Source organism: Panicum virgatum, chromosome 2N (assembly GCF_016808335.1).
Source record: "Panicum virgatum strain AP13 chromosome 2N, P.virgatum_v5, whole genome shotgun sequence".
NCBI classification, from domain to species: Eukaryota; Viridiplantae; Streptophyta; class Magnoliopsida; order Poales; family Poaceae; genus Panicum; species Panicum virgatum.
The window spans coordinates 37,630,945-37,692,508 of NC_053146.1; the positions used below are offsets into that span (position 1 = coordinate 37,630,945).

Below are 61,564 nucleotides of genomic sequence, written 5' to 3' on the forward strand. Positions count from 1 at the left end.
TGAATTGTTGACAAGTCCAGCATTCCAAGGTGACTATCTTACATGTTCTGAAGCTATAAAAAAAATGTAATAGATGATTTGGATAAGCTGGCAGGCACTGCATTCGCACCTACACAAGCAGAATAACTTGATCCATGAAAAATGACAACCATTTCTCAACATCCATGAAAAAGATTTTTTTTTCCAACTGAAACCTAAATGATTCACAATATAAACTTACATTTAAAGCATTCTGAATACCAGACATGTCTTCAAACTCAACAAAGTCAAAGAAGACTCCAGCCTCTTGTGTATCAGTAATGAAATTAGGTGAGCAATATAACTTAGAAAAGCAAATATCAGTATACTAAAGGAACACCATAAATCAAACATTACACTCTGACCAGCAATAATGCCGATCTAAGAAAAAGTTTAGAAGGAATTAACTCACAGAAGTTCCTAACATACTCAGTCGCCAAGCCATCCTTCCACTGAAACCTCTGTAAAAAAAATTAAATTAGCACAAAAATAAAGGCCATAAATAACTTAGCAACAAAATGAATTTATCAAAACCGAATAGATATGCCATATCTGCACTATCAGAATAGCCTTCACTATCAGAACAGGATTTGGGAACTTTAGCCATAAATAGCCAATCTTTAGCGCAGACAAGTGCCTCAAGCATTTCTGGTGTCAGTGAGCTTCTATGGTCTCCAAGGGTTATGCTTCGAGGATTGCCTTGCGGCTCAATCAGGTTATTTACTTGTGTAAATGTTCCTTCTCAAAAAAAAAAGTGTGGTTTTGGTGCACTACCAAGGAACAAGCCTGTATTTCAAGTTCAAATTGCAACCATTACTGCCATGTCATCATCTATTAGGCGTATGATGATGGACAATGTTTTCTTTTTGCCATCAACATCAGATTTAACATGATGAACAGTACATTACTTTTTGGACAGTGGATACTTAAACTAACTCTCCTGCGGTTATCTCACAGTAAAAAAAAAGACGTGCTGGAAAGAACAGAGAGTAACATATTGCTCATGATTGTTCTGTCTGTAATGACCAAAGTTCCGTTTTTCTAGCAGATTATATCTGAACCTTGCTCTTGTTGGCATATACTAATATTGAGCACAATCAATCCCTTGACTGCATTGTAAAATATATCAGACTATATCATACCACATGTTACAAGTAGTTGGTTTTCACTGTTCAAGAATCAAAATATGAAGCCAATTTAGCCCGAGAAAACGCTATTAGAAGCACATCTTGGTGAAAGATCACACTATATCAGAATTAGTATTTTGAAATGTTGGTGTATATATATTAATTAGGCCCATCTAGAGGCCCATGTATAGCTACTATATTTCCCACCCTTCTAGGGTTTGGAGGAATACAATCTGAATATTCCCTAACATGGTATCAGCTTAGCCTCTCCTCTCTCTCTTCCTCTCTACTGCCGCCGCTGACGCCTCCATGGCCGGCCGGCCACCGACGCCACCTGTGACACCCTAGGTATCTGCACAGTAGAACAACATTTATTTTCTGTGCTTCATGTGTGAAATTGCTTGAGTAAGGGTCTATTTTAAAAATATCAGGCCCATTTGTGTAAATATGAATTGATGTAGGGTCATTCTTATAGTTTTATTTGAATAGGATGTGTGATTATTGTTTTGGTGGAGGGTTTATTTGCAAAATTCAGTGCAATCATTACATGGCAGAAAATTTTACTTTTTAGTCTGAATTTGAGGTGAATTTGCATTGGAAAAGACAAAAGTCCATTAAATTCAAAATCCTTCTTATGTTTTAAAAATAACTCTTTAACCTTTGGTCAAATCAATTTTTGCACAACACCAAAGTTGTAGATCTTGAAAAGTTGAACAACTTTCATGTTGGACACTTTTTCATTTGAGCCCTAGTTTAGGAGATATTTTAGTTTTACAGTGGGACCCCTAATCTTTTCGGAATTTACAAAGAAGTCCAGCTTCTTCTTCCTCCTCCCTCCCTTCCTGCTTCCTCTGTCCACCGGCGCAACGCCGCCCGCTGCTCAGGGCTGGCCCCGGCCACCTCTTGCTCTCCGTGGCACCCATGCGTCGCGCCCCAGCCCTTCACCGCTCTTTTGCCCTCGCGCTGGAGCTCTCCTCCCCATGCCACGCGCCCCCACGGCTCCGCCGGCCGCCACCTCGCCGCCGTCGTGGACAGCACGGGATAGAGCCCCGCCGCTCTCTCTTTCGTGTGCATCGGCACCATAAGAACCCCCCGCCTGCTAATCCTCACGCTCTTTCGCCAATTCCCCGCCCCCAGACCCCAGAACGCCGACGCCGTCCATCTGCACGCCAGCGAGCTCGAAGCTCACCGTCGCCCCGCACCTCCGTAGCCGCTCCGCCCGCGCAGACCCCACCCCTATCTTCACCTCGCTCTCACGCAGCTCCCCGACCACTCCTCTTCCACCCCTGACCACCGGAGCAACCTCGCGCGCCGACGACCTACACCGAACCGCCGCCATTCACGCCGACAACCACTTTCCCGACCACCCCGGCTTCAATTCCGAGCAACAGAAGGTGCGCGTCGACGTCCTCTAGAGTTTCCCCTACCTAGCCCTCGCCGCCGGCGATCGCCGTCGCTGGAATCGGCGGTCAAACCTCCCTCCCCCTCTTTGACCACGGCCAGGGACCTTATTAGAAAAGAAAAGAGAGTTCCAGGGAGTTTTGTGCAAGATCCAGGGGCTGTTCTGTAAAACTAGTTTAGGCTTTCTTTATTTCTTGCTATAACTTTGAAAATGCCTAGAAAATTGTAGAAAAATTAGAAAAATACAAATCCAAATGTTTTGGAATCCTTGTTACAGGAACTACAAGTTTTGTTACATGCACATGTTCAGTTTTGGTCTGCATTTTAATCCAAGAAAAAGAATAGCATAAATAGGCTTTATTTGTTCTAGGGGTTCTACTCAGTAACTGCATGTGATTTTTGGATTGATTGTGTCTTGCAATATTACTAGTGTCTGGTAAAAATTTGAAGCCTATTTGACATCATTAGCTAGGTCAAAGTTTCAAGATTCCTTAATCTAATAGTTTTGCTCTAGGTGCTGTCTGAGTAAATGAATTGTTCTGAATAATTGGCTGCATGAATTGATATGAATTTTCCAGGATTAATTACTCTGTATACCTTCTGTTTAGAGTAATTTTTTCTGAATTTCTTGCTATTTGAGTATTGAGTTGTTGATTTATTAGCAAACCATGTTTTATTTGCTATAGGAAACAACTACCACTTGCTTTATGAAGATAGTGTAGTTCTTTTGTGAAGTTGATCATGTTGTTTTGTAGAGTAAGAGATGTTAATTAACTACTCCATAAATGACTGCCCATGTGTTAAGTTTGTTGCTAATTGTTAGACTGCAGTTTCTTCGCCTCGTGTGTGTGTTTATAATACTGTTCTTGCATCACATATAGATACGACTGTTTTAGCGGACGGGACATACGAATTGATCCCGGAGTCCGAAGAAGGTGATCCGGAAGCCCAAGTGAACACCGCTATACTGACCAAAGCCCCGGACCAAAGTCCGGAAGAGCTCAAGGCTAATCTTGCTAGTGACTACCGCGAAGGCAAGACCCGGACATAACCCAGTATTTCAAATTATTACAATTTATCGTTATTACTTACTTGTGCATTTACAGTTCTTAGGATTTGAATTGAAACCCTAGATGCATGATCCTAGGAACCTATGTGCTGAACACTAGACCTGAGTTCGAATAATTGCTAAGCTTATAGGACCGGTAAAAGTCGAGTGATTGCCTGTCACTCGCGAGCTCTATAGGAATTGCTTGTTTACTTTCTGCTATCAATATAAGGACGACGGACGGGGTCGTGTTTGATATCATGACCTTGGGTGAGACCCCGTCTATGTTGATAAATTCTGCTAAGGTCGCGGTGTGTGGTAGCAGTGGTTAAGTTTTTGAACGTACTGGCCACATGCCGTAAATATGGCACGCGGTAAGCCTAGTAGCCGATCGGACCGGGGAGTGGATATACCTTTCACTCTCTCTTAGAGATAGGTTTTATTTATGTTTATGTTGCGCAACATCACGGGTGCAGGGAGGAAGTTGGTGCCCTGTAGTCGGGGAGAGTGACCCTATCCACAAGCCAGAATGAAAGGTCAACAGTTGTTTGGGAATGACCCGACGGTGTTCCAAACGTGTGTGTTAGGTCTGTCTGGCCAGGTCAACAAATTCGATTCGAATCGTCCGCTTCTCACGGTTTGGGACTGCTTGATCCCTTTGCCACACAGAGTAATAAGAGTAACATTATTATGATCAATCTTGATGTTTGCTTAAAGTTCTACCATGGTTGAATAGGAGTAGTTGCTTACATAGAATGGTTAATCAACTAGAATCTTGGAAGCTAAAATTTGAAAGTAAAGACCTACTCTTTATTGCTTTTCAGCAAAAGAAAAACCAGAGCCTACAAAACCCTGCATAGTCTAGCTAGGTGGACTAAGTATATTCGTTGACGGTTAAGTCTTGCTGAGTATTAGAATACTCAGTCTTGCTGTTGAAACCTTTTTCAGGTATGAGTTTTGAGGACCAGATCGCTAGTCTGTCTTGGCCCTCCTCTTTGCCTCCTGGCTGGTTCGTAGAGTGGGATCCGTCTTCGACCAGCAATGACCACAATGAGTGATACCTTGCTTGGGCTAGCTTGGTATACTTTTGCGACGTGTTGTGGCCGTCGAGTTTTCTTTCCGCTGCTTAAACTCTGAACATGAAACTTATGTCTTGTATAATGCTTTACTAAGTTTGGATCTGTAATAATGTTTTAAACTTCTTGTAATAACTGCTATGCCTGTGTTGTAAAATATGTATGGTTGTAATATCTCTGGACTCGCCTTCGTGCGGGGTATGCTTGTTCGATCCGAGAACCGGTGGTTGTATCGGGACGTTACCCGACAGACCAAGAATTGTTCCGTTTGAAGTGCGTTTGAGTCAATGTTGCCTTTATGGTGATGGCCAGCGCACTTGAGTCGGGATAATTCAGGTGGTTCTGCCACAACTGGTATTAGAGCTGCAAGTGTACACCAGAGGTGTTGGAACCTTAAAAATTGATTTCGGTATAAAAATTGGACCAACAAAGTGTTTATAAAACTACATTGGTTTCGTTAAGGATTGTGCATAGAGCGTAAAGCCCTAGGGAAATTATGGGATTTATCAGGTGGCTATCTATGTATGGTTTATTATATCTGACTTCCAGCACTTTACATTTTTGTCAAACCATACTCACAAGCAACCCTTAATTTCGGTAACGACACATCTACGCTAAGGTAAGAATGTAAGGATCCTCAGTTAGCTGAGGGAGTCTGACCTTCCCGTCGGTGATGCGAGCCGAACGTTGCCCTCAAGCAGTGGCTTACTTGAGGTACTCCTAATATACCAACTATTAGTTGACTATATTGGAAGTAAAGTGTACTCAGTCAGCTGAGGGAGTCTGACCTTCCCGTCGGCGATGCGAACCGAACGCTGCGCTCAAGCAGTGGCCTACTTGAGCTGCTGCCAATATACCAACCCTCAGTCGATTATATTGGGAGTAAAAGAAATTGTGAATACGCTATCTCAGCGGCGTATGTTAACGTTGGCCATACGGCGGAAATTTTATGGCTGCCGCTTCTATAGTGAGCGGTAATGTATGTGAACGCTTTCATGAGTGCTGGCATGAAAGGTTCAATGTGTGTGTGTGTGTGTGTGTGTGTGTGTGTGTGTGTGTGTGTGTGTGTGTGTGTGTGTGTGTGTGTGTGTATGTTCTGTCAATCTTCTGCAGGTACACTAACCGCGATTCGATAAGTTAAGAACGGTTAGAATTTATCGACTAGATATAATAGGGAGAGACGTATTGATGTTATACCACCGTACTAACCACGTAAGCCCAACAATAGTTGGCAATTGTTTACCTTGTGAGGAACGAACAGGAAGTGCATGCATAGTTTGATGATGTTTGGTTTAAAATTGTTACATGAGTCTTTTTAAGGAATTTCTAGTATGAATCTTCATGGATATGTATTAGTTTGCTTAAATCATAAGTTGAGTTTAAACTTGATATTAGGAGCATGTTTGTTGAAACATTTAGATTTCCTTGGATAAAAAAATGGATTTAAGTCATGCCTTTATCCTTAGCCCCATCTTGATGTTCTAATGATCTTTTTGTTCCAAAGAATCTCAAATGATGAACCAGTACAAATTATGGTTTGTTTACCTCCTGAGTTTGTGAAACCATATAATCTTTTGAATCAGAATCACATCTTTTCCGCAATCTTCTTAAAAAGCTTTATTTGAGAAGTCTTGAGATAAGCATATAACTCACATTTGAATCATTTTTTATTCAGATGGCGGACTGTCACAATGTCTTTTGGGATGAGGATGGATGTGCTCATACTGATTGCCTATACTAGAAGGGCATTCTGAGGATTTTGTGGGATACGCTCCGTATTTTCCACTACCCAGACCCACCCCGGTACAAGGGACGACAGTTTTCTGAGGATGGAGTTCAGAAGAGCAGAGTCACCATGACCATTCCTCAGCACCCCACCTTGGCTTGGCCGCCTATTGAGATTGAGGTGGTTGGATATCATCTTGTGGACGCTTTTGAGACATCAGCTCTCAAAGCTATCACTACCTTCTGTGAGCATCATCCCGATGAAGTAGCCGCTTATCCTATTGGCTTGTTTCCGGCAGTCAGTGCTGGCAACGCAGAGTGGCTCTTCAGGACCACCCACTTTGGACACTTAGTTGGAGATGTAGCTGAGGAGACTATCCAGGCGGCGATCAGGTATATGAATGCCCAGTCCCACTATCAGATCCTGCAGCAGAGGCACATGGATCAGGTGATGGACTTGACCCAGACTTTTCAGCGAGGTCTTAGTTTGAGAGACACTCAGATTCAGGGGCTTAATGAGGCAGTTGCTGGGAGAGATAACGCCATTGCACAGTTTGAGCTTCAGGTTCTGGAGCATGGTGCTGAGATAGTGCAGCGCAACACGGTGATTGGTTTTCTTCAGGAGCAGGTTCACAAGCTCCAAATGGATCTAGATGATGCTATGGCTCATATTGGTATGCTCCATGAGCAGCCAATACCTCCAGTTGTCCCAGCCGAGCCTGCAGCAGCAGAAGAAGAAGAACCAGAGGAGATTGAGGGAGTTTCAGAGATAGATTCCGAGCACGCGCCTGCCGAGCCTAACCCTCAGCCAGACGACTCTTCCTCCGGCAGTGCTTCCTCTATGGGCAACCTCGACGACTTCTAGGCATCTTAGGATAGTCCTAGATAGCATGTGATCTTCCTTGTTGTAGTATATGTAAATAAGGAAGGAGATGTTGTAAAATAGCCCTAGGAAGGAGTACCACTTGTTGTAGCATATGTGGTAAGAAAGTGTGATGCTAGGTTTGTACTATAAAGACTACCTTGGATGTAATATAAATAATGACTACCAGTTTGGAAATCAAGACTTTTCTGCTTACCGAAGTGAGAGAGTACGAAGTTATCTAACAGCTGACCAAATTTTGAGCTATGTTGGTTGAGCAAATATGTGTTATGCATATTGTGTTACACCGCATCTTGTTAAATTCTGCTGATTTTGTTTTGATATCCAATGTATGATCATTGCACATACCATTGATTTTGGGAGCAAAAAAAATGTATCTAATGGATGTCTTCCATAATTACAGATGGTTGGTCATACCCGTGGATCGCCTGAAGGTTTCGGCCGTGAAACTGGTAGTGGATCTCAGCAGCCACCGCCACCACCGCCGAATCTGGCCGAGCTAATGGCCATGCAAACCGAATTGCTCCATCAGCTGGTGCAAGGGCAGCAGAATCCGCCATGCCAGCAGCATGGAGGACGTGATGCACAACCAGCGGGTTACCAGGAATTCTTTAGTACCCAACCTCCGCTGTTCAGCCGGACTGATGAACCCTTGGACGCCGATGCTTGGCTCCGTACTATTGAGTCCAAGTTTGCTTTCCTAGCAGTACCTTGTGCTGATGCGAACAAGGCTCAATTCACCACCCAACAGCTTCGTGGCACCGCTCGTATTTGGTGGGATCACTATTGTGCTATGCAGCCTGCTGGACATGTTATATCTTGGGAGGAATTCCGGAATGCTTTTCGGACACATCATATTCCCGAGGGACTGATTGAGAGAAAGCTGAATGAATTCTTGGCTTTGAATCAAGGGACCTGCACTGTTCTTCAGTATGCACAAGCCTTCAATCATTTGTGCCAGTATGCGGGCCATCATGCGGATACTGACGCCAAGAAGCGTGACCGTTTTCGTCGTGGCCTCAATATCAAGCTCAAGGAACGCCTGAACCTGGTTCAGCCAAATACTTATAATGAGCAGGTCAATATGGCCATTACTTAAGAAGATTGTATCGCGGTACATCGCGCCGAGAAGAAGCGAAAGGCACCAACGGGACCCCCGAGTGCTCAGCCACCAAAGTATCGGCTGGTGCATAATACTGCACCAAGAGCTCCACAGAGAAATGCCCCAATGGGCAGTTTTTTTAGGCCGCCTCAGCAACAGGGAGGATTCAGACCTCCAGTCTTTCAGCAGTCACAGCAGTTTGGCCCAAGGCCAAATGCCCCACAGTTCAATCGTGGGAACGGTGACAATCGATGCTTTAATTGCGACAGTAATTCCCATTTCGCCAGAAATTGCCTACAACCCAAGAAGTCTTATCCAGGGCAGAACTCCAATCAGAACAACAAGGGCAAGGGCAAGAAGCAAATGGTGCAAGTCCGACAGGGGCGAGTTAATTTCACTACTCTTGCAGAGCTTCCTGAAGGAGCACCAGTCATGTCGGGTATTTTCTCTATCCACAATAAACCCACAGTCATTATTTGATTCTGGTGCAACTCATAGCTTTATAAGTGCCAAATTTGGAGCAAGGTTAGGATTGGATTTTTGTCATACCAAGATGTCTTGCATGATAGCAACCCCTGGTGGGAAGATAGCTTCCAATCAAATCATTAGACATGTGCCAATTAAGTTGGGTAGCAATTTGATAAAGACAGATTTGATCTGGTTGAATTTAGAAGGCATGGATGTTATTTTAGGCATGGATTGGATGACTAGACATAAAGTACTGTTAGATATCTCTTCCCGAGCTATTGAGATAGATTCACCTTATCAAGGAGCCACCATACTTTATCTGCCACAACGAGAGTGCTTCAACTCTTGTGCCTATGCCACAAAAGAAATTAAAATTGAAGATATTCCTGTTGTGTGTGAGTATGCGGATGTATTTCCAAATGATTTACATGGAATGCCCCCTGATAGAGATATCGAATTCGTTATCTAGCTTCAACCCAGTACCGCCCCTATTTCTAAGAGGTCGTACTGTATGCCTCCAAATGAGTTAGCAAAATTGAAAATCCAACTTCAAGACCTTCTTGATAAGGGTTTTATACGTCCAAGTGCTTCACCATGGGGATGTCCAGCCATGTTTGTGAAGAAGAAGGACAACAGTTTGAGGCTATGTGTTGACTATCGACCACTCAATGTGGTTACTATTAAAAACAAGTATCCTCTTCCCCGCATTGATATCCTGTTTGATCAGTTAGCTGGAGCCAAGATTTTTTCTAAAATCAATCTTCGTTCTAGCTACCATCAGATAAAGATCAAGCTCTGTGATATTCCGAAAACAGCTTTCTCGACCAGATATGGACTCTATGAGTATCTGGTTATGTCTTTTGGTCTTACCAATGCCCCGGCATATTTTATGTACCTGATGAATTCAGTCTTCATGCCAGAGCTTGATAAATTCATTGTGGTGTTCATCGATGACATTTTGATCTATTCCAAGAATGAAGAAGATCATGCTCAGCATTTACGCATCGTTCTTCAGCGATTACGAGATCATCACCTTTATGCCAAATTCTCCAAATGTGAATTTTGGCTGGATAGTGTGAAATTTTTAGGTCATACTATCTCTAGTGAAGGTATATCAGTTGATCCAACTAAAGTGCAAGAAGTGATGGATTGGGAACCTCCTACTTCAGTCCATCAGATTCGCAGTTTTCTCGGTTTAGCTAGATACTATCGTCGATTCATTCCTGATTTCTCCAGAATAGCCAAACCTATGACGGAGTTATTAAAGAAAGGAGTGAAATTTGTTTGGGATGATAAATGTGAAGAAGCTTTTCAAACCCTCAAAGCACGACTAACTACTACTCCAGTGCTGGCTACACCAGACAGTACCAAACCTTTTGATGTCTATTGTGATGCTTCTGGTATGGGACTTGGTTGTGTACTTATGCAAGACAACCGGGTGATCGCTTATGCATCAAGAGCTCTCCGGAATCATGAAAAGAACTATACAACACATGATCTGGAATTAGAAGCTGCCATACATGCTCTTAAGCTCTGGAGACATCATCTTATGGTAACCCATTGTAACATTTGCACTGACCATAAGACTCTCAAGTATATCTTCACCCAAGCTGATCTCAATATGAGGCAGAGACATTAGCTAGAATTGATAAAGGATTATGATCTAGAAGTGCACTATCATCTAGGAAAGGCTAATGTAGTTGCGGACGCACTCAGCCGCAAGTCACAATGCCATTGTCTATTTGTAGAGCCATTCAACGAAACTCTATGCCAGGAAATGATGAAACTAAATCTGGAAATGGTACCTCAAGGAATTCTGAACCATATAACTATCGAGCCTACACTTCATGATAGCATCATCATGGCACAATTACATGATGAAGGTATCAAAATCATCAAGGAAAAGTTATCCCAAAGAGAAGCAAAGTACAAGTGTTTCCGAGTGGATCATAAAGGAGTTCTATGGTTTGAATTTCGTCTTGTTGTACCCAAGAATCACCAGCTTAGAAAACAAATCCTTGATGAAGCACATCTATCGAAGTTTTCTATTCATCCCGGTAGTACCAAGATGTACCAGGATCTTAAACAGAATTTCTGGTGGACTCGGATGAAAAGAGAGATCGCCAAATATGTTTCTGAGTGTGATGTCTGTCAAAGAGTTAAAGCTAGACACTTGAAAGTAGCTGGTACTCTCCAATCTTTACCCATTCCATCATGGAAATGGGAGGACGTCAGTATGGATTTTATCGTTGGCTTACCCAACACTTCGCAGAAGCATGATTCTATTTGGGTAATCGTTGATAGACTCACCAAAACCGCTCATTTTATTCCTGTGAATACCACTTATTCTGCCAAGAGGTATGCAGAGATTTATCCCGACCAGATTGTCCGTCTGCATGGAGTTCCAAAGACGATGGGGCGCAGTTCATTGCACGTTTCTGGGAGCAATTGCAAGAATCCCTTTGAACTAAATTTACTCGTAGTTCAGCTTATCATCCACAAACAGATGGGCAAACTGAACGAATCAATCAAATCCTTGAAGACATGTTGAGGGCATGTGCTATTCAATATGGAAAGAACTGGGATAAGTGCCTAGCACTGGCAGAGTTCTCATATAATAACAGTTATCAATCCAGCTTGCAAATGGCACCATTTGAAGCGTTATACGGTCGAAGGTGTCGAACTCCTTTGAGTTGGTCACAAGCTGGAGAACGCAAAGTATTTGGGCCAGATCTAGTTACTGAGGCAGAAGAGAAAGTCAAAGTTATCTAGGCTAATCTTAAAGTAGTCCAATCAGGACAGAAAAGTTATGCAAACAAAAGAAGAGATCCTTTACAATTCAAGGTAGGGGATTTCGTATATTTGCGAGTATCTCCTACTAGAGGTGTTCAACGCTTCGGCATAAAAGGGAAATTGGCACCCCGATACATCGGATTATATGAAATCATCAAAACTTGTGGACCAGTTGCTTACCGGATTCGTCTTCCTTCTCAGTTGGCCACCATTCATGATGTCTTTCATGTATCTCAACTTAAGAAGTGCATCAAAGTGCCCACTGAGATTCTTGAACCACAAGATGTCGAGATTGAACCCGATTTATCTTACGCTGAGTACCCAATCAAAATTCTTGACACCAAAGAAAGAAGTACTAGAAGGGAGAAAGTTAAAATGTACAAAATCCATTGGAATCATCGTACTGAGGAAGAAGCCACTTGGGAGACTGAAAATTTTCTCCAAAGAAACTTTCCCGACTTTCTTGGAACAAATTCAGGTATCAAACCTTTCCATTCCTTTTCTTCCTGTAATCTCGGGGCGAGATTCCTTTTAGGGGGGAAGAATGTGACACCCTAGGTGTCTGCACAGTAGAACAATATTTATTTTCTGTGCTTCATGTGTGAAATTGCTTGAGTAAGGGTTTATTTTAAAAATATCAGGCAGATTTGTGTAAATATGAATTGATGTAGGGTCATTCTTATAGTTTTATTTGAATAGGATGTGTGATTATTGTTTTGGTGGAGGGTTTATTTGCAAAATTCAGTGCAATCATTACCTGGCAGAAAATTTTACTTTTTAGTCTGAATTTGAGGTGAATTTGCATTGGAAAAGACAAAAGTCCATTAAATTCAAAATCCTTCTTATGTTTTCAAAATAACTCTTTAACCTTTGGTCAAATCAATTTTTGCACAACACCAAAGTTGTAGATCTTGAAAAGTTGAACAACTTTCATGTTGGACACTTTTTCATTTGAGCCCTAGTTTAGGAGATATTTTAGTTTTACAGTGGGACCCCTGATCTTTTCGGAATTTACAAAGAAGTCCAGCTTCTTCTTCCTCCTCCCTCCCTTCCTGCTTCCTCTGTCTACCGGCGTAGCGCCGCCCGCCGCTCAGGGCCGGCCCCGGCCACCTCCTGCTCTCCGTGGCACCCACGCGTCGCGCCCCAGCCCTTCACCGCTCTTTTGCCCTCGCACTGGAGCTCTCCTCCCCGTGCCACGTGCCCCCACGGCTCCGCCGGCCGCCACCTCGCTGCCGCTGTGGACAGCACGGGATAGAGCCCTGCGACTCTCTCTTTCGCGCGCATCAGCACCATAAGAACCCCCGCCTGCTAATCCTCTCGCTCTTTCGCCAGTTCCCCGCCCCCAGACCCCAGAACGCCGCCGCCGTCCATCTGCACGCCGGCGAGCTCGAAGCTCACCGTCGCCCCGCACCTCCGCAGCCACTCGGCCCGCGCAGACCCCACCCCTATCTTCACCTCGCTCTCGCGTAGCTCCCCGACCACTCCTCTTCCACCCCTGACCACCGGAGCAACCTCGCCGCCGACGACCTACACCGAACCGCCGCCATTCACGCCGACAACCACTTTCCCGACCATCCCGGCTTCAATTCCGAGCACCAGAAGGTGTGCGTTGACGTCCTCTAGCGTTTCCCCTACCTAGTCCTCGCCGCCGGCGATCGCCGTCGCCGGAATCGGCGGTCAAACCTCCCTCCCCCTCTCTGACCACGGCCAGGGACCTTATTTGAAAAGATAAGAGAGTTCTAGGGAGTTTTGTGCAAGATCCAGGGGCTGTTCTATAAAACTAGTTTAAGCTTTCTTTATTTCTTGCTCTGAACTTTGAAAATACCTAGAAAATCATAGAAAAATCAGAAAAATACAAATCCATATGTTTTGGAATCCTTGTTACAAGAACTACAAGTTTTGTTACATGCACATGTTCAGTTTTGGTCTGCATTTTAATCCAAGAAAAAGAATAGCATAAAGAGCATTTATTTGTTCCAGGAGTTCTTCTCAGTAACTGCATGTGATTTTTGGCTTGATTGTGTCTTGTAATATTACTAGTGTCTGGTAAAAATTTGAAGCCTATTTGACATCATTAGCTAGGTCAACGTTTCAAGATTCCTTAATCTAATAGTTTTGCTAATATATTTGTGCTGGTAGAAATATTAGAGTTCTGAGTGTGAAACGTTTTTCTTGCTTACATGTTTCTAAAACCTTGCTGTTGCCCATGTTTTATAAATTTTCGATCTTTTTGGCTATTTCTTTGATTTAATGCTTATTAAGTAGGCTTTAATTGTTATAAATAGTTTCCTTGCTTAGAAAACTCTAATACTATTTGTGAAAACATGTTTTTATCATATGTTCTTGTCTGTAAAATTTGAGCATCAGATCATGTCTATAACAGAAACTAAACATAAATCTTGGTATATTGCTGTCTATTTTGTTTATTTTCTCAGGATAAATTCATTGCTGTCTAAGTTAGCCCTGTTTTCTCAGGAACGCGTGCAATGCATGGCAGGCGGCCGTGGCGAGGCACGGTGCGCCGCGCGCGGCGAGCGCATGCCTGCGCGCGCGCTTGCGCACGGCCCAAGGATGCTCGGCGGGGCGCGCGGGCGGGGCAGGCGCGTGCCGCGCGTGGGGTGGCCGGGTGTGCGCGCGCGTGCGTGGAATGGGGGGGGCGGCCGGTGGCGGGGTGGAAGGCGCGCGCGCGGGCAGGCGGCGAGCCGAGCGGCGTTCGGGGGTGCGCGGCAGGGGAGAGGGGGGAAGGAGAGAGAGGGAGGGGGAAGGAAAAAGAAAAGAAAAAGGAAAGAGAAAAAACGGGGAGGGAAAAAGAAAGAGAGAGAGAGAAAAAGAGAGATCGACCGGCGGATCTCGCGGCGGCGACCGCGGCCGGTCGCACACGTGCGCCGGTCGGGCGTGATGCGGCGGTCGGCGGTACGCGACGCACGGAATAGGAAAAAGAAAGAGATGAGACCGTGATTGATTCGGATGTTAGGGCAGAGATATGATGGGACAAGTTTCGGGGGAAAAGGGCTCAGGGGTTTAGGAAGGTTTGAGCTCAACGATGAAAAATTTTGAAGATTATTTTCCACGCATGATTTATTTGGTAGATTTTCAGGATGTTACAGGTGCACCTGTCTCCACCGCCGCTGCCGCGCTTGCCACCATCGGCGCTCCTCCTCCTCCTCTGCCGCCGGCCACACCTGCCGGACGCTGCTGCCGCAGCCGCCATTGGCGCGGGGGGCGCGGCTGCCACTGCAGCCATGGGCACGGGCGCGGCCGCCGCCGCCGCCGCTGCCGCCGCAGCCGCCATTGGCGCGGGGGGCGCGGCTGCTGCTCTTCCTCCTCCCTGGTGCGGGCTGGGTATGCCCCCCACAAACGCGCCGTTCACCGCCGCTGCCTTCCGCGGGACGAAGCCCCCCGTTGCCAGAGCTGCTCTGGCCGACGCTGCTCTCGCCGCGAGCCTCCTCGCCGCCAAGTCCGAGGCTGCGGCAGCTCAGGAGCGGGTCTGTGTAGCTGCCCTCGCTTGCGAGTGCGAGCGCTCCGCAGCAGATGCTCTCGCTCACCGGCTTACCGAGGTGGAGCACTACATCCTTGTCTCCTCCGGCCAACAGCCCGTCGTCCCCTTCACCGAGCATGCCGCCTCCAGTTCTGGACCCCGGCTCGACCCGACTGACCCCATGGTCGCCGTGTTGACGCGAAACGATCACACACCAAGCCCGAGAGCCCCGTACCCTAAGCTCGGACTGCACTTGATTCAAACCAAGGCGTGCCAGTCAATTTGACCTGTAAATTGACAAGGAAACAGCAAACCGTCAAATTCAAGAGTGTATCAGCTGGATTTTCGAACCACTCTTACGCAGCGTATCGGCAAAGAGCTGCTGATACCGAAAACGACAATAGATCGGGTAGGAAAAAAAGCTTGTAATAAAAGCGATCTACAGGGATCGGCAAAGAGCTGCCGATACCAGTAAGCAACTAGGCGGCTAGATCTTGAGCCGACATGTGCCAGGTAACAATGTACAGACCCACGAATGTGTGGATCTAGACAAAGCTAAGCTTGCAACAGATCTAATCAGCTTTACGAGGTTTATTGTGATAAACGAGGAGCTTACAGCCGATTAAACTGATCGCTAAGCCAGGTAGATTGTGAATAGATCTAAACGAGAAAACAACGATACGCCCGAGATCAAAGTTTAGATAAATTCGGTAAATTTTGAATAGATCTGAACGAAGCCACAGCGATGTGCCCGGAAGCTAAAGCTCAGATTTACTCGGTAAAACGAACACTTACCAGCAAACCAAGTCGCTCGAATGTGAGGCGTCCTTGATCTACTTGAAAGAACTCGCGGAAAAGAAAAAAAAGGGTGGCGAAGTCGCCAACGAGAAAGTAAATTGCAAGTAGTAAAGTTTCTTTGTTTGGATGTGTATCAATCTTTACAATAGCCGGGGGGCTCATATTTATACCCCACGCTAACACAATCCTAGCCGATCACGGCAAAGCACGATTCTATCTTAAGAAACTAAAACTATTCTAAAAATAAGATAACTCTTACCAAACCGAAGTCAAAATATCTGGTCAATCCCCTCTTCCTCGATCAACAAGATTTTCAACCGTGGCATGCAACCACCTCTCCAAATCCACCGATCGTACGATGCAGAACCTTTTCTCCTTTGCAACACTCCTCCTTGACACATGTCAAAATCTGGTGTCAACACATACCCCCAATTTCGGAGTAAAATGTTCCTTTTACTTTGAAATTAATCTTTGTCATGATTACGCTGCCGAACGGTCCCTTCATTTACTACCATCTCGCTTCCCGTGCGGGCGGCGAACGAAAATCTCTTCTTTGCCCTTAACCTTTCACCACCTCAACCACACAACGGGAATCTGCCGATTCATCTTCCGTCTTTTTACCCACACACCCCAAATTAAATTCAGGGGTAAAAAACTGCACCGGCACACGCAACCAATTCATCTTCCCCTCTCCAGGCTATAAATTACCCCATCGGCACTGTAGTTCCTCCAACGGCCAGAGCTTCCTTTGCCTTCTCCTTCCTCAAAACTCTCCAAAAAACCCCAGCCTTTCTTCCTTCCTTTGAGCAAATGGCCAGCAACAAGCGTGCCGACGAGGGTTCTTCTGGCGCTCCTCCGGCGCTCCGTCCTCGCCTCGGGTAAGACGCTTCTCTTCCTTGTCAATGCTGCATTTGAGATCTGCATCTGACCACCTTCTCATCTTTGCAGAGACGCCGACGCCGAGCTCCCCACCAATTTCCAGGACCTGGATGTGGGCACCCAAGGCTTCATCCGCGACCTCCTCCGCCAGCGCAACGAGGCTCGCCGTGACCTTGATCGGGCGCAGACAGATCAGGTCGTCATCTGCGGCCAGCTCACCAATGCCGACACCATGGTCGCAAGTAAGTCTTCCTGACCATGTCTTCTTTGGTGATCTTTTCCAAGTTTGTTGCTCTGATCTCTTCATCTCCCAGACTTGGAATCGCAAGTCCAGACCCTTCTGGAAGCTTCCCGAGTCGCCATAGACTCAGTAAATGCGAAGGGGAGCACCATTGCTGCACGCCTCCGGAATGTCCCGGCCTAGGTCTAGGAGGTCGCTCGCTACGGAGCTCACAAGGGCGCCACCAGAGCCATCGCTGTTGTCTCCACCATGTCCGGGGCGGACTACCGGAAGTGGGAAACGGTCTTCCTAGAGTGGGGCGCGTGGCGAGAGGCCTTCGAGGAACTCGTCGATGATCTCTACTTCCCTGCTGATGCCATCGTTGGAAATGTTAGCTTGGATGGGGTCGTCGGCAACCTCTTCGGAGCAGAGTCAGACTAGGTTGTAAATGTAACAGCCTATCTGGCTCTTTTGTAAATTTAATCAATGGACGGGCCTCCTCCCCTTTCGTTTCCTGCCTTCATTCTGCTTTGATTTAATTTTTTGTCTTGCAATCCATGTTCATCGCACCGAACGAACCAACACATCCCCACAATCCAAAGTCAAACAGAAAATCCGAACCAAACTCGAAACACGTGTTTGGATTATATTTTCGATCTAAGTGTGATACATGTCAAATCGGCCATGAAAACACTTGAACACATCTCGCTACGATCAAGTCCCTTCTTATTTTGCACTAAAGGCGATACTTCCTTTGTATCGGCTATGTTTAAAATCAACCGATTTTCTCATACAATCGGCTATGCATCTACCCATACGCTTGGGTAATACTTCTTCAGAGACTTGCCATTATGCGCACTGAAAAATTCTTCTCCTTCCAAAGTCTCCAAGATGTATGCATTTCCAGGAACACATTTGCTGATCTTGTATGGTCCTTCCCACGTTGGGGACCATTTGCCGAACTTGGGATCTTTTGTTCCTATCGGCAAGACTAGTTTCCACACTAGGTCTCCTTGGTCAAAAGATTTAGCTTTGACTTTTTTATCATACTACCAGCCCACTCTAGCTTTATTAGCTTCGATATTGATGAGAGCGTTCAGCCGATGTCCAGCCAAATCCTCTAACTCGTCTTTCATCAACGTGGTATAATCCTCGGCTATCAACTGATCCTGAAACGTAACCCGCCTGGAACCAAGTCGAGTTTCCTAAGGAAGCACAGCTTCATGTCCATAAACCAGCTGATATGGAGACACTTTGGTAGCCCCATGGCAAGACATCCTGTTGGCCCATAAAGCTTCATTAACAGTTGTGTGCCACTTGTTTGGCTGTTCTTCGATCTTTCTCTTAATCAACTTAATGATTCCTTTGTTAGAAGCTTCTGCCTGACCATTAGCTTGGGCATAATATGGAGAAGAATTCAACAATTTGATTCCCATACTTGCAGCAAACTCTCCAAACTCCTCTGAAATAAACATGCTGCCTTGATCGGTCGTGATAGTTTGCGGAGTACCAAACCGATAAACAATATGCTCCTTCACAAACTCAATCATCTTTTTAGATGTCACAGTCTTCAGAGGAATCGCTTCAACCCACTTGGTGAAATAATCTGTTGCTACCAATATGAACTTATGATTCTTACTGGACGGTGGATAAATTTGTCCGATTAAGTCGATCCCCCATCCCCTGAATGGCCATGGCTTAATAATGGGATTCATAGCCGATGCCGGTGCTCTCTGCACATTACCAAATTTCTGACACCCTTGGCAACCTTTATAATAAGTGAGGCAATCTTCCAATATGGTTGGCCAAAAGTATCTGTTTCTCCTGATCGGCAATCGGCAATCGGCAACACTCCTCATGATAAACTCATAGAATATCATCCTTACATTCATATATGTCAATCAACTGATTAACCACTAACATGGAATCCCCAAATATTTCTACTGCATCGGCCCCGATTTCTTGCAACAGCCGAATTCCTTTAAGGAAAGCCTGGTACTCAGCCTGATTATTGGTAGCAGTAGCCTCTACTGGAAAAGATAACTCAAACGTTGCCCCCCGAGGCGACACCAAAACAATGCCAATACCAGACCCAACTCCACATGATGAACCATCGAAGAATAACGTCCATGGAACTAGATCAACAACTCCCAATTCTGGCCCACAATGTTGAGCAACAAAATCGGCCATGACTTGCCATTTAACTGCTTTAGCCGATTCATATCTCCGATCAAATTCTGATAAGGCCAAAATCCATTTTCCAATTCTCCCATTCAAAATTGGCAACGAGAGCATGTATTTAATAACATCATCTTTGCTCACCACAACACACTCTGCCGATAACAGATAATGTCTAATCTTGGTACAAGAAAAGTATAAGCAAAGGCATAACCTTTCAATAGGAGAATACCTGGTTTTAGCATCCAAGAGTCTTCTACTGATGAAATATATCACACGTTCTTTACCCTCGAATTCTTGAATAAGGGCCGATCCGATAGCACGCTCGTTAGCCGATAATTATAATTTAAACGGCTTGTGCTTTTGTGGTGGAACCAACATAGGAGGCGATGTTAGATACTGTTTGATTTCATCCAACACTTTTTGCTGTGCCTCTCCCCATACAAATTTCTGATCAACCTTCAACTTCAACAAAGAACTGAATGGCTGAATTCTACCGGACAGATTAGCAATAAATCTCTGAATAAAATTAATCTTGCCGATCAGTGATTGAAGTTCAACCTTTGTTTTTGGAGCCACTACCTGATTAATGGTTGTAATAGTCGTCTGACTAATCTCAATTCCTCTTTCATGAACCATAAACCCAAGGAATTGTCCGGCCGACACACCAAATGCACACTTGTTAGGACTCATCTTCAATTCATGTCTTCTGGTACATTCCAAAGCTTTACGTAAGTCGGCTAAATATTCTTGATACCCCTTGGATTTCACCACAACGTCATCAATGTAAATCTCAACAATCTTGCCGATGATATCATGGAAAATATAGTTCATGGCTCTCTAGTATGTTGCTCCAACATTCTTCAACCCAAAAGTCATAACAATCCACTCGAACAAACCGACATGCCCTGGACATCTTATGTCCTACAGCAGCATCCACCAACATATCGGCAACTGGCATTGGGTAACCATCCATCGGCGTAGCTTTGTTGAGATCCCTGAAGTCAATGCACACACGTAACTTCCCATTTTTCTTGTATACAGGAACCACATTGGATATCCACTCAGCATATCTACACTGCCTGATGAACTTTGCTTCTATTAACTTTGTGATCTCAGCCTTTATATCTGGTAAAATCTTAGGGTTGCACCGCCTTGAACCCTGCTGATGTGGCCGATATCCAGATTTAATAGGTATCCGATGCTCAACAATAGATCGATCCAAACCGGGCATCTCATAATATTCCCAAGCAAAACAATTTTTATATTCATTTAACAGCTTCACCAACTCTTGTTTATACTCTGGATCTAACTTAGCACTAATAAACGTCGACCTTGGTCTATCTCCATCTCCAATATCTACTTCCTCTAATGCATCAGCCGACATGAACCCGTGCCCCAACTTTCCTTCATCTTCTAGGAACTCATCCATTAGGAACGATTAGGGAAACCGACTGCTTGGATCGGTAGAAGCATGGTAGCTATGTCAACAGGTGCAGCCGATGATCCTGATTGCTGCACATCATCGGCCTTTGTCTTGACACGCCAAACTTCTGACCTAACCCTTCTCCTGGGAGCCTCCTTTCTCTCTGTGACACCCCGGCCTACAGATAGTACTAGAGAATTTGAGGATTTCTCAGACGAGGTGGAAGAGTTATGCAGATCTGAGTTGAAGAAGTGCTTGAGAGTGCCAGAAGAACAAGCACCGTTGAAAGGATTGGATGTGCAAGAAGATCTGACCTATACCGAGCAACCGGTGAAGATATTGGAGACATCAGAGAGAGTTACACGGAACCAGAAGATCAAGGCGTGCAGAATGCAATGGAGTGACCACACCGAGAAGATGAGCTGAGGAAGACCTATCCTGATCTCTTTGCTAGCCAGCCCATCAGAATCTCGGGACGAGATTCCTGTAAGGGGGTAGGATTTGTAACACCCTAATTTAAATTTCAGTATTTAATAATAAATTTAATTGGCTTTATTTAATTTCCTAAGATTTTATATGCTTAGCCTTGCATTTAAATAAAATTTTCTTTCACAAGTAATTAAAATTCATCTTAGGTTCAACTTGTTTGTGCATTCATGCTGGAGCATAGTTTTATTTTGGTTGAGTGCTAGGGTTGAATTCAAATTTTAAATTTGAATTCAAATAGTTTGAGTGTTCTTTGAAAAAGAAAAGAGAAAGGAAAGGAAATAGAAAACCCAAACCAGCCCAACAGGCCCAGCAGCAGCCCGGCCTTCCTTTTCCCCGCTCGCGGCCCAGTTGCCCCGCGCTCGGCCCGCTCGCGCGTCTGGCCCAGCCCGCACCGCCTCCCTCAGCCTGTGTCGCACGTTGTGCGACTGACAGGCCGGGCCCGCATGTCAGCGTCGCCCCGACCGCGCCGCGTCGCCCCATTCTCTCTCCAACCAGCCCGGCCCACGCATCAGCGCCTCAGTTCACTCGCCCGCGTGCTCGCTCGCGTCGCGCTCTCTCGCTGCCCCGCCTGGCCCACCTGTCGGCGCCATCCCCTACCTCCCTTCCTTCCCCAGTGCGCTAACAGAGCCCGCGATCCTCGCTGTGACGCTCGCCCGCGTGCCCAACGGCCCGCACGCCGAGACCCCCGGCGCCCTCCTTTAAACGCCACCCCAGCCTCTCCTGAACCCCTCCTCCCATCCGCAGCCGCCACCACCAAACCCTAGCTCGCCACCTCTCCTTGCTCCGTAGTGCAGAGGCTCTGCGCCGCCGCGGACCGGCCACGCCACGGCCTTCCAGTCCCTGCCAACCACCCCAGGAGCTCCGCCTCGACGCCAGGAGTCTCCTCGAGCCCGCAGCCACCGATCCTGGCCCTGCACGCGCCAGAATTTCACCGGAGAACGACTCAGGTGAATTCTGTCCGCTGCCGAGATTGCTCTCTGCCGTTGACCCTCCGGCCGTCCTGACCCCCGTAGCTCCATCACAGGACCACCACGTGTAGACTCTAGGGGATCCGAAGCCCGGAGCGCCCCAACACCGCGCTGTCTGCGAGCGCAGGGCCGAGCTCCGCTGCCCGTCCTCGACGCTGGTGACCTAGCGCTGCAACTCCACCCGATCCCGACCCTCGGTGAGCACCCATGCGTCCCCTTGCTCCTTTAGCGTTAGTTGTTGCAGCCCTTAGGCCACGTTCGAGGCTGGAACGCCCGGTCGCCGGCGTTCCACCGCCGCGCAGGCACACCCCACCGCGCCGGGCATGCTGCAGAGCCACACAGGCCTGCACGACCCTTGTTTCCTGCACTGGAACGGCCTGCACGCTGCACGCCTGCGAGCACCGCCGCGGAGACCCGCCCCCCTTCGTCGCGCATGCTGCTCCGAGCAGCCCCGAGCCCCGCTTAGAGCCCAGGTGGATCACGCATGCCGCGCTGACCCCGCCCGACCCAAGCACGGGTCGAAACAACCCCCGGAGGGCTGAAAACGGCATACTCCGGTGAGTTTCCACCGCGCGCCGCTGCGAAGAATGGTCTCCAGCGAGCCCCGCCGCCGCCCCGCGCGCCCGCTTGATCCTGGCCGCCCGATCCATCACGGATGAACACGATTTGAACGCCATAACGGTTCGATCTGAGCCGCCAGATCCAGATCCGACGGCCGATATCCGCGCGTACCGGTTCGCCCCGGTAGTTTTGCTAAAGAACCCTTAAGTTTTATGGAAATCAACCCGTGGTCCACTATTGTTCAATAATAATTGCAGAACAACCCTGATTCTTGCACGGACCCCCCTGAGCTTTCCAGTTTTTGAGTCCACAGTCCAGCCTTGATGTTTTTGCGCGCTGACCCCCAGATCTATCCTTTAATTACATATAGGTCCCTGGTTTTTGCAGAAAACCCCTAGAATCCTAGTTTTTCTTGCAGAAAAGCCCCTAGATCTTGTCTTAGCCCTAGTTTTCGCGTTCTAGCTCTGTTTTAGGTGTTCTTTATGTCCACGCGATCGTTGTAATGCGTAGAATAGTCTTAGCTTAGTTCTGTTTGCTGTTTTTATGTATTTTGTATTGTTTCTTAGCATTTGCCTTTGTTTGCATGTATGTGTATGTACTGGACCTTGTTTTGGCGTTGCGATTTTGAGTAGACGTTATTCCTTCGGAGGAGTACCAGGAGCCACCTTCCGCGGGAGCACTTTGAGGAAGGCAAGTATAACATGAACACCACCTATCACTTTTAAATACATCTTCATACTGCATTTTAATACTGTATGCCTATAAGGACTTTCCTAGCCACTTTATATCCTTTATATATATCCCTTGGGTTGCATTTTGGTTAGTTGTGCTAGGTGCCGCGCTATAACACACTTGGTCCTTTTTAATTAATTTGATTAATGGTATATGCAACTTAATTCTGGAGCCGACCCTCTGTGCGGTGTACTTGAGTGGTTTGTGCGTCATTAAAATTATGTTTTGTTAGAAACATGGTTTAGGGGGCCAGCACGGTGCTTAGTGCTGGGTTGGCCACTCTCCCTAAGGACCGGTTCATAGAGCGACAACCTGGGACAACAACGCTACCACAAGACTGGAATGGGACGGTCTTGGCTTACTAATTAGGTCATTTTGGTTCGGGAGTATCTTACCAACGGGGCAAGAGGGGGGGTGAGCTTCAATGGTCCCTGCGCTACAAGGCTTGGTCTGTGTTATCTTGTACCCCCTCGAGGTGGGCCCCATCATTGCGAAGCCTGAATCCTTAGCGGTTACACCTTACCAACGTGGTCCTTTGTAACAGCCTCGTAGTGAGTTTGCTAGTCATCTCACCTAAGGAAGTGTGACGAACAACTAGCATAGCTCACGACTTGTGGGTAAAGATGTGCAACCTCTACAGAGTGTAAAATTGGTATACTAGCCGTGCTCATGGTCATGAGCGGCCCAGATCCTCCTTTTGATTAGTGGGGTTATCTTCCTTTGATTAGGGGGGTTCCCCGGGTGGTTTGGTTTGGTATCGTTCTCAGTAGTATCATAATTAATTCTGATTAATTACTATGTAACTAGGGTATGGTAACTCATCAACTTGTAGTAAATAGCTTTAATAAAATTTTGCCAAGATTAAAAGCTAATGCAGTTGAGTCAGCCAACCTTAGAGCCTCATAGTTTGTGTTATACTTGTTGAGTACAAATTGTGTACTCACTCTTGCCTACTCTACTCTTTTCCTCTTGTTCTGTTTGGGGATACCCTACTGCTACTCAGTTCCCGGTGACGCGAAGGAGTTCACCCGGAGCTACCAGGAGTACGAGGACTTCTAGGCGTTCGTCTCCCAGTCGACGTCCCTGTGGCGCCCAGCTTCCGAGTTTCGTACTTGTTTTTACGCTTCCGCATATTCTGTATCAGACATTTTTGTCATTCATGTAATAAATAACATTCGTACTCGCTTTATTATATCTTTTTACGCGATATGTGTTGTGATATATTGTTCATTCTATTGTATATATGTGTGACTTGATCCTGGCACGTATATGATTGCTCGGTTTATGTCCTTTTGTAAACCGGGTGTTACACTCTCCTCCTCTAGCGCCTCTATCTGACGCAACCTCTGAACTCGTCTCTTCTGCGATCTGGTCAAACCTGCCGGGAACCATCGAGGCCGATCAATGTTATCATGAATAGGCTATCTTTCTGGATCCCTGCGATGTGGGTACTCATTCGAAACTTGGGCATCAGCAACTCGTTCAACCCGCTCATCGGCAAAAATCCTTCCTTCTGCAGGATCACGCAGCATGGTCCTGCTCCCCAGCCGATCATGCACCGAAACCCTGCCCCCTAGCCGATCATGTACAGAGATGCGTCTATCATCACCCCTCTCTCTGATGATCGGCCCTCGAGGCCTCTGGTCGAAACGTGGCTTCTTGTGTGATCGGTCTTCACGGTAGAAACCGTTGCACTCTAGACAGTTATCCACTATTGGCAGAGTTAAGCCTTCTTCCCAACAGTACACAAAGAAAGGACATTTCCAGTGTCCTTCATGCCGTCGTGCAGACTCTTCTCTGTACTGTCTCCTTTCTTGATCACGTTGAAACTTGTTCATTAACATCTAAGACGTGACCTTCTTCTTTGGTGCCGCTGCTTCCTCTTTCTATTGCGGCTCCTTACCCTTGGCTTCATCGGCCATCATCTATGCTTTGGGATCAACAGCCCCAGATTCCCTGGCTGATTGCGACGTGAGCATCTTTGTTTATAGTGCATTCTCTTTCTTTTCAACATCTACCATGTTTGCTGGAAACGGATGCCCATCAATCTTCATCGGCTTTTTGGATGTCTCAAACTTGAGCCTACCCTGTTCTATAGCCGATTGTATCTGCTGACGAATCACTTTGCACTTATTTGTGTCATGAGATATTGCGTTGTGCCACTTGCAGTACTTGATATTCTTCAACTCTTGATCTGTCGGGATCTTATGATATGGCTTTAGCTTAATCTGCCCTTCTGACAGCAACAGGTCAAAGATTTTGTCATCCTTGGTGATATCAAACCCATACTTTTCGGATTCTTTGTTACCAAAATTGGCTTTTTTTTGTTCTGGACCCATTCAGCCCATCCCACCATCTGGTCATCATCTGAATCAGAAGTGTCTGAACAGTCAACGATATTGACTTTCTTCTGGAAGTTGCTTCTCTTCTGCTCATACGGTCTGACCTCCCCTGTCATCCTGTGAGCCATCTGACTGGTGCTGTAGAACTCCTGGGAAGCATACTTTTCCTTGATGTGTGGTAGGAGTCCTTGGAAGGCAACCTCTGCAAGCTGCTGATCAGATAGAACTAGACTAAAGCACCGGTTCTTAATATCTCTAAACCTCTGAATGAAGGCAGCGACCGATTCATCATTCCTTTGCCTCAAGTTGGTCGAATCCGGCAGTTTCATCTCTTCTATACCAGAGTAGAAGAACTGGTGGAACTGTTTCTCCAGGTCGGCCCAGAATATAATGGAGTTGGCTGGCAACGTCGTGAACCATGTAAAGGCCGATCTAGAGAGAGACATGGAGAACAATCGCATCTTCAATGCGTCGTTCTGAGCTGCTTCTCCACACTGCATGATGAATCTGTTGATGTGTTCCACTGTGGAGACCTCCCCCTGTCCAGAAAACTTAGTGAAATCTGGAAGCTTGTACATGTGGGGCAACAGCAATTGATCATAAGCAGTTGGATACGGAGTCCTGTACATCAGATTCTGCTGCATTGGCTTTAAACCAGACCGATCTCTCATCACCTCAGCAATCTTGGACGCCTAGTCAATCTGCTGACCATCAGCTGATGCTGTCTGTAGCACTGATGGAGTCATCGGCAAGGCTGCCGATGCTGGCTGGACATTCGGTGTGGCCATCGGCTGAACAGCCGATGCGAACCGTGTGACTTGCTGAGGGGATTGATTAAACGGTGGTTGGTAGAGCACCATCTCATTACCATGACTGCTCTGTGTTGTCCTCTGATTGGGCTATTGTTGTGCCACAGGAGGTGTGTTGGGCACGTTCACATGACGCACAAAACTAGTCGCAAGATCATGGAAAACACAGGTGACTCCATTGGCATGGGGAATTCTATTTGCCAGGAGATGTACTTGGCTACCCTATTGGAGATGGATTCATGTATTCTGGAGGCATACCAAATCCAGTGGTAGGATCCTAGCCAGTTGGGTATCCAGACATGAAGCTTCCCTGTGTATATGTAGCCATTGGCGTGGAACTAGTGTACACAGGAGAAACTGAGTTGACGCCACAATACTAACCGGCTGTGCATCTATGACATTCCCATCTGCCTGAGCTTGAGGGTCAATTTGTGATGTCCCAGTAGCCGATCCAGTAGGAGAAAAGACTATCTAACTAGCCTATTGATAGAACGGTCCCACGAAACCAGGCATCCCCCTGTCTTGCAGTGTCTTGAGCACAGCATTGTGAACATGGTTAGCCATGATCGGAGCATGATTTACGAAAGCTTGCCCGATCACTTGATTCATCAGATGTATCATCCTGTCCTCCTTCTGTGACTCATTATAGGGTGGAAGAATTGAAAATTCATACTTTTTGATTATCTCTCCACTCCTGTTGGTGCTGTAGGATAAAAGGCACTACTGCTCAAAAGCCTCAGTGGCCGCCTTGAGTTCTGCCTTTTGCTCTTCCCTCAGCTTGTCCTTGTCAATCGGGATCTGGTTCTGCGGAGAAACCTTTCCCTTCTCTTCAGTTGACATCTTGATGTTTCTTGTCCCACCGAGCGTTCCAAAAGATGTGTTGACGCGGAACGATCACACACCAAGCCCGAAATCCCCGTACGCTAAGCTCGGACTGCACTTGATTCAAACCAAGGCGTGCCAGTCAATTTGACCTGTAAATTGACAAGGAAACAGCAAACCATCAAATTCAAGAGTGTATCGGCTGGATTTTCGAACCACTCTTACACAGCGTATCGGCAAAGAGTTGCTGATACAGAAAACGACAATAGATCGGGTATGAAAAAAGCATGTAATAAATGCGATCTACAGGGAATCGGCAAAGAGCTGCCGATACCAGTAAGTAACTAGACGGCTAGATCTTGAGCCGACACGTGCCAGGTAACAATGTACAAACCCACGAATGTGTGGATCTGGACAAAGCTAAGCTTGCAACCGATCTAATCAGTTTTACGAGATTTATCATGATAAACAAGGAGTTTACAACTGATAAAACAGATCGCTAAGCCAGGTAGATTGTGAATAGATCTAAACAAGAAAACAGCGATACGCCCGAGATCAAAGCTTAGATAAATTCGGTAAATGTTGAATAGATCTGAACGAAGCCACAGTGATGCGCCCGAAAGCTAAAGCTCATATTTACTAGGTAAAATGAACACTTACCAGCAAACCAAGTCGCTCGAATGTGAGACGTCCTTGATCAGCTTGAAAGAACTCGCGGAAAAGAAAAAAGGGTGGCAAAGTCACCGACGAGAAAGTAAATTGCAAGTAGTAAAGCTTGTTTGTTTGGATGTGTATCAATCTTTACAATAGCCGGGGGCTCATATTTACACCCCACGCTAACACAATCCTAGCCCATCATGGCAAAGCACAATTCTATCTTAAGAAACCAAAACTATTCTAAAAATAAGATAACTCTTGCCAAACCGAAGTCAAAATTTCTGGTCAATCTCCTCTTCCTCGGTCAACAAGATTTTCAACCATGGCACGCAACCACCTCTCCAAATCCACCAATCGTACGATGCAGAACCTTTTCTCCTTTGCAACACTCCTCCTTGACACATGTCAAAATCTGGTGTCAACACGCCCAGCTTCACCTCCAGGCCGCCGGTGTCCAGAACATCAAGGCCCTGGTCTCCAACCTCCTCGACCCTACGTCCACCTCCTACGGGCGCTGGCGGGACCAGGTCCTCCTCAAACTCCGCTGCTACACCCTCAACGACCACGTCCTCCTCGACACGTCGGTTGAGGCGCGGGACATGGTGTGGCTGCGCCTCGACAGTGTCGCCATGTTCTTTATCTTTTGGACCATCTCCCTAGATCTGTAGGACATCGTCAGGACTCACGGCGGCACCGCGCGCCAGGCCTGGCTGGCACTCGAGGGGCAGTTCGTCAGCAATGCCGAGGCCCGTGCTCTGCAGCTCGACGCCTCCTTCCGCACCTTCAAGCAGGGGGACCTCTCTGTTGGTGAGTTCTGCAGGAGGATGAAGGGCATGGCTGATGCTCTTCACGACCTTGGGTGCCCGGTGCCTGACCGGGTCTTGGTGCTCAATGTCCTGCGGGGTCTCAACAGCACCTATGACCACCTGTGGACATGGATCACTCGCCAAAGGCCCTTTCCCTCCTTCCTGCAGGTCCTGGACGGTCTCATCTTAGAGGACATCACCAGGGGTCCACGACCGGATCCTCCTCCTCCTCCACCGTTCTCGTGGCTGCACCACCGGCTTCCTCCACCTCGCCTGCCATCTCTCTCCTTGGTGCTCCTCCCCCCAGGCCGAGTGGGGTGGGGGCAGTGGGCGCCGTCGGCGCGGCGGGGGCGTGGTGGTGGTGCTGCTGGTGGCCCTACTGGTGGTAGTGGTACCGGTGGTGATGCTGGTGGGGGTCGTCGGGGCGCGCCGACTCCGACTCCGGCACCTACTTCTGCCCCTACCCCTGGAGGTACGCCCTGGCCATCCTTCAGCAACCCATGGTCAGGGCGCATCTCGGTGTGGCCGTTTCAGGGTCAGCGGGGCCCGTTCTCAGCTCTAGCCGGCGGCCATGTTCACCAGTGCTGCTCCCCTATTTTGCGCCATCCTGGACTCCACCCGCTCAGCCCAGTCAGCCTTCAACCTGGCCTGGGGGGTGGGACTGGGCCGTGATGGTGCAGTCCTTCAGCACCATGGGGCTGAGACCGCCGGTCAGCACCGAGTGGATCGCTGACTCGGGTGCCTCCTTCCACACCACCCCAAATGCTGGTATCCTTTCTTCTGTCCGACCCCCACATCCTTCTTGTCCTTCTTCTATCATAGTTGGTGATGGGTCTTGTCTTCCTGTCACCTCCGTGGGTTCTGCTTCTGGTTCTTTTCGTCTTCTCAATATTCTTATTGTTCCTCAGATGGTTCATAACCTTCTATCCATTCGCCAGTTTACAGCTGACAATTTATGTTCCGTCGAATTTGACTCCTCTGGTCTTACTGTGAAGGATTCGGCTTCCTGGCGTCCGCTCCTCCGATGTGATAGCTCGGGGCCCCTTTACACCCTTCGTTTTCCTGCTTCCGCTGCTCCGCCTTCGACTTCTTCTTCGTCAGCTGCCCTTGCCGCGACTTCTTCTTCCACCACCTGGCAACACCGGCTTGGTCACCCCGGCCGCGACATTTTGGCATAGCTCCATCGTAGTACAGATGTTCCTTGTACTAGGACCCCTGCTGAGCACCTCTATCATGCGTGCCAGCTAGGTCGTCATGTTAGACTTCCTTTTTTTTCTTCTTCTTCGCATGCGTCGCATGTCTTTGATCTTGTTCACTGTGATCTGTGGACATCCCCTGTACCCAGCATTTCTGGTTATAAATACTATTTGGTGGTGGTTGATGATTTCTCTCATTACTCTTGGACTTTTCCTTTGCGCACCAAGTCTGAGACTTTTCCCACCCAACTCCATTTCTTTGCCTGGGTGTCTACTCAATTCGGCCTCACCATTAAGGCCGTTCAGTGTGACAATGGGCGTGAGTTTGATAACAACACCTCCTGTTCTTTCTTTCTCTCTCGGGGTGTTCAGCTGCGTATGTCTTGTCCGTATACCTTTCCCCAGAATGGCAAGGCTGAGCGGATGATTCGCACCACGAACGACGTCATGCGCACCCTTCTGATCTAGGCCTCTCTGCCCCCTGCTTCTGGGTTGAGAGTCTCCACACCGCAACCTACTTGCTCAACTGCCTTCCGTCCACGGCTTCCCCTGCTCCCACTCCACACCACGCTCTTTTCGGTACCTCTCCTAGCTACGATCACCTTTGTGTCTTCGGGTGTGCATTTTACCCTAATATCTCCGCCATTGCTCTTCACAACCTTGCGCCCCGCTCGACTCGTTGTGTGTTTCTTGGTTACTCCCCTGACCACAAGGGGTACCGCTGCTTTGACCTCACCTCTCGCCGGGTCCTCATCTCCCGACACGTTGTGTTTGACGAGTCGGATTTTCCCAACTCCACCTCCTCTACTTCTTTCCCTGACCCGGAGTTGGAGTCCATGTTTTCGCCTGACCCGGTGGTTCAGCCACCTTTGTCTGTCTGTCCTTTTCATGTAGGTTTTCCGGTACACCGACACCGCTTCCGGTGATCTCAACTGCGCCACGCGCGGCCCCGGTGCCCCCTCTTGCGCCACGCACGGCCCCAGGCTTCCCTGTGCGCTACGCTCAGCCGGTGCAAGTGTGCCGGCGTCGTTTGGTGCCGACACCGGCGCCGGATCCACGACCTCCAACTCCACCCCCCGGAGGCTCCAGCGCGCTATGTGCACAGTACACCGGAGCCGTCGCCACCACCGCCTCCACCGACTCGCTCTCATGTCGAGCCAGCAGTTTACCACCCGCCCGTCATCCATCGTGACCCTGGTCATACTCATCCCATGGTGACTCGGCGGGCGGCTGGGGTTCTTCGGCCCGCGACTCTCTCCGCCACTGAGGGAGTGCCGCGGATCTCTCCGGTACCCTCATCTGTCCGCGACGCCCTGGCGGATCCTCACTAGCGTCGCGCGATGGAAGAGGAGTACGAGGCTCTTCTTGCCAACCAGATGTGGGACCTCGTGTCGCGTCCGTCTGGTTGCAATGTGGTCACTTGCAAGTGGATCTGGACGCATAAGCGTCGGGCTGATGGTACACTGGATCGCTACAAGGCTCGCTGGGTTCTCCAGGGTTTCACCCAGGGCCTGGTGTGGACTATAATGAGACCTTCGGTACAGTGGTTGTGGCAGAACCGCCTAAATTAATCCGGCTTAAGTGCGCTAACTATTACCACATACTGCAGCCTTAGTAATTTATCAACACAGACGGATTTCAAATGAAGCTGATGACCCAATCCGTCCATGGTCCTTATAGTGATTGCAAGAAAGTAAACAATCAACTCCTATAAATCTCGCGAGTGATAGGCAATCACTCGACTTTTACTGGTCCTATTAGCATAGCATCTATGCGGACTCAGCTCTAGTGTTCAATCAATAGGTACCTAAAATTATGCATCTAAGGTTTTCATTCAACTCCAATATCTTAAATGCACAAATAAATAGTAATAATAGGATTATGCATCAGGGCTTGCCTTTAGTGCCGTCTATAGAGTCAGTGGATTTTGATTCTTCTGAATCGACATTCGGGACTTCAGTTAATTCCGCAACGTTGGCCTGGACTTCGGAAATATCCCGGTCTGGTTCTTGGATGAATTCGTACGTTCTGTCGACTAGCGATATTATTTCTATATGCAATGCAGTAGTTGAAATTAGTGAAGTGCTTAAGTATAGCTTTTGCCTTAACACTACAAAGTTGTTAGCCAATAAAGTAAACATTTAAGACCAAGCTTAAAAGTGTTACTTTACTGGGCAATCATTTATGGAGTAAAAGTGAACATAATAAATTCCATAAAATAACATGGCTGGCTACTCTAAGCAACATAGAGTGGTTTCATTCAAATCTAGAGTTTGAATTCAAAATAAGTCAAATGACTTAGACCTTAATGCAAACATGGCATGACCCTGCATTTGATCATTTTAACCTAAACTTGACAAACATTGGTGAAGTAGTATTTTACCAAAAATTAACCAACTAGAGCAACATGATTATATTCCCATAGCTAGTAGAGGCTAGCATAAAAATTTCAGCTACAAAAACTAACAGGAACAAGCCTTACAAAATAAACATGAATCAAGCATTATATATCAAAATATTTAAGAACCCATGCTAGAGGCTAGTAATGGTCCTACAAAATTTATATAGTTCTACTCATAGCATGGACAACACATGGTTCAAAGATCGCAAACAACACTGTATTGGAACATGAGATATAAATAAAGCATGAATTTCTAAACATTTAAAAAAACACATAAAATAACAAGCAAAAGTCAAGCATCAAAGCCACAATTTTTACATAAGACTATACATGGTAAAAGGATGCTAAGTTCCAAAAATCAAGCATAACAAGGCTATGGTTAAAGAGATATAATTAAATCACTCATTTCCTAACAATTAAACTAGAGCGCACAATAAAAGGTTTCAAACAAACTTTAGTAGCCCAAGTCATAGAGCTAGTTAAGAGGAACACAACAAAATTTATTAGATATTTTTTTGATTTTTTTACAAAATTTATGAATTTTCAAAGCTCACAAGAAAAAAATGAAAGGGACTCTAGACTTTTTGCAGAAAGAACCTTAAAAAGTTTTAAATCAAGCAATCAGGTCCCTGGTTTCTCACACCTGGGTCCTTTGCTGGCGAAGCAAAACAAAGGAGGGGAAGGTGGCCGGATTCCGGTGAAGAAGGTCGCCGACGGCGAGGGGCCAGTGGGAGAAAAGGAGGAGGGAGTCGAGGCGCACCTCTAGGAGGTTTTGGGTCGCGAGGAGATGGCCTGAGGTGGCCTGTCCGCAGTGAGGGGCGGCCGGTGGCGGTCTACGCCGACGGAGGCGACTCTCCGATGAGATATGGTGGAGGGGGTCGGGAGGAGGAGAATCAGGGCAACAAGGAGAAGGTGTTGGTCGGGTTGTTTTGGGTCGAGACGTGGCGGCTCCACAACGAGCAGGCGCTCGCCGGAGCTTGAGTGGAGGGGGGCGGTTGTGTATGCCGGAAAAGAAAGGCGAGGCTGGCTAATTATAGCCAAAGAGGAAGGATAAGCGAGAGAGAGGGCTCAGGGGATGGGCTCGTCAGAGCTGTGGGCAAGAATCGACGGCGGCGGCGCTTTTCCCACGGGCGGGCCGACGGCGTGGCATGAGCAGTGGCGTGGCGTGGGGAGAAAGAGCCAACGGAGGAGGAAAGTGGGACCAGGGGAAACGGAGATGGGCCGGGTGGCAAGCTAGAGGCGGTGAGCGGCCGAACCGCGGCGGGCAAGGCTGGCGGCGGCGGCTAAAATGGCGGCGACGGCGGTGCCTCTGTTTTAGCAGACCAAGGAAGAAGAAGGTGAAAACAAGGGTGGTTTCGTGATTTTAAAAAATCACAGGGACCAAATTGAAAAGTAAAATTTCCCATTGATCTAGGGCTCGGATGAAAAAGTGTTCAACGTGAAAGTTGTGTAATTTTTCAAGATCTACAATTTCATGCTGTGCAAAAACTCACTAGGTCAAAGGATTTGAAATTATTTTGAAATCCGTCAATTCTTTTTAAATGCAAAAGAACACAACTTAAGTTTTAAAATTGCAAAAGTAACCCTAAGCATAAAATATACCTTTTTATGATGATAAAAGTGAAAAACAAGATATGCATTTTAACCCCTCACAAAATTTGAAATTTTGCTTTATGCAAAACTATTTTGTAAAAAGGACTCTGCACTTTTCTAAAATTACAGAAATACCCTTGCTATAGCAAACTAGGTTTAAATTTTTAAACAAACACAAAGGCTATATTTTTTTTAACTGGGTGGTTTTAGCCCATAAAACCTGGATTGTCACAGTGGTGAAGCCTGCTACTGTGCACATGGTCCTCTCACTTGCTCTCTCTCTCGCTCATGACCTGTGCACAAGCTGGATGTGAAGAATGCATTTCTCCATGGCACTTTATCAGAGACAGTCTACTGCAGTCAGCCAGCGGGATTTGTGGATTCCAGTCGCCCAGACATGGTCTGCCGTCTCAACAAGTCTCTCTATGGTCTGAAGCAGGCTCCTCGGGCTTGGTATTCTCGATTTGCCACGTTCTTGTTGACATTAGGGTTCATAGAGGCCAAGTCTGACACTTTTCTGTTCATTTACCGTCATGGGGATGAGACTGCCTACCTATTGCTCTATGTTGATGACATTGTTCTCACAGCCTCCAGTCAGCAGTTGCTTTAGCGCATCATCTCGTCTCTGCAGTAGGAGTTTGCTATGAAGGATCTTGGTCAGCTCCATCACTTCTTGGGTGTTACTGTTGAGCCTCGCCCTTCTGGCCTTCTCCTTCACCAGCGGCAGTATGCACTTGATATTCTAGAGCAGACTGTGATGACTGATTGCAAGCCCTGTTTCACTCCTGTTGACAGTCAGGCGAAGCTGTCTGCTTCTAGGGGTAATCCCGTGGCTGATCGTACTGCCTACCGGAGTCTTGCTAGTGCCTTGCAGTACCTCACTTTCACCAGGCCGGACCTCACATATGTCGTCCAGCAGGTCTGCCTTCATATGCATGATCCCCGGGAGTCACATCTTTTTGCACTGAAGCGTCTCCTCCGCTACGTCCGTGGCACAGTTGACTACGGCCAGGTTCTTCACTAATCTCCCTCTACTGAGCTTGTTGTCTACACCGACGCTGACTGGGCTAGCTGTCCGGACACTCGCCGCTACACTTCCGGCTATGCTGTCTTCCTAGGCGGCAACCATGTCTCCTGGTCGTCCAAGCGGCAGCCGGTTGTCTCCCGCTCCAGTGTCGAGGCGGAGTACCATGCTGTCGCTAATGGCGTGGAGGAGGCATCCTGACTATGACAGCTCTTGGCTGAGCTTCATAGCCCGCTCGCCAAGAGCACGCTCGTCTACTGCGACAACATCAGCGCCGTGTATCTCTCCACCAACCCCGTTCAGTATCAGCGGACGAAGCATGTGGAGATCGACTTGCACTTCGTTCGCGATGTTTGGGTCCTCCATGTCCCGACCACCTCCCAGTTTTGCCGACATCTTCACCAAGGGTCTCCCCTCCTCGACTTTCTCGGAGTTTCACTCCAGCCTCAACGTAGCAAGTGGCTAGTTGTGGGTGTGGGGGAGGGGGGTGTTGTCCATGTGTGTGTGCTTTCTTAGTTCTCCAGTCTTGAACTCCGCTGCGCCGGTAGTTCAGACTGCGCGGGGGGGGGGGGGGGTGTTGGTGTATATATGTTAGGCCCATCTAGAGGCTCATGTATAGCTACTATATTTTCCACTCTTCTAGGGTTTGGAGGAATACAATCTGAATATTCCCTAACATGAAACAACAAGAAGTTTCCACAATGTGAGCACAGACCGACATAGCGACCTTGTTAGTCCTAAATCAGCACCTAACAAAATATCCCCAGTGCAGCAGGCCCAAGCGCCATCCATGTGCGACTAGCCAGAACTCTAACTCGATCTAGATGGGGAGAGGGTGGAGGATCGATCCATGGGAGAAGGGGAGGAGGATCTCCATACCTAGCAGATCCGCGAGCAACCTGGTGGCGGTGGCGGCTGGTGTTGCGGCTGATCGACCCCGCGCCGGCGCGGGCTTTGTCTGCAGCCGCCAGCGCCGCTTGGATTTCGATCCCCTGCAGCCGCCGGGAGCGGAGATGCGCACGGAGGTATCGATCCCCTGCAGCCGCCGGGAGTCGAGACGGGCACGGAGGGAGCGGTGCCGGTGCCGCTCTTGCCTCCGCCGCCGAGGGTGAGGGCAAGTCGCAGCGGAAACCGGTAGCACACCAGACCGGACCAGACTGACCCACTCCAACCCTAAACCCAAACCGAACCATCCCAATAGCATTCCAGCCCAGTTACCACCGAACCGTAAGGGCCCAAAGGAAGAAACCGAACTGTACACATCAGATTTGGCCCAAACCGTTATCAGATTGTGGTATGGGAGGGGGAAGGGTGGGAGGAGGACGATGCTAGCTGCCGGGGAGGCGGGCAACAGGGCAGGGGCATGGGTGGGGAGGCGAGGATGAAGATGGGGATGCGGATGTAGGAAGACGAGGAGGAACGACCGCACTAGGAGGAAGATGATGCAGAGGGTAAAAGATAGGATATGACTCACAAGGAAGAGGTAACTTGAGAGCCAATCCATTTTGCTTTGTTCTAACATTATAAGAAATACTCCACGACACATTCAATCATTCATCCTCCTTTTCCAGCTTCCACGTTTTTCATCTCGATCATCCGTGCTTTGTTGCCTTTTGTGACTCCGGACCGCCCTTCTCTTTACCAAACTAAAGATCGGACTCAAAGAGGTAGTCAAATTTTTTTTTGTGACTAAGAGGTAGTCAAAATTGGACCACCATATTATCACCCCACTACAAACTTATTGAAAACGTTGCCTTCCAGAGCATCTCCAACAAATTCTCTATATCCATTCAGATATGTGTAAATGGAAAAACACTGGAAAAAAAGTGGTCCAACAGCCTTCTCCTCCTCTATTGTATCTGGCTCAGTATCCCTCCCCCATGCGCTAGCTATCTTTGCCGACCGATTTGGCTCGCCATCTCCCTCCCGCACAGCCGCACCCATCCCTGCCCCTCCCGAGAGCCTACCACTCTCCCTCCCTGCCGGCGTGGCTAGGCGCCGCCACGCCTTTCCTGCCGCCGGGCTAGGCCCCGCCGTGTCTCCACTGCCGGTGCGGCTCGGTGCCGGCGCGCCTCCCTGCTGGACGGGCTCGGCGCCGCTCGACGCCGGCGCGCCTCCCTGCTTCGGCGAGCTCGGCGCCGCGGCGCCTCCCTTGCCGGCACAACTCAAGCCCTCCACGGCTCACTGCTCCCGCGAGGAAGAAGGTTTGGAGAAAAAAGTGATTTGAATATAGATTGGCAAGAATTTGGTTAGTGTGTTGGTTCACTCAACCATTTAGCTAGCTTTTTAGTTTTTAACTAGTGTTTTGACTAGTCATTTAGCTAAGATTTTTTAACTAATTTCTTAGAGATGCTCTCACCTCGCCACCCCTGCATCTTCCACCTTTGCATAAAAGCTATCCACCGGACCCAACAAGTTGAGAACCCCTATAATGTTAGTTAAGATCGTCGTTGGTGTGACGAGGAGGATAAGCAAAGGGAGTATGAACCCATGGGCAACGACAATCGCACGCACAATAAATAATGTTTTCTCCGACTAGTCAGATGCGCACAGAGAGCAGACACTATTAGGCGAGTTTCAATGCTTGGGTTATGAGAGTGTCATAGCTATTAAAGACTATGAAATATAAGCACAATTGTTGATGTGGCAACAGCGTTAAAGTACTCCTGGGATTGGATCAACTTCCAAAATCCTATCGGAGGAATTCAATTGAAATCCAACTAATATCAAGCATCCATCCAATCCAATCCTAACAATTAATTTTCAACATCCAATTCAATCCAATCTAACTCCTCTTAATCCAAATCCATCCAATATAATCCAAAGTTTAGGCATGTAGCAGTGGGAGCTATAAACAATCACTATGCTGGATGTACTCATCGGCGGCGACAAACTCGCCGGCGACAAACTCGCCGGCAACCTCATCGCCCCGACAAACTCGCCGGCACGGAGCTACTCAGCCAGCTCGCCTGCCTGCAGCTCGCCAGCTCGCGCAGCCCACGTCGGCCTGTTCGACCGTGCCGCCTCCGCCCACAGCACGCCTGCCCCCACCGGTCTCTGCTCGCCGTCGCGCCGGCCTCCGTTCGCCGCCTCTGCGCCCGCATCAACTGCCGCTTGGCGGCCGCGCTTCCTCGCCTCCGTTCGCCGTTGCACGGCCTCTGTCCGCGCCTCGCTGCCTCGCCTCCGTTTGCCATCCCACGGCCTCGCCCGCGCCTCGCCGCCCTCTCGTCCGCGCCAACTGCTGCTCGCCGGCTGCACTGTCGGATACCGAGCTTGCCCCTTTGCTTACCTCAGCAGCAGGGTTAACAAAACCGTTGGGAACCGGTCCGGGTTGACCGGTTACCGGTCAAACCGGTCCGGGCCAGTTACAGTTTCGGCCGGTACCCAACCGGCCCAAATTCAAAATTCAGATTTGAATTCTAAAAAATGTAAAAATCCTAAAAATACTTCTAAGTTGCGACGAATCTAATGGTGTCAAATTTTTTCAAATATTCGTTCATTTCGTATACTTTGCGAGCATTTGAAGTTAAACAAAAAAAAACGTGCATACAAAAGTACATAAATACAATGTAAAAGTAGTACAAAAGAGAGTTGGAGAGTTCATTTAGGCTAAAACATGTTATACAAATATTCATTTAGTATACTTTGCGGGCATTTGAATTTAAATCAAAAAAGAAAAAAATTTGAATTTGGCCGGTTACCACTCAAACCGACCGGTTACCAGTCAAACCGACCGGTAACCGATCAAACCGGTCGGTATACCGCTCGGAACCGGTTACACATGCGATTTTAAATTTGATTTTGAATTTGACCGGTTTTAACCGGTAACCGGTCAAACCGGTCCGGTAAACCGCTACCGGAGGGCGGCGGTTTCACCGGACCGGTTGGGAAAAAAAACCCTGCCCAGCAGTCGCTCCGCACGCCTCCTTCGCCTGCTGCAGCCACCGTGCGCGCCGCTGCTCTCCTGTCCAGCGCGCATCAGCAAGGTCTTCAACACTCGAGATGCTCTGCGTGACGAGGGCAAACGAGAAGAGGCGCAGCGGCCGAGGGACAAGACGCACGGCGACGAGGGAGAAGATGTTCACGCTGCTGGCTTGCTGATCACCCAGGAACCCGCGCCGGCACAGGACATCGCGATCTTGCCGAGCTGCCCGTCGCCGACCATGGCGGCGGCGACCTTGCCAGGGCACATGACCAGCTTGCGCACGTTCGTCCCATAGGGGCCGCGATGCCGCGCCACGCGAGCGCTGTGCCGTCGCTCCGAACAACGAAGCGAATGGTGGACAGGAACGAACGACAGCACCAGTTCAACAATGGATTGGCCGGCGAGTCTAACATTCTCTGCCTCTGATCCAACAATACTTGGATTATCCTTTAATTTTTATCCAATAGAATCCAATCCTATTTGATCCAAAGTAAATGGATGTCCATATCCAATTTGATCCAAACCCAACAAAATTTAGTTGCAAAAATCCAATTGGATTTGGATGTGACCCAATCTATTCCCGGGAGTAGTTGCACTGGTTGCATCATGATGAGTTGATGACGGCCTCAGGTTTCCTTTAAGCTGTCCTATTTCTTTTGTCCATTGTCATACTCCCTCCATACTCGAAAAGAATGTCGTTTTGGACAAGATTTGGGTCAAACGTTAGGAACATAAATCATGAATAACATTTAAGTTGTTTAGTTTCAAAATACAAAAATCATATGAATAGATTAGTCTTGAAAAATACTTTCATAAAAATATAAATATATCACTGCGATAAATATTTATATAAAAATAAAAAGTCAAAGTTAAGCTTTGGAGGCCGTGTCGCTGTCCAAAACAACATTCTTTTCAAGTATGGAGGGAGTACTTATCAACATGTATCATATGAACCTTTCTGGGCTGAAAGCAAGATGAGCTTAAAGTAGAAGATTAAGAAGGCTTGTAAATCGGCTCCTGCATGGGCATATGGGTCACATAGGCCGTGTATCCTTAGGTTTAGTTCAAGATTAGAGATAGAGTCCGATCGGAACAAGATAAAATTAGATTGTTTCCCAAGTCTCCGGACTAAAAAAAGAACGTCATCACGTCTCGCAAACAACAACTCTCGGCGCATCGCCACCCCTAATTCTAGGGTTTCATCCAAGTAAGCGTCATACTGCCCTGATCGCTTCTTGCGATCAGGGCAGCGTTGTTCTTGCTTTTACCTTGGTATTACTCGTACTGAAGCGTTTTTTATGGCGAGTAATGCTAGTTATCCTGATGCTCGTGGCATGACTTTTAGTAGATCTATTGTGCTTTGTTGCTTTTCATCTACGAATATCATGTTGTCTCAGTGCAGTCACGTTTCAATTTCAAGCTAATTCTTGTTGCGTAGAATTAGTTGCACGGAGACAACGCTCTGCTTCTTTTCTATCTACTAGATCTAATCTGTTATGGTTTGCTCTTATTCTTAAGAGTTGGCGCAATATCTGCTAGGTTAGGCCTTGCAAACGGATTGGATGATCCGGTGATGTGTTAGATGCTTTGCTTTAGTCTTAACAGGGAATTGATCCGGGAATCGGCTCTTGCTAGTTCTTAGGCCTCTGTTCTTGGTTAAGGTTCGGTTATTTATTACGTTCATTAGGCCCAATCACGTGTAGGATGTTCCGATCTAGCAGTGAAGCATTTACCGTCGTGGATTAGATTAATTAGATTTAATTGAAGCAGCTTTACATTTATTTGCTTTATTTATCAATATCCGGATAGATGCAGATCCAATCTGACACTGGGACTCGATCGGCTCTTTAAAGCCGATGCAAGAGTCGTCCTAGGAAGCCGACCACGGCTCGGACTTACGTTTCCACGTGTTTGTGTATGCAGGCAAATCGTTGCGAGCACGTTCGCACCTTTCTGATCGGGTATAGGTCAGGTGGCACGCCCGACATTCTCCGGAATCTCCGGGCGCGTGACGGAATTGCAGGCCGTCGACGAGGGAGCAGTGCCTGCCAGCGCGCCGGTGACCTCCCGGCTCTTCGTGTTGCCTGTCGCTACTCGCCGGTGGGTTTCGACCGACAACACCATCTTAATCTTGGCAAATAGTTAAACGACCTTGTGAATGTTTGTTCTTTTAAAGTAATAAAAAAATATGCAGCAAGTACAAATTAATTTGCAGCATTTTAACTTTTAAGAGGGGTTGTACGTTCTACTTTACTTTTCTATCGTTCCAAGCAATTATTATATGGTAAAATGTGGGCAAAATAGGTAAAGGAAGGTCCGGCAGAAAATTGGGCCTTGAATGGGCTCCGCCTCTCCAAATTCGTTTTCATTACCCCTTTCTCAAGGGCCCAACCCGCAAAAGAAGGTCCTCTAAACCCTAGCAACACTGGTTGCTATCGTTCGATTCTGTTCCATTTTCCGCACCTCCACAGCCATGGCCGCCGCAACCTTCGCCGCCTGCCGCCGGCTCCTCTCCACCGCCGCCGCCGCGGCCGCTGAGAAAACCGAGCTAGCCATACCTATCGCCCATATTCATCGGCTCGCCCGCGCGGGCAGCCTCGCCGAAATCAACGCGACCCTGGCGCCGCTGGTCCCCTCCCACACCATCGCCGCGCTCTCCGCCCTCTCCTCCGTCGGCCTCCCCGAACGCGCCTCCGCGCTGCTCGGCACCATCCCTTCTCCCACCGCCGTGCACCTCAACGCAGTCCTCAGCCCGCTCCTCCGCCGCCGCCGGCTGGCGGGGCTCGTGCCATCCATCCTCGCCGCGCACGCCTCCATCCCGCGGGATGCCTTCACGGACAGCATCCTCGCCAAATCGCTCTGCCTCACCTCCGGCGCCGACTCCGCGCTCCATCTCCTCCGGGAGCCGTCGTCGGGGGCGCCTCCGTCGCTCCAGCTCTTCACCACCCTCATCGACTGCTTCTACAAGCAGCGCCTCCCGCACCGCATCGAGGAGCTGTGGCGCACCATGGTGCAGGACCACGGCATCACCCCCGATACCGCCGCCTACAATGTCCGGATCACCTACAAGTCCGTCAACGGCACGGTGGACGAGGTCAAGGAGCTGATCCACGTCATGCGCGAGGAGGCCGGGCTCCAGCCGGATGTCGTCACCTACAACGCGCTGATGCGGGCGATGGCGCGGGTCAAGAGGGTGGACGAGGCGGTGAAGGTGTACCGCGGCCTGGAGGCCAGCGAGGTGGCGCCCGACTGCGCGACGTACACGTGCGTGGTGGGCGCGCTGTGCGGCGCGGGGCGGTGGTCGGAGACGGAGGACGTGATGTACAAGGGGGTGAAGCGCCGCAAGCTGGCCGACCTCGGCACGTTCTGCGTGCTGGTGCGCGGGCTCAAGGGCGCCGGCAAGGGGCGCGCGGCGAGGCGGGTGGTGGTCGGCCTGCGCAAGAAGTTCCCCGAGCGGCTCGACGGGCCGTGGAGGGAGCTCGAGGAAGCTACTGGGCTGCCGGCCTCTGGCAAGGAGGACGACGGCGAGGAAGACGGCGCCGACGAGCAGCCAGCAGCGACGACGGCCGCAGAGTTTTAGTCTGCGAGTGACGAGCGCTTGGATGTTTTCACTGACCTCTGCTCGATCTAAGACGTCGCTCATCGATCCGACAGTCGCCCACATGCCTGCATCCCTTCCCAAACCCGTCCCCGAGCAGAACCGGGCCCAGAACACGATGCTTCGCCGCATCGCGCCGCCGCTCGCAGCAGGTACCCTCCCTCGCGTCATTCGTGGCATCTGCACCGCCGCACCGCCGCCATCCAAACCCCCACCCGAACCGCTCTCCCGTTCCGAGCTCGACGCCATCTCCGCGCTCCTCCCGCGGCTCCTCTCCACGGGCCACGTCCCCGCCGCGGGGTGCCTCCTCTCCGCCGCGCTCCTCCTCCCGGGCTCCCTTGAGCGCCTCCCTCTCCCGGCCCTCGCCGCGTACCTCGCCTCGCTCCCGACTCTCTCCGAGGCCTTCGCGCTCCTCACCGCGCTCCGCCACCACCCGGCCAGCCCTTCGCCGCTCCCGCTGGCGTCGCCGCTGCTCGACAGCCTCCTTTCCCAGCGCCGCGCGTGCGACGCGGCCTCCTTGCTGCGGTGGCTCTGCCGCCCGGACTCCCCGCGCCGGCCTGACGCCTCCACCTACGTCGCCGCCGTCGCGGGGCTCTGCCGCCTCGAGGACCCCTGGGGAGCTCTCTGCGCGCTCAAGGAGATGGCCGCGGACGGGTTGCAGGCCTCGCCTGAGCTGCGGGAGGTGGTGCGGGACGCGATGCTGCATGATGCCAGGATCAAGGAGGCGTGGGTGCTGGAGGAGGCGATGCGGCTGCCGGAGATCGGCAAGGTTGTGGAGCTGGTGGAGAAACTTCTTTTGGAGTGGGAACCTTAAACCTTTCAGGAGGAAGAGCAAATAGTGCTCCCCTGTATTGGCCGCCAATACAGGGGAGCACCATTTGCCAGCCAATACAGGGGAGCATCATTTGCTCTTCCTTCTGAAACGCTCAAGGTTCCCACTCCAAAAGAAGTTTCTCCACTAGCTCCACAATCTTGCCGGTCTCCGGCAGCCGCATCCCCTCCTCCAGCGCCCACGCCTCCTCGATCCTGGCATCATGCAGCATCGCGTCCCGCACTGCCTCCCGCAGCTCAGGCGAGGCCTGCAACCCGTCCACGGCCATCTCCCTGAGCGCGCTCCTGGGGTCCTCGAGGCGGCAGAGCCCCGTGATGGCGGCGGCGTCGGGCCGGCGCGGTCAGTCCGGGCGGCAAAGCCACCGCAGCACGGAGGCCGCGTCGCGCTGGGAGAGGAGGCTGTTGAGCAGCGGCGGCGCCAGCGGGAGCGGCGTAGGGCGGGCCGGGTGGTGGCGGAGCGCGAAGGCCTCGTTGAGGGTCGGGAGCGAGGCGAGGTGCGCGGCGAGGGCCGGGAGAGGGAGGCGCTCCAGGGAGCCCAGGAGGAGGCGCACCGCGGCGGGGACGTGGCCCACGGAGAGGAGCGTGGAGATGGCGTCGAGCTCGGAACAGGAGAGCGGTTCGGGTGGGGGGTTTGGATGGCGGCGGTGCAGATGACGCGAGGGAGGGCACCGGCGAGCGGCGGCGCGATGCAGCGAAGCATCGTGTTCTGGGCCCGGTTCTGCTCGGGGACGGGTTTGGGGAAGGGATGCAGGCGTGTGGGCGACCGTCGGATCAATGAGCGGCGTCTCAGTTCGAGCAGCAGAGGGTAGTGAAAACATCCAAGCTCGTCACTCGCAGACCAAAACCTACACCGCCGCCGTCGCGGGGCTCTGCCGCCTCGAGGACCCCAGGGGCGTGCTCAGGGAGATGGCCACGGACGGGTTGCAGGCCTCGCCTGAGCTGCGGGACGCGATGCTACATGACGCCAGGATCGAGGAGGCGTGGGCCAGGATCGAGGAGGCGTGGGCGCTGGAGGAGGCGATTCAGCTGCCGGAGACCGGCAAGGTTGTGGAGCTGGTGGACAAACTTCTTTCGGAGTGGGAACCTGGAGCCTTTCAGGATGAAGAGCAAATGGTACTCCCCTGTACTGGCTGCAAAGGTGAGAAATTTTCAATGTGCGTGATTATTGTCCTAGAATTGATGGCAACGTTTAGTGCTAATGAAGTTGCAGCTTCAATAAAAAATCTGATGAGTCAGCCATCTGCCAGTTTGTATTGGCACTGCTGCCATGCAGAAGAGCATATAATTCACTGACATTGTTGCAAGACTTGATTGGACAGATCAATGTGCATACCATTGGTCAATTGTCATTTCTGGAGTGGTTTTGGTAGTTCATGAGGTGTCAGTCATCACACCAGAGTTTTCATACTAAATGCCATTTGTTTGATAAATTGTCCGCCTTTACTGTAGTAAATTTTCTCGAAATTCTGGACCCATAGGAGTCCTGCTTGTTTTCACCATTTCTCTTTGCAAACTAGTATACGTAATACCTAACACCCATTTTATCACGGATCAGTAAAACCTCATATATGTTCAGTTCTTTCAAAACAGGTATAAGAATGAGCAATATTTTGTGGATGTACGGAAATGGAATCGAATTTCATTGTTCTCTTTGGTAGTGCATTAATAATTCGAGCTCAACTTTGTGTAGTTGCAGGTGTGATGAGCTGGAAGAGATGATTGGTCTGCACAACTGTCGAGACATTACCATGTTACTTTGACTGTAGGACAGTGTTTTACCAGCGCTGCTCTAATACAATGAATAATTTACATGTGATGTTTTATGTGAATGGTCTGACTCGGTATGTTATCCTGCCCCCCATTATTATCCGGGCAAACATCAATTTTGTCTTACTCTTAGCACAACTATTTATTCAGCTAGTTGCATCTACTCCTAATTGGATCAACATCCAAAATCCTATCGGAGGAATTCAATTGAAATCCAACTAATATCAAGCATCCATCCAATCCAATCCTAACAATTAATTTCCAACATCCAATTCAATCCAATCTAACTCCTCTTAATCCAAATCCATTCAATATAATCCAAAGTTTAGGCATGTAGCAGTGGGAGCCATAAACAATCACTATGCTGGATGTACTCCTCGGCGGCGACAAACTCGCCGGCAACCTCATCGCCCCGACAAACTCGCCGGCACGGAGCTACTTAGCCAGCTCGCCTGCGTGCAGCTTGCCAGCTCGCGCAGCCCACGCCGGCCTATTCGACCGTGCCGCCTCCGCCCACAGCACGCCTGCCCCCACCGGTCTCTGCTCGCCGTCGCGCCGGCCTCTGTTCGCCGCCTCTGCGCCCGCATCAACTGCCGCTTGGCGGCCGTGCTGCCTTGCCTCCGTTCGCCGTCGCATGGCCTCTGCCCGTGCCTCGCTGCCTCGCCTTCGTTTGCCATCCCACGGCCTCGCCCGCGCCTCGCCGCCTTCTCGTCCGCGCCAACTGTTGCTCGCCGGCTGCACTGTCGGATACCGAGCTTGCCCATTCGCTTACCCCAGCAGTCGCTCCGCACACCTCCTTCGCCTGCTGCAGCCACCGTGCGCGCCGCTGCTCTCCTGTCCAACGCGCATCAGCAAGGTCTCCAACACTCGAGATGCTCCGTGTGACAAGGGCAAACGAGAAGAGGCGCAGCGGCCGAGGGACAAGACGCACGGCGACGAGGGAGAAGATGTTCACACTGCTGGCTTGCTGATCACCCAAGAACCCGCGCCGGCACGGGAGTGACGGGACATCGCGATCTTGCCGAGGTGCCCGTCGCCGACCATGGCGGCGACGACCTTGCCGGGGCACATGACCAGCTTGCGCACCTTCGTCCCGCAGGGGCCGCGATGCCGCACCACGCGAGCGCTGCGCCATCGCTCCGAACAACGAAGCGAATGGTGGACAGGAACAAACGACAGCACCAGTTCAACAATGGATTGGCCGGCAAGTCTAGCATTCTCTGCGTCTCATCCAACAATACTTGGATTATCCTATAATTTTTATCCAATAGAATCCAATCATATTTCATCCAAAGTAAATGGATGTCCATATCCAATTTGATCCAAATCCAATAAAATTTAGTTGCAAAAATCCAATTGGATTTGGATCAGACCCAATCCATTCCCAGGAGTAGTTAAGAGATGAGAGAGATGACCCAGGTTATCACCATGACCTTCTCATGGCATGGTTGTCAAGTCATGACACGGGGATGACACTCCCCACTGAGGCCGTTCTTCATCAAGTCATGGCATATTTGATCACACAATTGTTGCACTATTTAATGTTATAAGTTGTCTATAAAACTGTGACATGACACTATGCACTGAGAGTGGCTATGTCATTTCAGTGTCAAAGTGATGTGGCACTCTTGACAACTGTGCAATGACACTTTCCAGAGACTGACTTTAGCACTTTAGCAGTAATGCAACCAACCATTACCGTCGGTCTGCTGCACCTCACCCAGCCCGGCCTTAACAATTGTAAAGCTAAAAGGCGGTAAAGCTAAAAAAAATTGACTTCGCCTAGCTTTTAGTTCATTTTAGCACGATCTTATACAACAACTTCACACTATAACATCTAGATATGCATGAAATAGGTAAAGCTGAAGTTAAAATAGGCTATGTTAAATGAGGTCTAAATAGAGCCCACCTGCTGCGAGCAAAGGCACCCTGATCTTACTTGGAATGGGAGAATATGAAGTGAATTAATAGGGAAAACTTTTGTTTTACGAGTAACTGAACCGATACTTGAACGGCCCATTGATGTGTTGAACAGAGTTGAAATCGATGCATAATTGTAGTCCAGCTCACTAATATTAGAGATACAATCGTCGCAACGAGAAGACATTTCAGGTACAAACGTATGAGGCTGCAACTTCCTGTGATGCTGAAATCTAGTATATCAATTAGAAGTAGAAGAATTGAATTAGCTAATTGACTACAGCAATGCTCCTAGAACAAGTTTGACAAACTATACGCATATGGAAGGATCCATTTATAGGAGCACTTATGCTAGGGAGGGAACAAGATAGCATTCTTTCCTAAGCCTATAGAACCTTTCTCTGTATGACTGACCGGACAGATCTACATTTTATCCTGGTGGGCACTACGTCGCATGTACAAGTAATAGTCCACATGGAACAATCGGTGTTGCTCAGCGTGAACTGCCATTCAGCTTCGGGGACTCGGATGCTGCGTATCCGTAAGGGTGTTTGCTAGCCCAGTTCCACAGGTCTCTGCACATTTCTGCGATGCCATATTTCGCTCTGAAGAAGGAACATTCATATTTAAATGACCAAAAAAGATGACGGTCGACATCCATGAAAAACTTATAAACGACGCTATTTTATCTTACTTCCAGTGGAGTTCTCTCTCCGCTTTTGCAGGTGACGAAAAGAGAATCTCAGCATCACCAGGGCGGCGTTGACCCATGACCAAAGGGATTTTCTGAAAATAAACAAGTACATATATAAGTTGCAAGAACAAAATAAACCATGCAAGTATTGCTACTGCTGGAATTTGCCAGCAGGGTTAACTCCTTTAATTAAACTGCAGTTGCCCATGCCAACAACAACAATCAACCTGCACATATTTCTATGTTGTCATTGTGAACTATCATATAGTCAATCTCTTAGCACCAACCTCTAAATCCTACATGATCTGCTGGATAAACCCAAGGATTTGCTTCTATAACACTAGACTGAGGAGAGTGGAGGTTTAAGAAAATTAGTTACACTAACCAGAAGAAAAAAGATACCATGGCCAAGAAACAGGAGCCATAGATTCGTTCAATATTCAAGGTATATCTAAGCAGGTATACCTTTCCAGAAGCCTTCTCAAATGCATTGACTATCTCCAAAACTGATGTTCCCTTTCCAGTTCCGAGGTTGTATGCTTCACAACCTGCAAGAAGAGTTTCATTTTGGAACCAGATTCAACGGCAAATCTTACTGAATGTTTTGTTTTGTGAGTATCGAATTAACTCATATGTAGAAGGACTGGGGTTTGACATGAAAGTTAGAGCATCATATGCAATGGATATAGTTTTCTATCCATTTAGAAGCATAAGAAAGTGTATTAGTAATACATTACTGTTTAATTTTTTTACCTCCAAATAGAGAGTGCGAATGGGAAACAAAATGGGGGTTAGTATTTACATCTTTAGTGTACATCTGGGAAGTGGTATAATTATTTCGGCTAAAGGATATGAGAGGGCAGCCATTTGTGCAAACCTATGTTAGATGAGCTGTCGAAAAGCTTCCGTAATGCGAAAAGATGTCCTTCAGCAAGGTCAACCACATGTATATAATCACGAACCTGCAATCACATAGAAGGGGTGGATCGGTTGCGTTCAATAACATATTACTGCAGTTATCACAATAGTATTCCTGAAATAGCTCAGTTGCCATTTGTCCATAATGTTGTCCACTTCCAACAGCAGTTTGGGAAGCAAACGCTAGACAGCATTAGATTGGAAAGGTGAAGCTAATTGACCGCAACAAATGAGATAACCGTGTCAGCATGAGTGCCTATCTTTAAGTAAACTATGGCTTAGTTTGCTTTCACTCTTTGATCCTTTCGGTAAACTAGGGATTGGGAGCCTAATGTCATTGTTCAGAGGAGGCTGTGGCAAACTATTTTACTGTAAACTACAACTAGCAATAACATCATGAGTGCCTAGATTATTACATTTTCCTAGGAGTGGACACAGAAAGCTGATAAAACACTAAGTTGCATGATTGAATATAGACTAATGTAAGCTTTTTCTAGCTATACAACATTTCACTTCAGTTATTTGCTTCCAAGAACTTATATTCTGATAAACACTAGTGGACTACATATTTCATTTGTTACTCAACCTTTTAAACTACTTATATTTTTGTAAATGCCCTCTAAGCCTCTACATAAAGAGATAATGCATATAAGATCTACTGTCAACAACTACAATCTTTTGATTGTGGAACATGAATGAATGGACCAAACAACAACAACAACAACAACAACAACATAGCCTTTTTTCCCAAGCAAGTTGGGGTAGGCTAGAGATGAAACCCGAAAGAAATAAGTTCAAGGTTCAGGCACATTGATAGCTAGTCTCCAAGCGCTCCTATCCAAAGCTATCTCTTTAGAGATATTCCAATCCTTAAGGTCTCTCTTAACCGACTCATCCCACATCTTTAGAGATGAATGGACCAAACAGATCAAAAAATTTTAAATGCTGACGTAATTAACAACTGAGTAGCATGTGAAAAAACTGTACCCCTGTCCCATCCTTTGTTGCGTAGTTATTTCCAAATATTGTTAGCGATGGCCTCCTACCAACAGCAATTTGCTGAACGAAGGGCATAAGGTTGTTAGGAGTTCCACAAGGGTCTTCACCAACATATCCACTGGGGTGAGCCCCGACTGGATTGAAATACCTAAGCAAAATGATACTCCATTCAGGATCTGAATGGTAGATATCACGGCATATCTCCTCAGCCATAAGCTGCAACAAATATATACGTCTGCAATCAATTAAAAGACTTGGTGTAACAATTTATACATGAGAAATGAAGAAGCGTACCTTTGTTCTACCATATGGGTTATGTGGAATGAGAGGAAAATCTTCTGTGCACGGTGAGTTCTTCGGTGATCCATAAACTGCTGCTGACGATGAGAACACTAACTGCAACATTAGGACACAAAAGATGATTTTATTGTCAGGATAAGCCCAATCTAGACAACAAATGAACAACTGGCTTAAATTCAAACAAAATGTTATGGTTAACAGAATTATTAAGCAATGGTGTCACCTAAATGTCCAGCTAAAATTGTATAGCAGGTGCATGGATGAATTGTTACAATTCATTCCTTTTAAAGTTAATCTAGGAACGCATAGGATGGTGTCGATTAACAATGTATGTATTAATTTCATAGCAGTCTGGCACATCTATATTACATAAAGAAACCATTCCTTTTAATAATTTGGAATTCATATTACATAGAAATAAGTAAAAGTGTTACTCCATTTAAAAACATTTCAGATTTGTTATTAGTCTTTTCAAAACAATGAATAGTGCATACTTCTTGTAAAGAAAAGATAGTGTATGTTGTATAAGCATTAAAATAACTGGCAATATTGATATGTTAGAAGATACTAGTGTCCAAAGCTGTAAGTAAATATGTAGAACAGAGTAAATGGTTATGCATATGTCCTCAGAAAGGTAACTAGATCACAAAATATCCTCATGGAGCACAAGGTACCCTAGATATATGGTTAATACCTTCTTACATCCATGAGCTGCCATAATTTCCAGAAGATTTATTGTACCAACAACATTATGATCATAATAGAGCAATGGCTTTTGCACACTTTCTCCAACAGCTTTCAGTCCAGCAAAATGAATAACAGCATCAAATCTGGAAAACAGTAGTATAAATATGAATAAACTTTCAGCGTGATGCATTTACACATAGAAGTCAAGCTAAACATTGAACAAGTAGTAATGAACATAAATACATCGACTACTATTTTGCAGTGAACTTTACCTTGCTGAAGCGAAAACCTTTTCCAGTCCATCTTTGTCACGGATATCAGCCTGCAGAAGCAGAAAAGTTGATAATATTGCTTGTATGTCCCAAACGGCCAACAATTTCATGGCTAAGATCAACATAAACTGGGGTTAAATAGATTATATAATATTCAATCCTAGGTCCATCCATGACATATGAAAAGATATTTTCCATAAGATATAGTACCATTAAATAGTGCATACAGCACAGATAAAACTGAAATGAAAAAAAATTGGAACATGGCACACATATTCCAATGACTTACTCCTTATCAGTGAAAAATGTACTAATGTTACAATCGAGAAGTCGATAATGTTGTCAAACATTTCTGAGGAAAAGGGCTAAACGCAGTTGCAAAACTATAAGCTAACACCATGCATGCCTTGTTCTCGATAGCAGAAACTAACTACTCAAGAAACATCAGCGTTGCATATGCGTACTTTCCCAGGAAGAAGATATCTATCTACTAAGTACTTGAGTGACAACAGCCAAAAGATGAATCAACATCATCTAGTAAGTAACCATCTTATCTTTTAGTCAGGACCTGACAGAAATGAGTAGATCCATTTATGAACATGGAAAATATTTTTCTGAGCAAACATTTACTACATTCCACCTTAGAATGCAAGTTTACATGATCTTCCGATTGCTTAGAGATGATTTTCAATGACGAGGCAACTTTTTTGGCCAAGCCAACAAGCTATCAGCAGCAAATAAGAAGTTGACAAACCTTGCAGGTATTTGACCAAACTACCTACGACTATGAACAGTGTCTTTGAAAAAACTAGATAGAAGATAAGACAAGAGATGTTTTCACCCTTAATGCATAAACCAATTCCGCAAGAACAAGGACATTCCATTTATTTATATACCAAGCCCTCAAGTTTCCAGATTCATTATCCAGCCAACAAGATTTTGCCAGTGACAATAACAGATGGTAACATTTTGGAAACAACTGAACAAATTCTATCATGCTGATGTGATACATGTTCAACCATTGACCAAGCAAAGGTATTGACCCATGCAAACTTTTCCAATGGACATTTTTAAATAAAAACGTCAAGTAACCTTCTAAATGCCAAGTCCAATCTTAAACAACTGCAGCTCAAACTTGAACTTCAGAATTTACAGTAGTCACAATCATGGTAAAATTTACCAAAGCTTTCACTGCTTACCATCATCCATCTAACGCGCTCGAGTAAAACATCAGCCGACCAAACAAGAGAAACAGAATCAAAGATTTCACCACAGCACATATAAGAGGATCTACAGTGCAGATCATCCACCAATATCCCAATTAACCAACCATGGGCAGTAAGGAGTAGTACATTCTCCACACCAGACTAATTCATATTTCCCTACAGCCCAAGATCGAGCAGCGTTAATCTTATACCTAGTAACATCCCAGCCTTATCAGGTAAACATCAGAAAATCCCTTCACCGATGCACCATTATCTATAAGGATCCATGACAATTGAAACATTCCTCACCAAATTTTGCCCCCATACCCACCTCACAAATTCCATCTTTGAGGCCCACATGTAAGCACAAATTGTTTGACAGGAACCTGGCAGGCCGAAAACAATCCCTCCGCCAGTGCAATCGCCGCGGCGCGCCCCTCCCCCCTCCGATTTTTTCACCGTGAATTGTACCCACGCGGCACTGGGTATAAGATTAACGCGGCGGTTTTACCCACGCGGCGGTTTTACCCACCGGTTTTTCACCCGGCTCGCGGAGCCCCCGCGCCGGTTTTTCCCACGAGAATCGCGGAGCCGCGCTAGTCACGCCGATTTTCAATCCCGCATGTAGCGTCGCGTCCTCCGTTTGCGCGATCGCCAACCCCGCATCGCGACCTTCCCCGCATGGTGCCCACCCAATCCCGCCAGTCGATCACGCCGCCTCCCCCTCGCGATGCGCCTTCCCTCAACGCCGCCTCCTCCCTCACGACGCGCCTTCCCCAGACGCTGCCTCCTTCCCTGCGACGCCTCCTCCCCCTCGCCCAGGCAGACGGCAACGTTGGCCCCTGCTCCGGACGGCCAGACGCGGGTTTCCTCTCGATCCAATTGAGATCTGGCGGGTGCTCTCCCCGCGCGGGCGGCTCCGCCGGCCGCGTGCTGTGGCGGCGACGGCGGTCGCGGCTCAAGCAGTTGCGTGCCATGGGGGCGGCGGGCCACGGGGGCAAGTGCCGCTCGGGAGGGCGTGTCACGCACCGGGCAGCGGCGAGCGCGGCGGCGCGTGCTGCGGGGCGACGGCTGGCCCGGGGCAAGCGCGGCTCGAGCGGGCGCGTCGCGCATCGGGTAGCGGCGAGCGCGGCGGCGCCTGCCGCGGGTCGAAGGCTAGCCCGGCTCCGGCTGCCGCGGGTCGAAGGCTAGCCCGGCTCCGGCGGCCGGCGGCGGGATGTCGTGGGCCGCGAGGCAAGCACGGCTCGGGCGGGCGCGTCGTGCGACCGCCGACGGCCTGCGCGGCTCCGGCTGGCGCGTTCCAGGCTAGCCTCGCGGCGTTCTTCCCCGTGCTCCCCTCCGTCAAGGATGCAATGGGATTCGCCACGCTGTGGGCCGCGAGTTTCAACTAGGGACGCGTCCTCTTGGCCTTTGCTTTGGCCTCCGGATCCGTCGAGGGAGGGAGGAGCTCCAGGAGGGGGTGGGCGGTGCTGCCATGCCCGGCGCCGAGCGTCCGGCCACTCACGGCGGACGCTGCGGCGGCGGCAGCAGCCAAGGCGTGCGTCGCGCGGGATGTGTGCGTGGCGTCGGCGGCGTTCGCGTGGTGCCCGCATCGCAGCCGCCTCTCCCCGCGCGCCGGCCGGCCGCACTTCGTCTACTGGTACCTCGTCCTCATCGTGAGTAACCCACACCCACCCAATGCGCGTACTATACCCTCATCTACCGCCATCTTCCTCTCCATTGTTGCTGTGTCATATTGGATTAACAAGATTCTTTGTGTAGGCATATTTCCCCCAATTTCTCAACCAGAAGGTCGCCCCTTGACAATTCAAGATGCAATAGGAAAAGAATGGCATTTTCAGTTTAGGTTTTGGCCAAATAATATCAGCCGAATGTATGTCTTGGAGGGTGTTATACCATGCATACTGTCCTTGCAATTACAAGCTGGCGATACAGGTAATTAGCAACTTATTTCTTTGGAGACATTCATAAGCACCGTCGCAATTACTTTTTTCTTGGTTGAATATGTATGTCGTGTATAGCTTATTATTTCTTACATTGTTTCCATGCTATAGTAAATTATGTAATCTATTCCATCTTATCTGGATGTTGTTTTACTGGAAAAGTTTTTTAATTACTAGTGTTTTTTTTTGTAGTGACCTTTAGTCGGATATAATCCGGAGGGGAAACTTGTTATGGGATTCCGGAAGCCAACAAATACTGTCAGTCTGCCAGTAAGTTAGATTTTCCTATTAACCTCTAAGATAGTCTGATATTACTAATGATGCTTGTTTTTCATCTGCTTTCTTATGTTTTACTTTGATGTTTGTATGTTACTTTCACACAGGACTCGCAGATCTCAGCTATTGCAAATGGTTTCCTTCTCAGTGAGGCACTCTTTTCTACTGCAAATGACACTTTGCTTAGGAGTAGTAATTGGTTATCCCAAATTTCTTCAGTCAATAAAGGGGAATGCAGATCTCCATCCAAACTCTCTATATGATCATCATATGAACTCAGTTGATGGGGATGTTAGTTGGCTTAAGGTGGATAAATTCACCAGCAGGCAGGTGAGGGGTCTTTGCAGTTTTTACAAAAAAGAAGTCACAATATTGGTTCCAAAAGCAGGAGGCTCTTAATGGATGCTGAAGATGCCATGGAGCTAAAGCTTACCTGGGAGGAGGCTCAAGAGTTATTGCATCTTGCTCCCACTGCAAACCAACTATTGTGATGATTGAGGGCTATGAATTTGAAGAGTTCAATGTAAGTTTGTTATTTATTTCATTGTTCATGTTCCGGATTATGGAGCACATCCTCTCTGGCCGGCACAAAAGGCAGATCATTGTTTATGCAAATACTTGGATTATGTTCAATCTAATATAAATGTACTGCATACATGCAGGAACCCGCTGTCTTTGCAAAGAGATCAGTTTTCACCATCCACGCAACTGGGTAAGTAAATCATTGGACAAAAGACAGCATCATTAACTTTTGTTTACTTTAGAGTTATTCTGAATAGTGTTTAAAGAAAGGATGCTAGGTGAGGGGCCTTGGGAAGAAGAAGACGCAGATGACATGTGGCTAAAGATGGCAACATGTGTTCGGAAGGTGGCCTCAGAGGTGTTTGGCGTGAGTAGGGGAGGCAAACAGGAGGGGAAAGACACCTGGTGGTGGAACGACGAGGTGCAAAGGGCTATTAAGGAGAAGAAGGAGTGTTTCAAGCGCCTCCATCTTGACAAGAGTGCAGCCAACATCGAGGGCTATAAATTAGCGAAGAGGGTTGCAAAGCGAGCTGTGAGTGTAGCAAAGGGGAAGGCGTATGATGACCTGTATCAGCGGCCAGGCACGAAAGAAGGGGAGAAGGACATTTATAGGATGGCTAGGATCCGCGAGCGGAAGACAAGGGACATCAACCAAATCAAATGCATTAAGGATGGAACAGATCGACTGCTAGTGAAGGATGAGGAGATCATGGATAGATGGAGAGAATACTTCGACAAGTTGTTTAATGGGGAGAGTGAGAGCCCTACCCTTGAGTTAGATGACTCTTTTGACGATACCAACAGACGTTTTGTGAGGAGAATTCAGGAGGCAGAGATCGGGGAGGCTTTGAAGAGGATGAAGAGCGGTAAAGCGATGGGCCCTGATGGTATTCCCATTGAGGTGTGGAGATGCCTAGGAGATAGAGCAATAGTATGGTTAACTAAGCTTTTTAATCTCATTTTTCGGTCAAACAAGATGCCTGAAGAATGGAGAAGTATATTAGTACCTATCTTCAAAAACAAGGGCGATGTTCAAAGTTGTACTAACTACCGTGGGATTAAGCTGATGAGCCATACGATGAAGCTTTGGGAGAGGGTTATCGAGCATCGCCTAAGAAGAGTGACAAGTGTGACCCAAAACCAATTTGGGTTCATGCCTGGAAGGTCAACCATGGAGGCGATTTTTTTAATACGACAATTGATGGAGAGATATAGGGAGCAGAAGAAGGACTTGCACATGGTCTTCATTGACTTTGAGAAGGCATATGACAAGGTACCGAGAAATGTCATGTGGTGGGCTTTGGAGAAGCACAAAGTCCCAACTAAGTACATTACCCTCATTAAGGATATGTACAAGGATGCGACGACGTTTGTCCGAACATGTGATAGCAACACCACTGACTTTCCTATTAACATAGGCCTACACCAGGGGTCAGCATTGAGCCCTTATTTATTTGCTTTAGTGATGGATGAGGTCACAAGGGATATCCAAGGTGAGATCCCTTGGTGTATGCTCTTTGCTGATGATGTAGTGCTAGTAGACGAGAGTAGGGCAGGGGTTAATAGGAAGTTAGAGCTGTGGAGACGCACGTTAGAGTCGAAAGGGTTCAGACTTAGTAGGACCAAGACCGAGTACATGATGTGCGATTTCAGCGCGACTAGGCATGAGGGGGGAGACGTTAGTCTAGATGGGCAAGTGGTGGTCCAGAAGGATACTTTTCGGTATTTAGGATCGGTGCTACAAAAGGATGGTGACATTGATGAAGATGTTAGGCATAGAATTTCAGCTGGCTGGTTGAAATGGCGGCAAGCTTCTGGCATCCTTTGTGACAAGAAGGTGCCACAAAAGCTAAAAGGCAAATTCTATAGGACAGCAATTCGTCCGGCGATGTTATACGGTGCTGAATGTTGGCCTACAAAAAGACGACATGTGCAGCAACTGAGTGTAGCAGAGATGCGGATGTTGCGGTGGTTTTGCGGGCACACAAGGAGGGATAGAGTCCGGAACGAAGTTATTCGGGATAGGGTCGGGGTGGCACCAATTGAGGAGAAACTTACTCAGCATCGGCTGAAATGGTTTGGACATGTCCAACGAAGGCCTCCTGAGGCGCCGGTGCGTAATGGGGTTCTTGAGCGGGTCGATAATGTAAAGAGGGGTAGAGGTAGACCTAAACTGACGTGGGATGAGTTGGTTAAAAGAGACCTTAAGGATTGGAATATCTCTAAAGAGATAACTTTGGATAGGAGCGCTTGGAGACTAGCTATCAATGTGCCTGAACCTTGAACTTTTTTCTTTCGGGTTTCATCTCTAGCCTACCCCAACTTGCTTGAGAAAAAAGGCTATGTTGTTGTTGTTGTTGTAGAGTTATTCTGAATAGTATACATAATGGATGGGTTGGTTTTTTTCATAACACATTTTACAGAGCTTTCCCCTAACATAAAGAAACTGAAATTATGCATATGTTAAGATCTTCTGTCTCGTAATCTCAGTGAGTGAGGTGCATTTAAGTTTCAGGGTGATGTCTTTACTAGCTATTGAAGATATTGGGACTGGATTTTATCATTCCATGAAAAAGACATACCAGAATACTTTAAGACGTAGAAATGGTAAAGAAAAATAATTGAAAAGGTGATGACATTCAACCGAAAGGCTTGGTGCTTAAAACAACTCTTCCCCAGTCCCCGCGTAGTGCGAGAAGCCTACGGCACTGGGTACGCCCTTTTTAGTTAAATAAAATAAAATGAGTACCTCTACATCTATCATCAAAAGTATTTAGAGGTAACTTGTTGATTTTATCTATCTGCGCAAATATTTGTATAAAAATTAATGAAAGTGGTCAATGGTGTCATATGCTCTTTCAAAACATAGTTTAAAATAATGCCAGCAACCCATGCACATCGTAACCATTTTTTGGTTTTTTTTCCATTAAGTGCTGACCACTGTATGTATATGGACTCATCAATTCTTTTTTACTGATGGATCCCTAAAACCAAAAGGAGTGATAATTTGATGAGCTTGATTGCTGGACCTTGATGAACTACTTCATAAATTAGCTTGCATAGGCATCCTGCAAGAGTCTTTACAGTAACCCAAACAAAGAGAAGTAATATGGCCCCTTTAGTTTCTGTGGGAAGCTACAGCGACCTTTGCCTTATTTTCCGTCTAATCAAAATGGCTTTTCCAGAACAATGGTCTTTCTGAAGCATAGGTGAGTAATGGTTACTTACTATTGTAGGACCATTGGTGCTTCATGTAGCTGACAATTGTACAATTTTTGGTCATTTCTCAGGGTTGTACAAGGCAATGATTGCTTTTCTTGAGACTCCAAATACTAATCCACTTGCAGCACGCACGTAATAATTGCTTTGTGTCCAAATTCATTGTTCTCTTTAGATGCTTGGATATATAATTGGCAGATTTCGAGTCTTATGTGCAATCACATAGTGTTTATCGAATTGTTAATAGTCTAGCGAGGAACTGACGCTATTCACTCGTGATCTGAATTTTCAATTGTGATCTGATGCTATTCACTTGTGATCTAAATTCTAATTGTCATGTGTTATGCCCACTCTAACAGATTTATATTAGAATACTGGTTTACTCCAATTTGTGCTTCGAAAAGAAAACAAATTCAGAAGATACATTTTCGCCTTTCAAGGTTACTCTGGTCAAACTATACCTACCAGATTTTTATCTCTACATCTATCATCAAGTTGCCTCTATCACTGAAAGCAAGTCATGTGTTAAGTGCCAGCAAGTTGCGTCTTATTTAAAAATAGTTGCCTCTATCACTGAAAGCTAGCTGTTTTCAACAAATTGATCATGTTTTGAAGAAAAAAAAGGGGGGTATGAATTCACAAGCTGCAAGCTCACGAAGGAGAATTGAACCAGATGGGAGGAGGTATGGTTTTTTCATTGTGATCACTGATATTTATTTGGCCCGACGTGTATGATTCATTTTTCATTCCAAGCATAAATGATCACCTGCTAAACTTTTGTAAGAAGCCACTGCAGTTGCTATCTACCTCTTTTCTGGTGTTTATTTAATAGTTTTGATTAGTTCATTAATTGTTTGGTTCACCTTTGCAAGGTAGAATTTAATGAAATTTTTGCAAGAAGCAGCTACAGTTGCTATCTACCTCTTTTTTTTGTGTTTATTTGACAGTTTGATAATTAGTTCAGTAATTGTTTGGTTCACCTTGCGATATATAATATGAGTGAGCGATCACTAGCTACTTCATTTGCAGAGGTGTCTAGAGGGGGAGGTGTGGGTGGCTCTGTAGCTGCCTAATTGAGCCATTGAGGGTAGAGACCACGAGAAAAGTTGGGGAGCTGCATCAGCGTGGGGCTTTCCTCGACACCACTCTGCAGGAGACCGATGCCAGGCTGTGATGTGCTTGAGGGATGAGGACAACGTGGGTGGCGTCATGTCTATTGTTCATTTGGGTGATCGAGTTGTACACATTTTCTTATCCCAAAGAAGGAACCAAGTTGAACAAGGTTCCTCTTCTCCGTCACTTAAATGTTTGTTGATTGTTATGTGCGTGGATTTGTTGGATGGACACAACACACAATCTTATTAAAGATACATATAATATAATGTGTGGATGAAAATAATTATGGTATGGATTATGATTTAAGCTAAATTGTTGGTTAATTAATCTAAATATCTTGTTTCCTAGGTTGTTTATATAATTGTCACATATCAATCCCTGCTTTAAATATAAAGTGGTTATTTTCTGAATTTTTTAAAATATGTGCATGCCCTATGCAGACCTATGCTAGAAATTTCTTGATTTTAAAACATGTGCGTGCCGCACATGGGCACTACTAGTTATTACTAACAAAACAATCAAATTAGTCGTGACATAATAATATTGGCTACCGGCCCCACAACAGCGGACGGAGAGATGCGGAGACACTTTAACGAGTCCCAACCCAAATCACCCCGAAAGCGACGCCTCGGAGTGGGCAAACCCATCGGCTAATTCTCATATTACCAACTGAAATTTTCGCATGAAGCGTAGCAAAGCCCCGCCAAGCCCGCACAACATTTTTCCTTTGGTCGAACGCGCCAAACTCACCAGCACACCCAAGGCACCGTACGAAGCACGCTGATCTGCTCACGCCCCGCATATTGAGCGGAAGAACCAAATCGGCGCACGAGATCGAAAGAGGGCGCGGGCACATTGACAGAGGGAGAGAGAACGTGCGTCGTATTGATTACCTTGTGGAAGGCGAGCAGGTTTTTGGCGTGTTCCCCCGCGAGCGCGCGCACCCGGCGCAGCGCGATCTCGGAGGAGTTGGCGAGGCTGTCGACGACGACGACGCGGAATCCCGCGGTGAGGAGCTGCAGCACGGCGTGGCTGCCGATGTAGCCCGCCCCGCCCGTGACCAGCACCGCCCTGCCGCTGCAGCCGCTCGGCCCCGCCTCCTTCGCCGCCGCGGCCATCTCCTCCACCCCCCGCAGCACTCCCACCCGTCCGTCTCCCCCCTCCTCTCTCTCCCTCTGGAGCCCCGGCGCTTGCGGATCTGCTGGGAGGGACGAGACGACGACCAAGTGTCCGAACGGGAAGGAGGGGGACGAAGCGTGGACGAGAGGGGGAGGCGAGGAGTGGGGGAGGAGAGAGAGAGAGAGAGTCGAGGTGGTCAGGTTCAGGTGGAGGAAGAAGTTTGAGTGCGCCCGGGGTGGCCGCATGCCCGAGGACAGGAGGGCCAGTCGCGGCGGGGCCTGCGCTGGTCCTCGACCACCGGGGCCACTGCCACGTGTCCGCCTGCGGGGGTGTCGGTGGGGTTGTATTGCACCGCGTGCTCTCTGCTTCGGCCGAGGCGACGACTCGTCGTCAGTCGTCGTCGGAGGATTGGATTCGCCCAGTCACTGCATTAATTAACGTGCCGGTTTAATAACGCGATTTGATTGAAAACTTGTTTGTTTTAGGGTGTGTTTAGTTCATTTTGCAAAAACTTGTAAAGATGTAAACAAGGCATTTGAAGTATTAAATGAAGTCTATTTGCAAAACTTTTTGCATAGATGGGTTGTAAATCGCGAGACGAATCTAATGATGCTAATTAATCCATGTTTAATCAACAATTAGCGGATGTTTACTGTAGTATCACTATTGCAAATTATGGATTAAGTAGGCTCATTAGATTCGTCTCGCGATTTACAGTCCATCCATGCAAAAAGTTTTGTAAATAGACTTCATTTAGTGCTTCAAATTAGCAAGATTCTGTTTCACTTTAATGCGTTTACGGCTTTTTTGCATTTACATGTAAAGATCTAAACAGAGCCTCAGTTGCTCTGGAGCATACTCCCTCCGTATAGCTTTTAGAAGACGTTTAGGACACAATTGTGCATACCAAAATTCAAACTTCCTAAAATATCAAATCCAATATTGTGGCACCTGACTCGAAAAAAAACTATTGTGGCACCTGTATGAAAAAATAAATATAGATAAAATAAAAATTAATTGTATAGTTTAATAAGATTGTGATTAGACACTAAACTGATACGGTAATACATGCTCTAATGATGAATTAATTAGGCTTAATAAATTAATCTCGTAGTTTACAGATGGATTATGTAATTTATTTTATAACTGGTCCATGTTTAATACTTCAAATATGTGCCGAAATATCCGATGTGACACTTTACACTATCTAAATAAGGCCTAAGGGCTCGTTAA

The 61,564-nt window shown here is 47.7% G+C and overlaps 5 protein-coding genes and 1 pseudogene across 6 annotated transcripts; 4 read left to right on the forward strand and 2 right to left on the reverse strand.

Annotated features, from left to right (window-relative positions):
* Positions 1-41,404: 41,404 nt before the first annotated feature.
* Positions 41,405-42,608, forward strand: LOC120660342 (pentatricopeptide repeat-containing protein At4g36680, mitochondrial-like). Its single transcript, XM_039938851.1, has one exon. The coding sequence runs from the start codon at positions 41,419-41,421 to the stop codon at positions 42,523-42,525; it is 1,107 nt and encodes a 368-aa protein (XP_039794785.1). The 5' UTR covers positions 41,405-41,418; the 3' UTR covers positions 42,526-42,608.
* A 53-nt stretch (positions 42,609-42,661) lies between these two features.
* On the forward strand, positions 42,662-43,357 carry LOC120662571. The gene has a single exon (XM_039941693.1). It carries the CDS (start codon positions 42,662-42,664, stop codon positions 43,355-43,357), a length of 696 nt encoding a protein of 231 aa, XP_039797627.1.
* A 112-nt stretch (positions 43,358-43,469) lies between these two features.
* On the reverse strand, positions 43,470-44,074 carry LOC120662572 (annotated as a pseudogene).
* LOC120660343 lies at positions 43,948-45,257 on the forward strand. Its single transcript, XM_039938852.1, has 2 exons — positions 43,948-44,512; positions 45,065-45,257. The coding sequence occupies exons 1-2, from the start codon at positions 44,149-44,151 to the stop codon at positions 45,091-45,093; spliced, it is 393 nt and encodes a 130-aa protein (XP_039794786.1). The 5' UTR covers positions 43,948-44,148; the 3' UTR covers positions 45,094-45,257.
* A 1,921-nt stretch (positions 45,258-47,178) lies between these two features.
* Positions 47,179-60,480, reverse strand: LOC120660344 (UDP-glucose 4-epimerase 4-like). Its single transcript, XM_039938853.1, has 9 exons — positions 60,106-60,480; positions 50,932-50,981; positions 50,667-50,802; positions 49,967-50,068; positions 49,661-49,888; positions 48,633-48,717; positions 48,221-48,303; positions 47,756-47,847; positions 47,179-47,666 (listed from the first exon to the last, which is right to left on the reverse strand). The coding sequence occupies exons 1-9, from the start codon at positions 60,328-60,330 to the stop codon at positions 47,555-47,557; spliced, it is 1,113 nt and encodes a 370-aa protein (XP_039794787.1). The 5' UTR covers positions 60,331-60,480; the 3' UTR covers positions 47,179-47,554.
* LOC120660345 (B3 domain-containing protein Os07g0679700-like) lies at positions 53,555-55,027 on the forward strand. 2 transcript variants are annotated; one of them, XM_039938854.1, is made up of 4 exons: positions 53,555-53,791; positions 53,898-54,071; positions 54,282-54,349; positions 54,463-55,027. In XM_039938854.1, the coding sequence occupies exons 1-4, from the start codon at positions 53,611-53,613 to the stop codon at positions 54,616-54,618; spliced, it is 579 nt and encodes a 192-aa protein (XP_039794788.1). In that variant the 5' UTR covers positions 53,555-53,610; the 3' UTR covers positions 54,619-55,027. The 2 variants fall into 2 exon arrangements, 1 of the variants encoding a protein (XP_039794788.1); XR_005669534.1 differs by having other exon boundaries at positions 53,567-53,791; positions 54,272-54,349; positions 54,463-54,575.
* Positions 60,481-61,564: the final 1,084 nt, after the last annotated feature.

Bases quoted from the DNA above. Each gene is read 5' to 3' on its own strand.
- LOC120660345 (XM_039938854.1), top strand. From the start codon at position 53,611: ATGCCCGGCGCCGAGCGTCCGGCCACTCACGGCGGACGCTGCGGCGGC. The intron at 54,072-54,281 runs GTAATTAGCAAC...AGTGACCTTTAG, and splicing joins ATTACAAGCTGGCGATACAG to TCGGATATAATCCGGAGGGG. The intron at 54,350-54,462 runs GTAAGTTAGATT...ACTTTCACACAG, and splicing joins CAAATACTGTCAGTCTGCCA to GACTCGCAGATCTCAGCTAT.
- LOC120660344 (XM_039938853.1), bottom strand. From the start codon at position 60,330: ATGGCCGCGGCGGCGAAGGAGGCGGGGCCGAGCGGCTGCAGCGGCAGG. The intron at 50,982-60,105 runs GTAATCAATACG...CTGCTTCTGCAG, and splicing joins ACCTGCTCGCCTTCCACAAG to GCTGATATCCGTGACAAAGA. The intron at 50,069-50,666 runs GTATTAACCATA...CTAATGTTGCAG, and splicing joins CAGCTCATGGATGTAAGAAG to TTAGTGTTCTCATCGTCAGC.
- LOC120660343 (XM_039938852.1), top strand. From the start codon at position 44,149: ATGAGCGGCGTCTCAGTTCGAGCAGCAGAGGGTAGTGAAAACATCCAA. The intron at 44,513-45,064 runs GTGAGAAATTTT...AACTTTGTGTAG, and splicing joins CCCCTGTACTGGCTGCAAAG to TTGCAGGTGTGATGAGCTGG.
- LOC120662571 (XM_039941693.1), top strand. From the start codon at position 42,662: ATGCTTCGCCGCATCGCGCCGCCGCTCGCAGCAGGTACCCTCCCTCGC.
- LOC120660342 (XM_039938851.1), top strand. From the start codon at position 41,419: ATGGCCGCCGCAACCTTCGCCGCCTGCCGCCGGCTCCTCTCCACCGCC.